The sequence below is a fragment of the Populus trichocarpa genome, chromosome 2, assembly GCF_000002775.5.
Source record: "Populus trichocarpa isolate Nisqually-1 chromosome 2, P.trichocarpa_v4.1, whole genome shotgun sequence".
In the NCBI taxonomy this organism is placed as follows: Eukaryota; Viridiplantae; Streptophyta; class Magnoliopsida; order Malpighiales; family Salicaceae; genus Populus; species Populus trichocarpa.
This window is the reverse complement of record NC_037286.2, coordinates 15,241,615-15,313,703: the sequence shown is the minus strand read 5'-3', so window position 1 is coordinate 15,313,703 and position 72,089 is coordinate 15,241,615. Positions and strand designations below refer to the sequence as shown.

Below are 72,089 nucleotides of genomic sequence, written 5' to 3'. Positions count from 1 at the left end.
ATTAAGATAGTGAAAAGAACAATAAGTCTTTTATATATACAATATTTTCTTTTCCTACAACATAATATATCAATTCAACAGTTTAAAGGTTTTCTCTTATGATCATATATTTCAAATTTTTGTATATGCTAATAGTTATAATGTAGAATAAACTCTCATTGTAACAAACTTTGACAATTAGATCATCCAACAACATCTCGAATTTAAAAAGTAAGAACCCTTTAAAAAATTGTTCAACACTTGGATGGAAACATAAAATTAATATTTTCATCCACAATGCATATAAAAAAGAAAAGTTTATTTTTGAAGACTTGAAATAAATAACTTAGAACTCAATATTTTTTCCTTTCTTTCTTCTTCGAATATAACAAATTTATAAAATAAGCTACACAAACAAAAAAGAGTTTGCAGTTAAGTTTTATTGCATATGAATGAAAAATCCTGTTTGAATGAGGCAGTGTTTGTTTTTGCAGTCCAATCGTGCTTTTGAAAAGTTTTAAATTTTTTGACCCCGGCACTTGGGTCCAGCATGGTTGCCAGACCCAGGCACGGGTCTGACATACTCAAGCGAGCGGGTCTGGTATGCATGATTTGACAAACAACAAGCAAAGAGAACGATTATGCACTTTAGTTGCCAAGAGAGAGAAGAGAAAGAAAAAACACAAATAATCAATTACCGACAATAATTCAACCATTATCTGTCTACACGTGTCACACCATGTGAAAGGGGACATGACTGTGCATCCAGTGAGACGGTAGATGACCAGATTTGGCCACCGGGACGTGTCACATACACCTCCTTAATGGCACGGACGCCACCTATTCGCTAGGAAAGAAAAGGAAAGAAAAAAAAAAGAGAAGAGAAATTAAAAGTAAAACTACCATTACAACAATATATAATAAAAAAATTTTTAATTTACAATAATTTCTCCATACTATTTCGCTTTTCGTTATAATACACAAGACATGGATCAACCTTCCATGATTCCTTAAGATGACTTGAAAGTGTTGAATTTACCCATATTCAAAACGGGGGGGAGAGAGAGAAAGCGAGAACAATACGAAAAGAATTGAAATAAAGTGTAAATAGTATAGACTAGAGGAATAAGAATTCGAAAAGGGTCCCCAAGAGAATATAGCTAACTTAAAAAAGAAGGAAAGAGAGAACATAACACGCCAAGAGCACGCACTACGTTAGTTTCTTCCCGACACTAATAATGTCATTGACCATTAATGATAATAGTTTAATTTCATGCGATACGGGATCGGAGGATGGAGTTGATGATTTCGACAACTCATTTCTCTAGTAATTCTTATTTCTCACGCTATCTATAGTTGAGGTTAGGATAAAACAAGAATTTCTTTTTAAAAAAAATTAATAATATCTATACCATATAATTTATTTTTAGGTATGGTTACAAGACTCATTGTAATGGTTAAATTTGAAGTTTCAAATATTATTAAAAATATTTTAAATGAAAAAAAAAAGAATATAGTAAAATAAAAAATAGAATTTAATAACAAAATAAAGAAGAAAAAATAACAAATCTAACAAACCCATATTTATTAAAAACAAAACTCATATTTATTCTTGTTTTCTAGTAAAATATAATTATTTTGAATAAAAATTAACCATAAAATAATGAATTTCTCGTTCATAATTTTTATTATAATAAATGTTTCATTGGATGCTGATCTTTTTATAGTGATATTTTTTAAAATTAATATGAAATATTTGTTAAAGGAGAATATTTATAAAGAAAAAAAGTAATACTTTATCCTATGTATTTAACTTCGTTTCTTTATTTTTTATAATTTCTAATTTTGAAAGAACCCATGTTTTTTTTCCTATAATTGTGATTATTTCTTTAATATTCAAGTTTGTTTTTCTATTTTGTTATTGCTTTGGTTATTTCTCAAATTTTCGTATGCAATTTTCTGATGTCCAATACACAAATATTTGACACGTGGAACCTAAGCTAATGAAATTTGTTGGGAGAGCATAAACCATACCAGAACCTATAGTAAAAGGGTAAAATCCATAAAAATTATCCATAGAAAATCAAAATTACAGATACAAAACATGCCATCATGAAAATAAAAATTTTATTGATAACTATATAATTACCGTATAACCCTTTACAGAGTTTATATAGAGAATACAATTATGAAATATGGAAATAACTCGAAACATATAATTACAATCATGTATTCAATTTTCTTGATCTCCTCTAGTGAGGATCTTTGACCATTCTCATTTAATTTCATTTTCTACATAGTGGAAAAACACTATAGAATCAAAGATAAAATACTATGAATTTGCATAATGAAATCATTCTTTTGTCCTTAAAGCATTTTCTATTCTATAATCGATTTTTTTATAATTTTATTTTTTCACATTGCATTAACATGGGCTTAAGTCTAATAATTTGTTTTGATTAGCTAACTATGAAATTCTTATACTATCAAATAAACATCTTAACATGAAGTTAATTTTCTTTTTAGAAAAATAAAAATTTATTTTATTGCTTAAAACAAATTGAAACTACAGACCAGTTTTGACAAAAAAAAAAAACAGTGTTTTACCTCTTTTTTAAATTGTTTATAAGGCATTTAATTTGAGATTTTAGCCCCTAAAGTTTTTTCTTTTTGATTTCTTATCCTTGTTTAGTGAGGTTTTGATGTTTCAACCCTACACGTTATTTGTTTTGCGCTTAAATCCCTAAATTTTGTAAGGAGAGAGAGTTGTTGGAAATGACGGAGTAGATATAAAGTGGTTACTTGGCCAAATTATAGGAACAAAAAAGCCAAATTTTCTATCATTGTGTTAATCTTGACGAGAGAAGTGTCAGTGAAGTGTTTTTGAGCTTCTATGTCACTAGAAAAGGTAGATCGAGGTTGAGAAATAATTTTTTTTATTTAATTTTGTGTTTTTTTGATCGATTTATTGGTGTTTTAAGATGAGAAATTGGTTTATTGAGTTTTTTAGGGTGTTTATTAGGTGTTTTTGATGAAAATTACTAAAAATGAGTTTTTAGATTAAACAAATATGTGAATCAATTTTCTAGGGCAAAATTTAAACTAGTAAATGACACGTCGTTTGTCAAAGCAAAACATGACTTCTGTCTCATATGTTTTTTTTTTTTTTAAAGGGTGGCATCCATTTTTTTAAAACTAAAAAACATTAAGGTGGCCTGACACATGAACCTAGTCTTGCAAGCCCCCTCATATGTGCTCTCATTTGTTATAGGCCAGACATGTTGACCTAGGCGCAAACATTTAACCTCTTTTTGTTAAGTTGTTTATTACCTTTTCCCTTTTACCTTAATTAGAATTAATTAATTAAAAAAATAAATAATTTTTTTATTGTATATTGTTCAATCAAATACTGTTCAATTTTTACTTATCTTTTCAAATAAGATTATAGTGCTTTTTTTTTTTTAATTTAACGAGAGCTCTTTTTGTACAACTCCTTTGATTTTTTTCCTTAAATTCTATTCATTTTGTTTCCCACGTAAGTATATTTTTATTATCATGTAATTAGATAACAAAATAAACTCCAAAACGTTCCTAGCTCAGCGCTCGAGTAGTCTATTATTCTTATATTTTTTAATGTATTTGTATCTACATTATCAAGACATTGTTTTGTTCATGAGAACCTTTTTATTTTTATTTTTTTATGATTCTTATAAGTTTTTATTTGAGAAAAATAAATATTAGGTAAAAAAAACTCCAGAAAAAGAAGTGCATTAATAAGATAAATGGGTTTTTATTTGAGATACATTTTTTATCCTTATTTAAAATTATCCAATTTTTTTTATATATTTATTCTAATTACTTTTGGTTTTTATAAAATAAAGCACATATAATAGAAAAGCTTCTCTTTTTTTCTTGGGGAAAATAGATTGATAAAGGAAGAAGAAATTACACCAACACATTATTTTGTTTCAATGGAATTTAAATTAAGATTTTTCTTACAAAAAAAATTATTGATATATTATTAAATAAAAAATTTTGAATAGCTCTTCGTGGAAGATGATTAGATATCTTAATATGATTCTATTTTTTAATTTCATGATTTAGTATTTAGTTAGCACTAATAACTATTTTAATATATATTTATATATATAATTCTCAATTTATTTAATAAAAATCATGCATCAACTTTTTAATTAAGAACTTCAATTTTTATTTAAGCTAAAAAAATATTAAAAACATTTATATATTCTTTTTTGTGTTTAAAATTAACTTTCTATTCAACTCGAAGTAAAACACGAGTCAACTAACTATTATTTTCTATTTTAAACTCTTTAACACTTCCTCTTAAATTCATGAAAATTTTAAATAAATATATATATGAATATGACATGTATTGTAGATATTGATATTGTCGAGTTTTGTTAAAAAAATGTCATCATTAATAAATGGATTAATAGAATAGTAATGCTAAACATCCCTAAATGGATTAAAATCTTCAACCTAAATTAGGGTTATTAAGCCCTAAATTTACAGCCTTTCATTATAGAGAAAATTTGGAAGTATTCAAAAAACTTTGTATTGAATAATCTTCAATTAAAAAAAATAATACTATACAAGGTTGTTTAAATACAAGAAAAAAATTAGTAGAATTCTAATTAAATTAAAATTTATAAGTTAAATAATAAAAAAATCCAAATACAATAAGAAAAATAAATAAAATCCTGAATAGTAACTTCTAGGCTTTATTTGAAAGCTTTCTCGACATTCGATGAGTATGAAATCTTAGCCCTACAAGAAATAAAGCATTTAGAATCTCTTAACAAAATATCAGTTTAATATAATGATTGAATTAAAAGTTATGCTGGTTTAATAAAATACACACTTGACTCTTCTAAATTCATCGAAACCTAGAAAATTTTTACAATTAAAAAATAATAATAATAATTATGACAAGAATAATAATAAAAAAAAACACCCCACATACATATAGTCCTTGAAACTATTAGAGCATTTCTACTTTTCTTTTTAATTCAACAAAATTATTAGAATATTTATATACATAGGGAAACAACAACATCACAAATGCTAAGAATAAAGAAATATTCATGACATGTCAATGTAATCATTTTTTTTTCTACATAATTTGACAAAGACACTTGATTATAAAAATTTAAAAACTCATACACTCAAATAAAAAAAAGATAATAAAACAAAAGTAGAAATACCCAATTAGAAAGAATCAAAAAGTTTTCACACTAAATTATAATAATCTCTTTTATTTATTTTGTGAGATAGTAAAGAGAAAAGGAGATCATAATCCAACCAAAAAAAAAGAGTAAATGAGTTTGTGTTTCACGACCCAAAGAAAACTTTGTTTTCTTAAAAAAAGAAAGAGAACATAAAAAAACTAGCCTTTTATAATTTTTTAAACTCACTTTAGCTTTACTAATAATTAATTAATGCAGAATCTTGCTACTTTATAGTTTAACTCATAATTAATGCTTTACTTGATCATAGAATAATATAATTAATTCTGCTTTAGGGAGCGAAAGTTTTCCTAGGATTTAAAGAAATATATATGAGATGGCAAACATAAAGGAGTTGGTGGATACTTATGAATCTGTAAGTGATGCTCATTTGCCAACCCTCCCTTTTAATTAAAGTTGATGATTAAATCTGCAACCATATTAATTAAATCTTGCTACTTTTACTTAATATATAACTATTGGGGTTTAAATGATTAAGGACAATAAATAAAAATATATCAATTACGCGGAGAATCATATAGTTTATTTATTTTTTTGGTTTATTTTAAGAATTTCATTTTACTCTGTGAAGTTCATAAATTTAAAGGACTTTATATCCTCTCGTTGATGCATCAAGAAATATCAAATTATTTATAAATTTATTATTATATTCTATTTAATGGCTAAAAAGTTCTTATACTAAATATTAAGTTTGTCATTAAATAAAAAAAAAAAACCCTAACCACCATGCCCACCTTCTTCTTTTCCTTTTTTGTTTTCTTTTTCTTTTCAATTTCTAGCAAGCACACAAGAAATAATTGAAGCCATTGAATTATATTTCAATGGGGAAATTAATAATCTCATCGAATTAAAAAATAAAAAAACCCTAACCAACTTGCTCTTTTCCTTTTCCTTTTTCCTTTTTCAATTCCTAGCAATAGCAAGCACATAATTGAAACCATTAAATTATATTTCAATGGGGAAATTAATAATCTCCACCACCTCCTTTTCTTTTTGTTTCTTCGCATCGACCGCCACTGTCTAGCCATGACAGCCCCCTCACATCCACCATCTCCCCCTCAGATGGACCTCCACCATCTCCATTCCTCTTAAAGCTGTTAATTTAGAGTGAGATCTGCCTTGGTGGTGTGATGAGTCACTAGAGATGAACAATTGTCGGTTTGAGTAAAGCTTGCTTTCCCCACAACAAACAAATTCATTCTCTCTGTTGCATTTTTTTGGAGGTGTTTTTTTGGTTCACATGGTGGCCATTGTTAATTTCATGGCTTAAGGGCAAAGGATACTCCGGGGCACATCTTTCTACCACTGCCAAGAGGCAACAATTCAAAGCTTTGCCCTCTAACTTCAAGATCTTTGCGAGTGATTGCAAATTCTTCAAAGAGAAATCACCAGCTCAACTTGTGTTAAAAGAGAGAGATTTTACGTAAGTTGCTGTGAGCGACAAGGGAAAGATCAATAAATTATTGAAGGTTTTCTCTGTAGTTAACCCAAAAATCATTAATCTTCGTGTTAAAAGAAAACGAAAAGGGGAAAATCATTGATCCTCTCCCCAGTAATGAGTCAGAGATGAGTAGAACAATCCTTTCACTGACCAGTATTTTAAACAGTAATTAACACAAGTTGATATTGTTATGTGCCTAATTAACAACTTTGATGGATAGATTAATAATGAGCTACAGATGAGTGCACGTGTCAATTTCTGAAAATTTACGATATGAAATATATGTTAATAAATATATAAGTTTATTTATTTATTTATTTATTTATACATGTTACTCTCAGGCCTGGTAATCTGCGGTGATAGAAATTCTAGGTCGAAAAGAAAATATGCAACCATATAACATGACCAGTAATGCCCTAGATGTGACATTGCATATATATTGCATGTGTCGTTTTTGATAAAAACAAAAAATTAAAAAGCCTTTGACCACTGCGCTTTCAAAAAAAGAAGAAGCAAGCAATACTACAAGAAGGGTAATAAATTTTAGTGCCTGATTAGGCTTTGCAATGGAATTTCTATCGTTGGTTTTTCTTTGTACTCTCACATCATGAGAGAAGAGAGTGGAAAGCCTTTTTCTGGTTTACAAGAACATGAACGGTTTAGAGATGAGGATCAGAGGATAAGTCATTTTCTGATTTGATTTTGAAATTTGTTGCTACAATTATTAAATCTAAGCGCACTTGCCATGGCTTTCGGCAGCCAATGCCAAGTCGTAAGTCTGCATGATTAAGGTTTTGGTATTATATATCTTTCACCACTCTTTAATCATGATCATCATTCACAAATGGCACGAACTTGTAACAACCACTGCTTTGCTCTCAGTTCGGTCCACGAAAAGAGAATTGAGTTTCCCTACTTCAGTTCTGTCCAAGTGACACTTTAAATCAAGTACGTACATGGGAGTTTAATCATGTGTACATGGATATGGTCATCTGCCAAATCCAATATCTATGGTTTTAATTACATGTTTAACCCAAAAACATGAAGCTCTATAGCGAGTTACCATACTCAATATATATTATTAAGTTTAACTATGCGTTGAGCCTGAATACTTAATAATTTTGGATTCAGACATGTATTAAGCTTAAATACATATGGATCTGACGAGGCGTCAAACCCAACATTATTGGAATCATCTATGCACTGAGCCTAAGTACATATGAGTCTGACAATATTTTAGATTCAGTTGCACGTTAAGCCCAGGTAGATATATATGGGTCTGACGAGCTGCCAAAACCAATGTTTTTAGGATTAGCTACGCACTGAACCCAAACAGATATGGGTCTGACAAGCTGCTAGAACCAACATCATTGAGATTATTCATGTGCTAAGTCTAAGTACATATGGGTCTAGTAAATTCCCAGACTTACTATCATTGGGTTCAGTCACGCGACGAGTCCAAGTACATGTAGGCTTGGCGAGCTGCCAGATCTAACACCCTTGGGTTCAGTCACGCAGAGCTCATTTACATGTGGGTCTAGCGAGGTGTCAGGCCCAATATATGTGGGTTCAGCTATACATTGAGACTAAGTACATATGGGTCTGGCGAGTTGCCAGGCCAACACCCTTGGGCTTGGCATCATTCCAAGTCTAAGTGGGTATGAAATTGACGATCGTTATAGGCCTCATATTGAGTCACAAGATCTTGTTTATTAATTCTTATAACTTTTAACATGAAATGTTAAAAATCAAGAATAATGATCTCTCTATAGTCCTAGGTGTATAAAAGTCTTTTAAGGATGTACCATATTTCCATCAACATTAATATTGTGTAAGAAATATATATCCCTCATTAATACTGGGTAAGGGATATTTATCTTTCATTAACGCTATTAGAAGGAAATGACACTTTAACTCCTCTATTCAAGCAACATGACAAGATTCAGTGGCTATATATATCCTCTGAACCACCAGATAAAGAGTTGATAATTTATATTCTCTAAATATTCGTACTTTAATTCTCAAAGCATTTATTATACAAAAATAAGAACAAACAGTCTTGTTTTTAGAATTTAAAGATCATTTTTTTATTTATTGCAATATCTTATTAATTAAATGTCATTAACTTTATCATCGAAAGATTCTTAAACCCCACAGAAAAAAAATGTTTTATTGGTGTTAGGCTTTCTACCATCAACTTCGTAAACTATAGAGAAGAGAATATTGATAAAAATGTGTGGTTGAAACTATCTAAACACTTAAAAATTTCCATTTTTGAGTATATTGGATTTTGCAGCATTAACAATACTTTTTTATATAAAAAAAAAGGGAAAAGAAAAGCATGGAAGGTTGATTGTTGACGTAAAAGAGCACTTGAAACAAAGTACGAGATGATTAGGAAGATAGCTAAGATGAGTTGTTCCAGTTTCAAAGCACATGGACAGCAATAGAAAAAAACACAAATTCTTAGATCATTCCTAATAGCTAGTGTTGAGTCTGCCCTCGAAAACATAAGGAAATGATAGAGGAATACTGAGCACGAAATCGTCACTTTGAGATGAAAAAAAAAAAGAAAACAGATTAATATTGGACTCCATCCCCATCAAAGTGAAGGCACCAAAGGTATCTTGGCTCATATATATATATAAAAAAAAAAAAAAACTAATGTGGGGCAAGATGTTGATATGGCTGTTTCATAGGGTCATGATCTCTACTGTATAATGAACACCAGACACTATGATTTATAACCTAAATAAATTCAAGAGAAGTCAACTATTGCTCACAATGTGGCCAAGAAGTGCTTCAGAATATACTGCTACCTGTATGCGACACTTTTTGGCCAAATAAAGTCCGTGAAATGTAACTGAACCTTCCTGGTGGATCCATCTACCACCGCGTAGCTGACGTGGTCCAGTTAAAGCGGAGAGTGCATGCAAGTGGAAAAGATCAAGGGTAGAGAGGATTATTGACACCCCCAAGCTAATGACTCTTCATTAATTTAACTCACCAATCCCTCTTTTGCTGTCTGCAAAAGAAACTATTATTACTATATATATCTGGAGCTTTCTTCTCTTCCAAGTGCCAACACATTGAACTCAAGAGGACTTTCAAGAAGTCTGCTGCTCATTTTTGTGGTCACCAACCCACCAAATTCTGTACTGAACTGCAAGCTTTCCCCGTTGGCACTCTTTTGTCTTCCACACTTTGCTAGCCGTCGCATCATTAACTCACTTTGTTGTGTTTGTTAAGCCTGGTAGTATAGAGCAAGCTCGCCTGTGGATTTATCTGTCTTTTTCATTTTTGCTCCATCCCTTCTAAAAGTTGATCTTACTGATTCTTTTCAAGTTATGTAACTTCTATCACCAATCAGTTTCTCAATGGCAAATCCACTCCTCCCTCTAAAATCCCAACATTGTCGCTAGAGGGTATTCTTGCTTATCGTCTGAGTAGTCTAGTCATCTGTTACAAGCTTTCAAAGAAGGAAGAAAACAAGTACGCAGTACTTTTCACCACTGAGCTTCCTGTCGGATAACATCATGGAGGAGACATTTGTGCCTTTCCGTGGAATCAAGAATGACCTTCGGGGAAGATTGATGTGTTACAAGCAAGACTGGACAGGTGGATTTAGAGCAGGCTTCAGGTAAAGTCTCATCTCTTAGTGATCACACAAAATTTTGTCGTGCATGGTTTGCAGTAATTGACATATACATTCTTTGCATTTTAGGCCTCCTTTATGAATAAATTTCAATATGATTATTGGTTTCATATATATTAATGTTATTTTCAGGATTTTGGCTCCCACCACATATATATTCTTTGCTTCCGCGATTCCGGTCATCTCATTTGGGGAACAATTGGAGAGAAATACTGGTATTAACATGAACTCAGCAAGGAACTTTTTTTTTTTCTTCTGTTGAATATTCTTTTTCTAAAAAAGTTGATGTTAGCTTGCTGAAATCATGCACATTCTTTTTTCACTTGCGCGAACTTTTTATCAAACCATTTTAATCTCAAGGTGAAAAGAAGAAAAAAAAAAGACATGATGTTCTGTGAAATTTTAGCACATCATGAAATCTACCTTGCACTTGCAGATGGAGTTCTAACAGCAGTTCAGACCCTGGCATCCACCGCAGTTTGTGGGATCATACACTCAATTATTGGAGGTCAACCTTTGCTGATATTGGGAGTTGCAGAGCCGACAGTAATTATGTACACATTCATGTTCAACTTTGCCAAAGAGAGAGCTGATTTGGGAAGGAACTTATTTCTAGCATGGACTGGATGGTGAGCTGATTAATCCCTTCTTATAGGTCTTAGATGATCTCTTTTTATGCTTGCTTCCTCTGCTTGACAAAACTTACCTGGTTATATGATCTTGCAGGGTATGTGTTTGGACTTCACTCTTGCTGTTCTTACTGGCTGTCTTAGGAGCATGCTCAATTATCAATAGGTTCACTCGTGTAGCTGGAGAGTTGTTTGGTCTGCTTATTGCAATGCTCTTCATGCAACAGGCTATCAAAGTAAGAGTAGTTAAAGACTTCAACTGCATTATGATGATGGCATGTTGTTAATTATTGTTTAATTAGCAGTTAAACTAAGTAATTGACTTGACTGTTAAGGGTCTCGTGGATGAATTCCGCATTCCAAAACGAGAAGATCCAAAATCAATGGAGTTTATACCTTCATGGAGGTTCGCAAACGGAATGTTTGCTTTGGTTCTATCATTTGGCCTCCTGCTCACTGCATTAAGAAGCCGCAAGGCAAGATCATGGCGCTATGGGAGTGGTATGTAGATCAAAATTCAGGTTTCTGATAGAATACTTAGGGCTTTTACTACTTATGATCAGTCGGGAATCTTGGTCACTTTAAAGACTACCATATTCATTTATTTTGAAAGCTTAAAATCATTTTCCTGACAGGTTGGCTTAGAAGTTTAGTAGCAGACTACGGTGTACCCCTCATGGTTGTAGTATGGACAGCTGTTTCTTATATTCCGACAGGAAATGTTCCGAAAGGAATCCCCCGGCGTCTTTTCAGCCCAAATCCCTGGTCCCCTGGTGCATATGAGAACTGGACTGTAGTCAAGGCAAGTTCTGTCTCTTCTTTCCGCCATCCGGAAAACAAAGAATTTTATCTCTACATATTAAACTAAACTAGCTATTTTAATCTTCACATGACAGGAGATGTTAGATGTTCCCATTTCCTACATAATTGGAGCTTTCATTCCTGCTACGATGATCGCGGTGCTTTACTATTTTGACCATAGCGTAGCATCTCAACTTGCTCAGCAGAAGGAGTTCAATTTGAGAAAGCCATCTTCTTATCATTATGACTTGCTTCTTTTGGGATTTCTGGTATGCAAATTCCCTTCTTACTAGAACTGTCTCATCCTACTGGATTTTCTTTTTTCAAACATTCATAATATTTTCATTAATGGTGACAGACCTTAATGTGTGGTCTTATTGGAATCCCACCATCAAATGGAGTCATTCCCCAATCTCCAATGCATACAAAAAGTCTGGCCACTCTTAAGTACCAGGTAATCTACCCTGAAATCTCTCAAAAAATCAAGGTTCTTTCAATAGTCAGTGTTGAAGAAATAAATTGTCTTGTTTTGTCGTCGTGGTAACTCCGTGCATTAAATCTTTCTAAGATTAGTATTTGCTTATTATGCAGTTGCTTCGAAATAGACTTGTCGCAACAGCACGTACAAGTCTGAGAAAGAATGCCAGCCTGGGACAATTGTATGGAAATATGCAAGAAGCTTATCACCAAATTCAGACTCCTTTGATGTACCAACAGCCCTCTCAAGTATGTTTGCAACTTATGTTGCTGCTGACCATTTTGTTTTGTCCTGAAGTAAACATGATCGTAATTTTGGAATTCCTAGATGAAATCAAATTATCTAGTTTTGCAGAAAGTAATTGAGAATTGCTAAATATCTTGTGCAGGGTCTAAAGGAATTCAAAGAATCAACCATCCAAGCAGCTACATGTACAGGCCATATAGATGCCCCAGTCGATGAGACAGTATTTGACATTGAGAAGGAAATTGATGACCTATTGCCTGTTGAGGTCAAAGAACAACGTGTAAGTAATTTGCTTCAAGCCACAATGGTTGGAGGTTGTGTTGCAGCCATGCCCTTCCTCAAAATGATCCCAACCTCAGTCCTTTGGGGCTATTTTGCCTTCATGGCTATTGAAAGTTTGCCTGGTAACCAGTTTTGGGAAAGAATATTATTGCTCTTCACCGCACCAAGCAGAAGATACAAGTAATGACTTCAAATCCTTCATCTTTCACAGTTCCCCATGTCTTGCATTCTCGCTTGTTCTCATGTCTGAATTAACTTATTTTTCTTGCAGAGTACTTGAAGATTTCCATGCCACATTCGTAGAAACAGTTCCTTTCAAGTCAATTGCCATGTTTACAATTTTCCAGACGGCTTATTTGCTTATATGTTTTGGTCTCACTTGGATACCGATTGCGGGCCTTATGTTTCCTTTGATGATCATGCTTTTGGTTCCTGTAAGACAATACTGCCTTCCCAAGTTTTTCAAAGGAGCACACCTTCAAGACTTGGATGCAGCCGAGTATGAAGAAGCACCAGCTTTGCCATTCAATCTCGCAACAGTAAGATTCCTTTCCCAACATAATTAAAAGGAAAATCCATCCTGCATTCACTTTCACTTCACATTTACAATTTCTTCACTTTGTCTATAGGAGGCAGAGCTGGGGGGAGGAGCTGCTTATGGAGGAGATGGAGAGATTTTGGATGAGGTTATCACCCGAAGCCGTGGAGAGTTCAGGCACACGAGTAGTCCTAAAATCTCAAGCTCCACTACAACACCAGCAAATAATCCTAAAAGCCTTCAAAGCCCTCGTCTCTCGTACACATATAGTCCTCGTATAAGTGAATTAAGAGGGCAGAAAAGTCCCAAATCCAGTGGAAGAGGGCTTAACAGTCCAAGGACTGGAGATCAAAAGTTATCTAAACTGGGGAAGAGTCCTTCAAGTTCAGAACAAAACTAGTGGCAAATTTTTTTGGCTTATCTACCAGTAAGGAGCTTTAGATTGGCTTGTGCTCGCACCATTTCCCTTTCAAGTGTGTTGTTGTGGTTGGAATTAGTGTAAAATATCCCTTCTTTCTGATCTTCTCCTTAGAGAAAAAAATTGTAACTTACAATGGAATAGTTGCTTTGTTGTAATAAGTGTGCTAGTATATATTTGTTCCGGCTATAGTAGTTCAATGCCACTGCCTTTATGATGAAATTTAGTTGCTCTTAATTAGAATTTCCAAGTAGTCAATTTATAATTCAGCGAAGCCTTACTTATTTTTGCTCCTGCTGCAAGGATCCCATCTTGATATCACTTCCAACCATATTACCGATGCTTCAAGCTCTTACAATTAATATATGCTCTCCTTTCCAGAGGTTTTTTTGGTTATGTAAAGCAGAGTATAATGTTTGAACCTAAAATTATTAAAACTGAAAAACAGAAATTAGAGACTGGTGTATTAAATATTTGAAAGAATTTGATCCTCTTAAAAGAAATCATGAAATGCGAGGATTTGTTCATGACTAGACCATGACTTTGGAGATTTCAAAGAACCATTTCAATCCAATAACTTAACCTCTTAGATAAGGTTTCAAGATATAATTTATATTATTCTTTAACACATCCTTTTAAATAAAAGCTTTTTGATCTTGAAACTTACATAGACTCACATTACCTTATGGTTAATTTTTATCAAATAAATAAAGATGATAAAATTCAAACTCGTGACTGCTTGGTGATTAAATTTCTCAAAACATGTTAAAAAATCTATTTGTAAGTTTGTTTGGACAGCTGGTGAGGGTGAGGCCTTTTCTTCTGTAGTTATACTTGCAGCCCAAGGGTCAACGCTACAGTGACAAAGAAATCATGTAGAGGGCTGGTCTGGAGCCCAAACTTGGTATGAAAAATGGGACTTTGTGACAGAGAAGATGTGGTCAGAATTTATCCCACCAAGAATTCCAAAGGAATAGAAGAACAGAGAGTTGCTTGGCTATAACCTACTAGGTCCTCCACTCTCAACAGGGTCTGAGTGCTTTCCACAGCATAGATTTCGGTGGGCTACTGTTCTTCACGTCTGCCACTATGAAATATAGGGGAGCTCAAGTCCCTTTCTAATGATTTCTGTATCTCTGTCGGTACGCAATTCAGAGAAACATTCCAAAAGAATAGCTTGGTTTATATATGTATGTTCAACTCTTAATTCCTTGCAAAAAGAAAGTAGTTGCTTGAGACCAGATGATTCGAGTTTCGATTGGACAAAGGAGTTGACCATCAGGAAGTTTTGATTTTACTTTATTGAGTAGGGTGGAAACCATATCATGAGAAGCAGCTACCATGCGTTCCCATATGAACAGTCCCAGTCAATCTTGCCATATGCACCACAAAAAAACAGAGGACATCATGAATATTAGTTGTAAATTTACCATCATTCTCCACAACATCCATCTCTTTCAGATGAATCACAATCACTCAAATCAATTGACTGTATAACAATTATTACTTGTGACGGCAAGTTAAGACAATCAATTTAGATAAATTAAAACAAAATGGAAACGAGATGATGAAGATTGAACTGGGAGTTGTACCGACATGGGAATCAAGAACGTTAGTGATCAGCAGTGAAAACTGGCATACTAAGAAGCATATCTAAATGTTGATGGTGATAATTTGCAATGTCCTGGTGGCTGCTAATATATTCATTTGGAGATGTGATAAAGAATCATCAAAATGATAGGTCTAAGCCTCAAAAAAGTATACAGAGACTTCCAGTACTGCAGTTCTTGTAATTAAAGTTACAAAGAGAAGAACAGTGATGGTAATAATATCGAGTACATGAAAAAACATGCTTGACTTCGAGTTGTCTAGCATGGTTGAATAATTGATGATGACCTCAATATATTAAGAGAAAAAAAGCCCATCAAAGTGAAAGATTGAGATCTAAATCTTGATCTTGCCTTTTCTGATCTGTTGTGGGTTGCTGTCCTTCGTCAATATTCTTAGAGGAAGAAGGAGGAGGAGGTGGGAGCATTTCAAAATTGCCTCTGAATTGCTCATGATGATCCTCCTCGGCAAAATCTTCCCAGGTGAAAGATGGGGTCCAAGTTGGTTTCATTTCTTTTTCCTCCGCTTTCCCTTTCCCTTTGGAACCACTCAACATTTGATTATGGACATCTCTTATATTTCTAACCAAAGTGTAAAAAGCGTTGATCTTCTCTTCTTCTTCATCAACCACCATATTTCCCTCTCTTCTTTCTCCTTCCATGCTGTACTTTCTCTTCATTAATAAGGTGCTGGTTCGTATATTTATTCTCGTGCTCTGTGTTCCTTGCTATTAATTGATAGGTAGAAGGGAGTGAATATATATTCTTCCATGAAGATGGGCACATAATTTAAGAAGTATTTCTGGACCGAAGCTGGTAGGAGAAGTTTCTGAGAAACACAAGGAGCTCATGAAATGACCAACTTAGCCTTTAAGAGTATGTGCACAACAACCTCAATATTGGAAGCACATGATCATCGGTAAACGGAGGGGCTTATGACATCATCACAGTATCCCACGATGACTTCAGGGAGCAGTTGCACCGGCGGGGGGGCTCGTGTGAACATACTGTTGACACGTAATACACGTTACTTAAGCAGTCAGCATGGATCCTGTACAAGTGATGCAGTTGAAAGGCTTATCACCATTTACCTAATTGACAAGTAACACTGACTAATAGCTTCTTCATCTTTGTATTTTAAAAATGATTTTAAAAAATTAATTAATTTTTTGTTTTAAATTAAATTTTGTTTTGGTATTTTTATATTATTTTTGTCAAAGAATAAATTTCACTTAAAGTTTAGGTTATCAGGTGAGTTCTACTTTGTTCTTGATTTTTATTAAATAAATAGATATTGTGAGATTCGAACTTATGACCGTTTGGTCATCAAAGTTCTGATATCATGTTAAAAAATCAATTCAATTCAAAAATATATAAGCTATCAGGTGAAGTCACAAGATATAATTTATATTATTTTCTAATATATAAATAAAAATATATATTATTTTAATATATTTTCGAGTAAAAAATATTTTAAAAAATAATCATCACTATCCTACCAAACACTATGAACTTCCGTAAATGTTCAATGTTATATGATGATGACAGGTGAGACAAAAATAGGCCTTCGATTGATTCGAAAAAACAAAAGAAAAAAAAAGTGGTGGAGAAAATGAGATCTCTAGGTCTCCATAGAAAGGTCTTTTTACGTTGCCTCTTGGTCTTGTTGATCTACCCAACTTAATTATGCCTTTCACTTTCTACACACTCAAATGTCATGAGCATCTTAGAACATTTAATATAGCTTTTTGAATATTGCTGAAGTCAATAAAAATCATTTTTCATATGACATATTTTTATATATAAAAAAAATCATTTAAGAATATCTATTGTATTTTAATATATTTGATATTAATATAATTATTTATTAATTATAATTAACTAATACAATTTTAATCAAGAAATTTATACATAAAAATAGAGCAATATATAGAGATGTAACTCTTTCCTTGAAATGATAAAAATAAGAGATGAAAGTCTAGATTTCTTGTCGTTTTCTTTCTGCTTTCCTTTATGTTTTTCTCTGGAAGATGCCCTGCTAAAGGCGAAAAGCAAATATTAAAATATGTAAAGCATCAAAGATGACATTAGCTACGATTCGTCTTGTCTTCCTACTTTTCACTATTTCGTTTTAATTTTCTTTTTGCACTTTTCCTTTTCCTTTTTTTTTTTTTAATCTTTGTTTGTTTTTGGGAACGTGGTTGCAATTGATTTTTAAAATATTTTTCATGCCGAAATATATTAAAATAATATTTTTTTATTTGTTTTAAAATTATTTTTGAAATCAGCGCATTAAAACGATAAAAAATATAAAAAAAATTAATTTTTAACAAAAAAAATTAAAATTTTTAAGAAACACAGTTTCCACCGTATTTTCAAACGAAGCCTTTATCCCACTGTGTGTTTCCTGGGCCAGCCGACCTGAGCACCAAGATAATGGGCTAAAACATTAAAGAGATTGGACAAGCTCTCTTTGTTATTTGTTTTTGCTAGAGAGGTCCACCGGACATGCTTAAAAAGAATATAAATCTAACTTTTTTAAAGAAAAAAAATATGTTTAAAAATTATAAAAACCCTAATATTATTATACCTAACGGCTTTTCTTCAGGTTAACGATGCCATATGATTCCTACTTTTGTTATTATCATGGCCATCGTTGCCATTATGGATCAAGACTGCCGTCCATTTATTTATATCAAGGCATGCGACGGCGAGGCAAACTCCCCTCCCTCCAGTAGCGTGGTGAGGACGTGGAGAAACTATTAAGTTCCTTATTGTTTTTATATTTTAAAAAGTTTTAAATTTTTTTTTCAAATTAATTTTTTTTTATTGTTTTTAGATTATTTTGATATACTGATGTTAAAAATAATTTTTAAAAAATAAAAAAATATATTATTTTGATGCATTTCTGAGTAAAAAACATTTTGAAAAGCAACCACAATCACACTCTTAAACACGCATAATTTAAGGAGGTTTTGGTAATTATAGTTATGGTTTTAAAATGTTTTTTTAAATATATTAAAAAAATATTTTTGACATTAACATATTATAATGATCTGAAAATGCCAAAAAATATTAATTTGAAAAAAAAAATTAAATTTTTTTTGAAATTTTTTTAAAAAGCAAAAATAAACTGTTAAAAGTGTGTTGATTGTTTAAGGCCTCGTTTGTTTGACGGAAAGTGGTTTTCTAGAAATCACTTTCCAAACTTTATTGTGTTTGTTTGTCATTAGGAAAATTGGTCAACAGAAAACATTTTCCAGTCAAAGAAAAATTTAGCATGGTTTTCAGAAAAGTGTTTTTCTTTTATTTTGGGTGGAAAACCCTTTACAGAAGTTATGAAAAATTTAGAAATATTATATTATTTGCTGATTATAACAAATTTGGTCCTCAAACTTTTGATTGTTATATATTTTGTTTTGAATCTTTTTTTCTTTTAATTTCACCCCTTAAAATTTGATTTAATTTGATTTTTATATTAACTTTCCTCATTTTTATGATTGTTATTTACTTTTCTCTTATTATTTTTTTAATTGAAATTTTTTTATCTATCAAATTTAGTCCTTATTTTTTTATTGTTACTTATTTTATTTAAAATAATTTATGAAATTATAATTATTATTATTATTTTAATTTCATTATCTTTTAATTTTTTTATAAGTTAGATTTGATTTCTATTATTTTGATTATTATATATTTTATTTGAGATAGTTTATGAAATCAGTTTTTTTTTTCAATTTCTTTCTCATTCAACTTTTTAATTTGTAAGATTTATTCCTTATTATTTTAATAAACTTGAAAAAAAATATTAATAAGTTATTTTCTAACTGACTTAACCAAATATTGAAAAATGTTTTTCAACTTATTTTTCATGATACTATTAAACATCGAAAAATAATTTACTTTCTAGAAATTTATTTTAAAAAAAAAAAACCACTTTCCAAAAAATACTACTTTCTAGCCAGTAAAGAGGCCTAAATCTTTGAATTTTGGCAATTAGAAATCCCACCGAAGGGAAGTTTCAAATGACAAATCCAATGAATTCCTTACCCGAAGAACAACAACGATTGAGTTTATTAATTACAATTACAAAGACTCTAGACCATGTGGTGGTATAGATAATGTGCACATATGTATTGTTCACTGTCTCATATTTTAATGTGGATTTATTGCTTAAAATCTTATTTTTTTTATTTTAATCCTTAAATTTTTACTTCGCACAATTACATCCTTTTTGGATATAATTAAAGAATAATTGAATCAAATTTATTGATTGAAGACAAAATTAAAAGACAAGGGATCAAAATAAAAAAAAAACGACGAATAGATAATGCTTTCAAAGTTATCATAAAAAAGTTTACTTTAGTTTTCAAACTTTACAAATTATACTTGTTCTAAAAAATATGAATAATAAACTTTACATATTCAATTTTGGTACAAAAATTTATTTATTTTTATTTATTTAGTCTCTAGTTTGAGAGAGGAAAGAGAGGATATTGAATTCCGATGATAGAGAGAGAAAATTAATATTGATACTGATTCTAGCAATCAAAATAATCAATCTTAGTGTCAAAATATTTCATTTTATGAGGAGAGTTCAACTTAAATGTTTTCCATCTTAAAATTGTTTTAAAAACCAAATCCAAACTCGAGAAAAGTTTATGTGTTTGAGTTTTTGTTTTGTTTTTTTAAGGTTATTTGTGGGTTTTTCAAGTTTTTAGGCCTTTTCTATATTGAAATGGTTTTTCATGTCAAAAAGACATAAATCTATTTTTCTAGCCGCTGAGTCTAGGGAATACTAGGCAATATATCATCTAATTTTAAAAAAAAACATATTAAGGCAAATGATCAATTGTAATTTTTTTCTAATAAAAATAGGGTTATTGTGCAAGTCCTTTCTAAGTGAGCCATGTGTTGGCTTGATCTCTTTTATTTTTATTTTTTTTTTACTTATAGAAAAAATCATGCTTTTTTAATTTTTTAAATAACTTTTTAAATTTATATTGAAATTAATGCTCCTTCTCTCTTATTTTTTATTTTTTGAATTTAGTATTTAAAAAAAATGGTTGTTTTTTAATTATTTTTATATGTATTTAATTTTTAAAGAGATTATTCTAATTTATCTATAATTTTTTTATGTTTTATATAATGGAAAAATATTTTTAAAGATGAAAACTATTTATTTTTAGATAGTATTTTTAATAAGTGCAAACTTGTGAGAAAAATTTATATGTATATTTATTTTTATTATTATTTAATTAAAAAAATAATTGTAATAAACAGAGAAATTGATTGTACTTGCAATTAATGAGCTGGATAGAAATCAAAACCAAATTAAAGCCCAAATGGGATAATGAAACACAAGTCCAACTATTACAAAGCTGACCAGGCCCAGTAAATCTAAAATGTTCCTTATTCCACTCGATTCTCCTCCTTTGACTATTCCTAGTCATCGAGACATGATTTGATTTCATATGCATGTTCCTTATTCCACTCTCAAATTGTAGAAAAAATTAGCTCCTAAATTAAAAATGAAATGGGATTCTCATGTAATGACTAAAGAGCCTTTATGTTAAATATTAAAAGTTTGCATTAATTGTTTTTTTTTAAAAAAAAAACTAGTAATTCCATATCTTCTTTCCCTTAACACTGAACCTAGCTAGCCTCCATCTTCCCTTTCATTTGATCCCTCACCGGCTACCATTTTCAGCCGTAATAAACCTGCAATCTCAACCATCTAGATGGTGGCCCTGTGGTAAGAGCTTGGGACCAAGAGGTTTGCTCCCTCTGTGGTTTCAGGTTCAAGCCCTGTGGTTGCTCATATGATGGCCACTAGAGGCTTACATGGTCGTTAACTTCAGGGCCCGTGGGATTAGTCGAGGTACGCGCAAGCTGGTCCGGACACCCACGTTAAACTAAAAAAAAAAAAAAACCCGCAATCTCACCAAAAACTTCTTCATGTGCTCTGATTCTAATACATACCTGAGAAATCAATAGAGATTATTAAGATTATTTTTGAAAAGGGGTTTTTACACTGTTGGTGTTGAATGATTTTATTTTTAAGGAAATGAAATCAAGATAAATGTAAGATAGTGGCAACAAGATTGAAATCAAGCAACAGTTGGATGAATCCTTCAAAAAATGACATGCCTAATGGATTAGACTAGAAATGATTCAAAATGATCAAATGTGCAAGCACAAGGACGAAACTAACTTATAAGACAAGGATGATGACAAAATGTAAAAGAAGTATCAATGATGAAAGAGTAAACTTTGCACTCAAACATGCATAGAGTGGTTCAATGACCCGTGAAAACCAAAAAGAAGGTCTAACAAAAAGTATTGATAGCTACCTTTAGGCATTAATGTTCTTGCTGCTTCCGCAAGGACCTAAAGAAAACATGCAATGAACAAAAGAGAATAGGAGGTCCATGTCTTCGGACAGAGCTCTTTGATCGCTAACAAAGCTGGAAAGGTAGTGACCCTGCTGGGCAAAAATGAGGTTAAAAGGTGTTAGAAAAGCGCATGTAATGAACACAAGATGTGATGGATGCAATAGTTGTGGCAAAAAGATGGTTAAATTGCTAATAAGCAGCGAGCTTCTATCATGATAGTTTTCAAGCATGCTATGCAAGTACTCAAACCATATTTCTTTATGCTTATAACCCAACTGGTGCGGGAAAAACTAGGCGGCCTGAAAAGGGATGGAATGAGAAGAAACCAAAATAAAGTTCTTCACCAGGAGCAACAAATAAAATGGCATTGGAACGACGACACAACAAAGCCATTAAACATTGGTTAGATGATCAACAAACTGATTCCTTTCTCTAAGAACATGGGTAATTTCGTATGTGACATTTGCAATCCCTAACTTGTACATTTGCATGAATGGGGGAAGGATGGCTCTCGCCAAATCATGAGCAAGAATTTCCTATAGTGATGCCGGTATATCATCCAAGTTTATTGCATCAAGCTTTGTCTCTTACATCTGAAAACTGAAATCTGCTTCTGCTGGAAGTTCTGTCAGTTTTCAATGTCAAAATCCGATCTTTCCGAAGAGCAATATGAACATGAAGGATGAATAGGTCAGTGAAGATAATAGTTTCATATGGTTTTTTCTTAGAAAAATATAGTAACCAAATAATTGCTCCAAGCTTGCCTAATCCCATTCTGAAAACATCCCACACCATTTACTTTCAGGCCATTATTTCCTGTACTAAACACATCAGTAATTGTAAAGTACTCATCTTTAGCAAACATTAATCCAGCAACTCAATCCCCTTCTACCTAAGCTAAATCGTTTAGAGTGACTAATACTGGCATTCAAACACAATACACCATTATCGACCCTGCAGCCTAAAATGGAAATCTTATGAGCTAAATAAACAAGCATATATTGCACCACTGAGCAAACGATTCATATGACCATTTAAAGGCAAAACCCTCTCTTCGATAATCCGATTAACAAACACATAAGATTAAACACTGTGAGAAAGGGCAGGACTCGAGAAGCATTCTAACTGAGGATTTCAAATCAAATAAAGCATAAATAAATAAAAAAACTATAAAAATAAATAGGATTGTGAGTTGAAATCAATCCTAATTAAAAAAAAGCTCATCACTGGTGCAGCCTTTTCCTCTGCATAGTAGATACGTTCCTTGAACATACAAAATAAACAAATATATAGGAATTGTTAATGATTTTTAGTAAAAAAAGTTAAATAATGTGAAAGTTAATTTCATATGACCTGATTAACTTGATGGTTCTAAAAATAATCTGGATGACAGGTAAAAATATAGTTGACTCATAGAAATTCAAGACAAGATTTTTTTTTAAGAAAATATAATATTGAAACAGAAACATATTGGATTGATCTGGGCTAACAAAAGTTAACCTACAAAATTCATGATCCCGATCATAAGACCATTATAAACCCATATAAAATAAATCAAAATAAATTATAAATTTTAATTCATAATCAACCTAGCTAGTGTTTAAAAAAACAAAAAAAATCAACATGTGTTAACCTACCAAACATATAATTCGATTTATGAGACTGAGATAATCTGATAGAAAATAAACAGAAAAAATAACATAAGTACTCAACATGGGTTAACTTATTAAACTCACAACCAAGGTTACGAGATTATAATAACCTCATAGAAATTAAATTAAAAAAATTATGAAGCATATTTTTTAATAAACTCATTGTTGAAGGATGAAATTGAAAAAAATTAATATAAAAATAGGACACAATAAAACAACCAGAGTTTACGCGGGTTAACTTGCAAAACACATGACTCGAGTCATAAAATAGGGATAACCTCATAAAAAGTAAGTCATAAACCATGAAACCTAATTCATAATCAACTCAATATTGAATGGTGAAACTGGAAAAAAAAAAACATCAACTAAAAAAAGACAAAACAAACTTAAGTCAACTGAGTTAACTTACCAAACTCATGACCCGAGTCGTGAGACCAAGATAACTTTATAGAAATCAAACCAAAATAAATCATTAAAACTATTTCATAACCAATCTAATGTTGAAGAATAAAATTTTAAAAAAAAGTTAATTAGTAAAAAAAAAAACTTGGGTCAACCAAGTATAGACCGAGTCAATCATGTTTAAAGCAAATTACAATAAATTATGAAGTCAAATCTCCAATAAATCAAATATTAAAATATAAAATTAGAGAAAGAAGCATAAATTTTAAATAAAAAACCAAAATAAAAAACACTATTGAAATGAATAGTGTCATGTGAGGTGTGCACAGTAAAAGCACCATCCCTTTTAGTATATTGAAAAAATATGTGAATTAAAAAATAACGAAAAGCTCGAGTCAACCATGTATAAAGTAAATTACAATAAATTATGAAGTTAAATATTCAACAAATCAAATATTTAAGTATAAAATTTGAGAGAAAAACATAAATTTGTATAAAAATACAAAAGAAAAAAACTCTTAAAAGAAATAGCGTTATGTGAGGTAAAGCACAATAAAAACATCACTCATTTTAGTATATTGTTAATAGCAATCCACTGTTATTTTAGATAGTAAATCAAACTAAGATTATCAAAAATATTTTTTTAACATGACACAAAAAATATAATGTAAACTCGGATAATAAAACTATAAGTAAAATTTTTAACTAATAATATAGATAATTTTAATTAAATAATAAATAACAATATAACATAATTAAATTAAAAATAAAATAAACAATATAAAAATTTAAACACTTAAAACAAAAATAATATTTTTTATTTAATTTTTTTTTTACATCGCGAAACTAGGTTTTTACATATCAAAATTAAGCCATAAGCAAAATATTATTCATGTATGTTAATAACTTCTTTCCATCAAGAACAAAATAACTAATTGAATTCATGAGCTCACCATACAAGAATATTAACCAACTCATACCTAACATGATTGAAAAATATAATAGAAAATAAAAATTAAAAATAAAAGTAGATGTCACATTAAAGAACCTCACCTCTTTGTATTTATTTGTTTGTAATGAATTTTCATTTTTTTTTTCTTAAAAAAAATAGATGTAGCTATAGTTAACAAGCATCAATAATGATTATACTCATATTTTTTTTTAGGGTCGGTTTGGAATTGTGATAAAGATGACGGTTTAAAATGTTTTTGACTTAGAAATACATCAAAATAAAATTTTTATTTTAAAAATATTATTTTTGACATCAACACATTAAAACAATTTAAAAACATAAAAAAAATTATTTTATACAAAAAATTTTAAAAATATTATTTTACATCGCGTTCCTAAAAACACCCTCAAAATGATAATCACCCTCAACATGATTTCTTTTCTTTTAGGAATTGTTTTAAAATTTAATGACAAACTCATAATATTTAATATATTTATATATATGGACATTTTGATCATTTTATCCTATCTAAACAATTTTATTAATTCATTATGTAAATAGTAATTTTTCAAACTATAATATACAATCACAATATCACCAAACTATATATAATGATAAATATAATTTTTCCTAGTTTAAATTGAAATTGGGAGAGATGATACAACTCCTCCCTTTTCTTCTTCTTTCAGTCAGGCACTTGTACCTAAACCCATAATTAGTTCTTACTGACTTATGAATAATTTCCACCCCCTCAAGCTTTGGAATAAAAAACTAATACATGCACCTGGTTGATGTATGTTAAATCAATTGTATCATAAGGAATTTACTGCATTATCAATTCAACAAACCATCAATTACCAACTTTCAAAGTAAAGAGATTTTTTAGTATTATAATATATTCTATTGTTTTACAATGAAAAGGTAAAAATTATTTATTTAATTAAATAATTTCTGTTTTTTACATTAGCTCCACATTTAATTATATTTTAAATCTTAATTTTATAAAAATTAAAATAATATGTTTTTTTTATAAAAATATGTTTTTCATTCATTTTACATATAAAAAATTATTTTTTTTATCATTTTTAACCAAATATATACTTTTTTTTAAATCATAACTAAAAATACTTCTTTTAAAATTTATTTTTAAAAAACTGTAATAAAAAATATCAAACACATACTAACCAAATCAAGACTAGCAATCCCAACATCATATTCATTCATCCTAAAAAAAAAAACTATACTTCATTTAATTAAAGTTTACAATGTTAAGAAACATATTTTATTTTATTTTATTAATTAAGGGTATAATAATTTTTTTATTTTAGTTTATATATAATCTCTTTGTATTTAGGTTAATATAATTTTCTTCAGAATAAAGAGATCATGCAATATCAATGAAACTCTAGCCCCTTCCTCTCTTATTTTTGGTATTTCTCTTTGTGTTAATTTGAATTGTTTAACATGATATCAGAATATGGTTTCATGAAAGGAGACTTAATCTCATACACAACTTTCATGAATATTTGGAATGATAGTATAACTTCGAAAAGATATTTGTTCAATATTTGCAATCTGGTATTTCATATTCCTTTCAGTTTCTGTAATTTGGTATTTGCATTGTGCTTTTTCTTTGTTTGTTAATTATGGCTACTAAAAGAGACGATTCACTTCAGTCTATGAGTGTGAGGCTGGATGGAAAGAATTGTTCGTATTGGAGTTATATGATGATAAATTTTTTTAAGAGTAAAAAGATGTGGAGATATGTTAGTGGAACTTATGTGATACTTAGAAGTACTAATGAGGGTTATGATGCTTTGATAGATGCCTAAGAAGCAAACAATGCAAAGATTATTACTTGGATTAACAATTCTGTTAATTATTTTATAGGTACGTAGTTGGCAAAGTATGAGATAATAAAGGAAGTTTGGGATCATCTGCAAAGGTTTTTCATGCAATCAAATTTTGCAAATCAATATCAATTAGATAATGACATACGAGCTCTTCATGAGAAAAATATCAGTTTTCAAGAGTTTTATTTTGCTATGAAGGATCTTTGGTATTAATTGACTGTTACAGAATCGGCAAAATTAAAGGCATGTGGTGCCTATATTACTAATAGAGAGCAGCAATGATTGGTATAATTTTTAACGGCACTTCACAGTGATTTTGAAGGACTTAGAGGTTCAATTTTGCATCGTTCTTCATTGCCTTCTGTGAACTCTGTTGTGAGTGAGTTATTGCTTGAAGAAATACGTCTTCAGTCTTATTCTAAAAAGAAAATTCTTTTTGCTTTTAATCTTTCTATACTAGCAATACCCTTTAAGTCATTCTCTAATAATCAAAATAAGCCTTACACAAGGGTTGCCTTTGACGAGTGCAGTTTCTGTATTCACAAAAGTCATTAGAAGGCTTAATGTCCCAAATTGAAACAATAGAATCAAGCTTTAAAATCTAGTAGTCAGTCACAATTTAATGCTCATGGACAACCTTACGGTTATAAACCATCACACTATAATACTGTATCAATAATTTCATCAAGTTCTATCATAGCCCTGATACTTTAGCTGAATAATTTTAGAAATTTCTCTCCTTACAGCCACAAGCAATGTCTGTTTTTTCTTTCGTAGGTCAGTTGCCTCATAGTTCCTCAGGTATGTCATTTTCTGAATGGGTCTTGGATTATGATGCTTCACATCATATGTCTCCAGATTTCTCATTTCTTACTTATGTGCCCTCTTCATCCTTTATTATTGTTATAACTGCTGATGACACTTCCATGTCCTTAGCAGGTGTTGGTTCTGTTGTTACATCTCATTTGTCTCTCTCTAATGTTTATCTTATTCTGAAACTTAGATTGAATCTTGCTTTTGTTTGTCAGTTATGTGATTCTAGTGATTATTTAGTCATTTTTTCCTCTTCTTTTTGTTGTGTACAAAATCTGCAATCTTAGAAGCTAATTATGACAGGCCATAAGGAGAAAAGACTATATATTTTGGATAAGTTAAAAGTGTCAGTTGTTGCTGCTGTTTAGGTAATGTTTCGTCTTTTCATTTGAGATTTTTGACATCTACAAGAGCTTTAGAAAATTTAAAAACTTGTTATATTTCTTATTGTAGTGGATGTAAACTGATAATATTTTTCGCTTTACCTTTTAATTGAAGTATTTTTGTTTCTTCTTCCCCGTTTGATTTGATTCGTTCTGATGTATGATGACTTTCTCATGTTGCAACAAAAGAAGGATCTCAATATTATGTTTTTTTTATTGATGATCATTCTCGTTATTGTTGGGTTTATTTAATGAAACATCGTTCTAAATTCTTTGAGATATATATGACCTTTTGAGCTCTTATCAAAACTCAACATTCTGTTATCATCAAATGTTTTATATGTAATTTAAATTGGGAATACACCTCTAATAAATTTTATGAGTTGCATGTCTTAGATGGAACTATTCACCAAACTTCATATTCATATACTTCTGAGCAAAATAGAGTTACTAAAAGAAAACATAGGCACATTGTCAAAACTACTCGTTCTTTCTTGTTGTCTGCTTCTATTCTTAGTGAGTTGTGGGGAGAAGTTGTTCTTACTACTGTAATTTTGATTATTATAATCCAATTTTATTATATTTTAGATTTTTCTCTTTACAAAAACTTGTATGGGTATATCCCTGATTATTCCTCATTTAGAGCTTTTGATTGTACTTATTTTGTTCTTCATCCTCATATAGAACGCAATAAGTTGTCCTCTCGATCTGTTATTTGTGTTTTTATTAGTTATGGTGAAGGAAAAAGGGGTATCGTTGTTTTGATCTAATAACTTAAAAACTTTATGTATCTTGTCATGTTGTCTTTCTCGAGATATACCTTTCTTTTCTATTCCATCAATTACTCATAGCTTGATTAGATCTAATTTTATTCGTATAGATCCTTTTTCTGAGGATTCTGATAGTTTATCATCTTAGGTTCCTAGTACCTCTGATACCCTTCTTTATGTTTGACCAATTCGTACTAATCATTCTGCAGGTACTGACATTTTATTCTTCGTCACACTTGAAGCTTCATTCTCCTTTACGGTCCCTTCAGCTCTGTCTAAGATTATGGATCTGTCTCTATGCCAATCCATACGCATTCGTAATTCCACAAAGTTACCAGATTTTGTTTGTTCTTGTTATTCTTCATCATTTACTTTCTTTTTAGCTTCTATTCATTGTCTCTCTGAGCCCTCTTCCTATAAAGAGATAATTATTGATCCTTTTTGGCATCAAGCTATGAATGAGGAATTTTATGCTTTGCATAAAACAAATACTTGGGATTTGGTTCCTCTACCTCCTAGTAAGAGTGTTGTTGGTTGTCGTTAGATGTATAAGATCAAGACCAATTCTGATGGGTCAATACAAAGTTAGGTTGGTTACAAAAGAATATTCTTAAAAGTATGGTATGGATTATGAGGAGATATTTTCTCTTGTTGCAAAAATGACTACTATTTGTTCTCTTATTATAGTAGTTTCAGTTTTTCAGTGACATATCTCTTAACATAATGTTAAAAATGCCTTCTTGAATGGAGATCTTCAAGAAGAAGTTTATATGGCGCCCTCTTCTTGTGTTTTACATGACTCTAGATATATTTATAAGCTTAAGAAAGCATTATAAGGTCTTAAACAAGTATCTCATGCTTGGTTCGAGAAAGTTTCTATTGTGATTTCTTCTCTTGAATTTGTTTCTAGTAGTCATGATTCTATTCTTTTTGTTAAGTGTACTGATGCAAGTCATATCATTATGTCTTTATATGTTGATGTCATGATTATTACTGGTGATAACATTGATGGTATTTCAGTTTTGAAGACAAAGTTAGCTAGACAGTATGAAATGAAGGATTTAGGTTATCTACGATAATTCCTGGGTATTGAGGTAGCTTACTCACTAATAGGTTACCTTCTTTCTCAATTGAAATATGTTGCGGATATTCTTGAGCAGGCTGGACTTACTAATAATAAAACTAAATACTCTCATTAAGGTTAACGCAAGGTCAGATTATACTTTATACCGTACTATTATTGGGAGCTTTATATATTATTACTCGTCCATATATTGCATATGTTGTTCATGTTGTTAGTCAGTTAGTTACTTCTCCTACTACCATTCATTAGATAGTTGTTCTTCGTATTTTGCGATATCTTTGGGGTATAGTCTTTCAGAGTCTTTTACTTTCATCCACTTCTTCCTTAGAGCTGCGTGCATGCTCTGATGTTGATTATAGCAGTGATCCTACAGATCGCAAGTCTGTTACTGATTTCTGTATCCTTTTAAGTGATTCTTTTATTTCTTGGAAAAGCAAGAAACAATCTATTGTTTCTCAATCTTCAACCGAAACAGAATATCGTGCTATGACATCTACTACCAAATAGATTGTTTTGTTATGTTGGTTACTTGCATATATGAGAGTCTCTCTTTCTCATTCTACTCTTATGTATTGTAGCAACTAGAGTTCTATTCATATTGTTCACCACTTGGTTTTTCAAGAATGAACTAGGTACATTGAATGTCATTTTAGTGGTCGTTTGGTATTGTAGCTGTGGCAGCCACAAATATTGATGTTTGGTTAAGTTAAAAACAAAGTTTTGTGTTGGTGGGACCCACCAAAAATTACGGTTGTGCCTCAAGTTTAGCAAAAGCACAATTTATGTGCTTTGCAAACAGCAGCTCCTCCACTGTTCACGTGAACAGTGGAGATGTAGAGAGTGAATTAATTCACTCTGCACTCTGCATGACATTGTTTGGATCATTCAAATTGCTCCCCAGGCTATGCAAAGCATCACCTGTTTTCAAGCAAGCAAACCAGTTAAGTTAAGGGTTGACAACTGATAACAACACACTAGTTAAGGCATATTGAGTCCGTTTGTCTAAGCGGCAGCGTTTGCATTTCTTAAAAACACACTTATATATGTGTTTGGTTACCATATGCTAAAAAATTCTAAAATATGGGTCCCACCATTTTGTTGAGGCAGGACCGTGATTTTGAAAAAGCAGTAAAATACTGCTTCTTGCAAGTTCAACCACAGGTTGAACTTTCTAGAGATAACAGAGATGGGAAATTTACTAGCTTATCCTCTTCTCTTTTGTTGCTCTTCTCGTCCATTCTTCGCATTCATTTCTCTTCACTGCGCACAGCAACCCTACAGGAAACCATTACTGCTAACAACAATTAAAGTGATGGTTGCGTCTCTTTCTACAGGAAACCATTGAATTATGGGGAAAAAACAAGGGGGCAAGGGAAGGGGGCATGAAAGAGTTAGAAATGCAGGGCATTGCTGTTGTAAAGCCATTAATTGTCTATATAGAGACTCAAGTTAGGTCAATATTTGTAGTGAAACTCTTTTTTAATGGGTTTGAACATGTATCCCATGGGATTTTATTGGTTGCAAGATTATTTTTTATGTAATTGTTCATTAATATTAATATTAATGAAGTCTTTTTAGGTAATTATACCATAATATCAAATTGAACCACAATTTTTAACCAAACACATTAAACTACTTTTTGTTCAACCTCAATTTTAACCACAGTTTTAACCAAACATATATTTTTCCAAACCAACCACAACTAAAAGCACTTTTTATAAAACTATTTTTTCAAACCACAACCACAACAGCCACCACAATACCAAACACATTATAATATACAAAGATAAGTCAATGAGGTATAGGAACAATGTGTCTTCCTCTTCCCCTTCTCCTTCTCCTTCTCCTTCATCTTCTCCTTCTCTTTCTTCTTCATCTTCTCCTTCTCATTCGTCTTCTATATTATCCACTGTTCGAAGAAGAAGAACAGAAACAGAGCACAGTGGAGAGCATCTCTCTCAGCTCACCACCAGTCTTCGTTGTTCCCACCGTCAACCACTGCTCTTCCTCTTTCTCTTCCCCTTCTCCTTCTCCTTCTGCATTATCCACTGTCCAAAGAAGAAGAACATAAACAGAGCACAACAGAGCACAGTGGAGCGCAGCTCCCTCAGCTCACCATCGGCCTCCATCGTTTCCACCGCCAGCCACTGCTCATTCTCCTTCTCCTTCTCATTCTCCTTCTCCTTCTCCTTCGTTTAGGCTGCTCTCCACTGTTCTGCAACGTGAACAGTGAAGAGTGACCGGCCTCCGACTTTTCCACCGTCCCTCAGTCCATCACCATCGCGCTGCTCTTCCCCTTCCCCTTCTCCTTCGTTTGGGCTACTCTCTACTGTTATGCAAAGTGAACAGTGGAGAGCATTTTCATTGTTCATGGCCAGACCGGGTCTGGCCCAAACCTAAATGTCCGGTGTTTGGGTCCGACCCAACAAAATAAAAAAAATCCAAAATAATTTCTCAGATATTGTGTTTTATTTGAAAAATTAGTGTTTAATATTATTCAATGACACTACATAATTATATTATAAGGAGATCACATGATGATGTTGCATTTGCAAAATTTGATCGCAATCCCAATTTTATTCCTGATGATATTTTACCTGATGTTGTTTCACGCTCAAGAAGCCATGGAAACTGTAGTCCTTGTTGGATGTATTTCGTACGTGATGGAATTGAAAATACCTTAATGGAACAATAAAAAATAATTTATATAAAATATTATTTATTTCATGATGTAATAGCAGTAGTTAAATGTACAATATTTCAATTAAAAAATATCAATATTAATATGTTTTTTTTAGTTATTTTATAACCTCAATTTGAAAAGTATTCTTAACCAAACACATTAAATTACTTTTTGTTTACCCTCAATTTCAACCACAGTTTTAACTAAACATATATTTTTCCAAACCAATCTCAACTAAAGTACTTTTATAAAACAACTTTTTTTAAATCACAACCATAACAACTACCACAATACCAAACACATATACTCATCATCATCTCAAGCATGACACCATTACTTTGCTTTTTGTTTTTTCTTTTCTTTTCGTAGATTGTAGATTTCTTTACTAAATCACATTCTATTTTTCATTTTTATTTTCTAGTTGGTGTTAGAGAATTATATAAATCATATCCCGAGACTTCACCTAACAACTTAAGTTATTGGGTTGAGATAATTATTTGATGTGATATCAGAGCCTTGATGGTCAAGCGATCACGAGTTCAAATCTCATCATTCTCATTTATTTGATAAAAATTAAGCACAAAGTAATGTAGACTTATGCAAGTTTCAGGCTCAAAAAGCTTTCACTTGAGGAGGTGTGCTAGAGAATTATATAAATCAGATATTGAACCTCACCTAACAGCTTAAATCATTAGGTTGAGATAGTTCTTTAACAGGTGTCAAACTCTCAATACTTGTAGCTGCCCATCATAATTTGAAGAAAAATATTTAATTTTATATTTTAAAAATATAATAATATTTTTATTTTAGTCTATAATCTCTTCTCTTGAATTTAAATTAATACAATTTTCTTGAATATAAAATAAAAATAAGAAGCAATATAAACCCTAACCTTTTCCTTGTTTATATTTTTATTTGTTTAATTTAAATTGCCTACCATATAAAATATAAAAAAACAAAGAAGATGGAGATCTCAAACGAATGATATTTTGTGCACACCAGATATCAAAATTTTCCACTAATACTGAGAAAAAGTCGATTAACGAAAAGAAAATAATAAATAAATAAATAAACAAACGTAAATACACGGCAAGGGTCCATACTCGATTCCTGTCCACAAAAGACTCGCGCTTTCTGATTTCTGAAGCATCTAACCATCAGTTCACCAAACTTGTCCAACTTCAATGCTTTATGGGGCGGAGACGTGCTTTCTTGGACACGAAGTTTAATTTATCATTTATATTATGATCAAACCCCTTCAACAAGTTTTCGCCATGGAAATGCGCAAACATGTTGTCATTTAATGTTTTAATGTCATATTATACATCGATTCTCAAAGCTAATTGAGGGGAATCATACCCCCTTTCAATCCATGATACAATTCTAAAACCAAAAATCCAGAAGAAAACAAAGTAAGAACTAGCTAGATGATACATGAACAGAAGAAAAAAAAGACAACGTTAGAAACCATGCATTGATTAACTGATTTAATTGAACAACGACGTACGTACAACATTATAGAGTGAGTCTGAGATCTAAACCATCTTCTTCTTTAGGTTTCTTGTCATCTAAGATCTTCTTGTCATTACAAGGACTAGGGAAGATGAGAGGAGGCCTTCTAAACTTAATATCCTCTGTGAAATCTTCCCATTCAAAAGATGGCACCCAACTTGACTGCGGTTCTTTATCATTTAACCTTCTTACCTTCTTCTTCTTTTGCTTCTCCTCCAACTCATCTTTCCTTCTATTACGTGCTTCCTGAAAACTTCTAATCAACGCGAAAAACTGCTCCATCTTCTGGTCTTCTTGCTCAATATCTAGTTCGCCCGTGTTGGAAGCACTCACCTCGCCTTTCTCATTTTCCATGTTAGATTACACAGTGTACCAGCGGTTGAAAAACAAAGCTAGGAAGAAAACGGGCTCCAAAAGAATTAACCTTTTCAATCGAGATACTAGAAACAAAGGAAAATGCAAATTTTCTTGGTGGTGGTGGTGGTTGATGATGATGGTTTCTTGTCTTGAAAATTCTTCGAAGTTAGGCAATTCTAGAAACGTCGGCGTTAAATGATTTTAGTCTTAGAGGCCAACAAAAGGCACCCACTTTCCCAGCTGATGGGTTTGCTGAGGTGATATGCATGACATCATTCATTATGGTGTGGCTTGCGTTTCTTGCTGGCTTGCCCACTGAGTACTATCATTGATTTTGACCACTCAAAACGCGTCCCCTTTCAGACAGTTTCTACGGAATGATGATACCGCGTAAGAGAAAGAAAGTTGTCCATTTGATTTGATTTTTTCTTTTTAAACATTTAATTTGAATTGATATTAATGACCTCACATTATGAATTGATATTTTGAAGTGTTATTTTAAAAAAAAATTAAAATAGTTTTTTTTTCAGTGCAAATCCTTATATTTTTTTTATTATTTTAATTTTGATTTAAAAGTATAAAAATTTTAAAAAAACAAATTGAGCTAAAAAGAAAAAAGAAAAACTCACATAAAAATAATAATAATAAATCATCTATTCAACAACTTTTTAGCTATTATAATCAATGTTTTTAGGTTAACGAGTATTAGTTATGGTTTTTTTTCTAAATATCCTTAAAAAAAATCATGAGTTTAGTTTAGTTTTTTTTATTCAGTTAATTTTAATTTTTTAATGTTTTTGGAGTTATTAAAGGAATTATAAAAGGTTTTATAATGTTTCTTTTTATTTTTTTTAGATGAAAATAAATTAAAAAAAAAACTAGCCAAACTCTTTTGTAATTTTCCAATCACTGATAATTAAAATTCAGGTCTCATCATCCATGTATCTCCTGTTTCTTTTTAAAAAAAAAAAAAAACAATAGAAGTTTTGCTTAAAAGAAGATGGACATAAATGATCAATAATTGTTTGTGTATGCAAGTGGTTAAAGTGTTGGACTCTAAGTTAGTATTTAGTATGCAAGTTTCGATGAACTAAACATAATAATTTTTTTATGAACTTGTTTGGTATACTTTTAAACAATATAAAAATAATTATGTCTTACCCAATATTATTTTAGTAGAGAAATTTTTATCTCGCTAAAAAGGATAAGAAAAGTTTGTCAAATTCTCTGCTCAAGGGTTAACCCGAGTTGATCCTGGTCAACATAAAAATAAAATTAATTATTATTATAGTTTTAAAAAAACACGATTTGAAAGTGGACCTAGGAAAAAGCTTAAATCAAGAGTCGAGTTGACCAATGACCTGAATCAATGTAAGGATAAAAGTAATTATTATCATAATTTTAAAACTCAACTCAGGAGTCGATCCAGGGCCAGGCCTAGGTTACAAGTCGGGTTGACCTTTGACCCGTATCAATGTAAGGATAAAATTGATTATTATCATAGTTCTAAAACTCAACTTAGCGGTCGACTCGAGACTAATCCCATGTCAAGGGTCAGGTTGACCACTGACCCTAGTCAATATAAGAATACAAATGATTATTAACATAGTTTTAAAACCTAACTAGGAAGTCGACCCGGAGCAAGGCCTAAGTCACGAGTATGGATGATCAACCTGGGTTAACCTGAAAAAATATAAAAATAAAAATGATTGTTATTATAGTTTTAAAAACCTGATTTCGGAGTTAACGTGGGGCAAGCCTTGGTTACGAGTCGAGATGGTCAACCCAAGTTTCTCTAGGTTAAGGTAAAGATAAAAGTGATTATTATCATATTTCTATAAACAAACTTGATGGCTGACCCAAGACAAGGCTTGGGTCACATGTCAAGAGGGTCAATCAGGATTGATCTAGATAAAAGTGGTTATTGACATAGTTTTAAAACCTGATTTAAGAGTTGACTCGAGATAAGACCTAGGTTACAGGTCTAGAAGATCAACTTGAGTTGACCCAAATTAAAAAAAAAATCAAAGCAACCTTATTTTTAAAAAAAAAAACAATGAATTTGTTAACATGTTCAGTCCAATCCAATCAAATATTATTTGAAATACCAAACATTACCTAAAATTATTTATTTTTCTTTTTGTAGAGTTTAAGGATGTGTTCACATTTTGTTTTTTAATTTTTTCCACATGTTCCATTTGTTAACTGTTTTTCTTAGTATTACCATACAATATGGTAATAAAAGTGGCACAATTTTTAATTACACCCATTCTTTTTTTAGGAAACATTTGTGGTTTTTTTTTTCTTCAAGGTTCATTAGTTCTTTTTTTTTTTCCACATGGCCCATTTTTAAAATTTTCTTTAAAGTTTTTAAGAATGTTTAGGTATTATCATATAACTTGATAATAAAAGAGAATTTATAATTACTAAAAGATATTCAGGTGTACATGCCTAGACTATATAGTTGCCTGGACTATATAGTTTTTAAAGGGTGACACACTAGCAAATTTTAAAAAATAAGTCAATAAATAAAATTTAATATTAAAAAATAAAATTAAAAAAAAAGAGGTCACTCTAGGCATGTTTAATTAGTTTTTAATTACGGTTCATAATTTTTTTTGGTTTGTTTTTTTTTAAGGTTAATCCAAGGTTGTCAATTCCGTTCCGTTCCGGCCGGAACTTCTCGTACCAATTCAAAAAACAAAACAAAACGGAATAATTTTCACCTCATTTAAAATTTCGGTCTGTTCCGGATTTTCCGGTCAAATTTCAACCGGAACATTCCGATCTAATTCTATGTGTTTCGTTTCGGGTCAAAGTCACTGAGTCAAAGACTCAAAATTAAACCTGATTCAATTTCATTAACTACACAATACACCCACGTATAAAAGCTCTTTTTCTCTGAAGTCTAAACTAAAAACCAAATCCCTAATTTCTCTTCCTCGCAGTCTCAAGTTCCTAACCAAAACAATTACAATCGGCATCTTGTCTTTCACAACCTCCCCCTCCAATCTTCCCTCTTCTCTCTTGTTGTCTTGCTCTTGCATACTGCACTGCTGCAACCTGACTTCCCAACTAAAGCTACTTAATTGACAAAAAAGGAAAGGAGCCCTCCTAAAACCTGGCAAAGTAATTATCAATGAATTTTGGAGAATTCTCAACCTCCCCGTGAAGATTATATCACACAGAAGACTTATATCGGACTTCCCGACCATCCCAAGAGAGATCTACCACTCAAATAGACTCCAAGACATCTAATCTCACTTTATGGCCATCTGCTCCCTTTTTGAATAATTGTCTCTTCTCTCTAAGGTGCAATCTTTTCTCTCTCTTTAAGTTCAAATTGGAAATGGAAAACGTATAAACTCGGTTCTATTACATTGCTAGAACGTTAATACCAAATACTTTTCTCATAAATTTTGTATCTAATTTGGTCTTTTCTCTCTCTTTGTATTGTATTTATTGCTTCACCGGGCTTGGCTAGCTAGTTTGAATTTTGAAGCTTTATATGAATTTTACTTTAATGTTTGATCTGTGCATAAGCCTATACAAATCAAGTCAAGGCTTTTTAAGTAAATGAAATTGATAAAACAGAGTTAATGATCTATTTTATTTATACTGCATACGTTTAAATTATACTACATACATCAAGATTAAACAGAGTTAAGCCTAGATATGAATATTACATTTAAAGGAATAAATTATACTGCATACGTCAAGATTAGAAAATTCAAGAAACAAAGAACAAAATAACTGAATTAATTTCTAGGTTGCTAGGTCTGGTAGTTAATAATATATATGAACAGTACAACTTCAAAACGGCACGCCGAAACGCTCTGAAATCGAAACATTTCGTTCTAATTGAAAAAATGAAACGCCTGCCAAAACGGAATTGACAACCTTGGGTTAATCACAATCTCCAAAAAAATATCTTGAAAATTAGTTGGTGCTTGATTTTGTGCATCTATTTTTGTTGTTGTATAATTATATAAAAAATAATTTTAAAAAATAAAATTATGAGACTCAATTAACTACATGACTCGGGTTACAAGTTTGATAGGTTAAACCATGAAACCCAGGTTGATCCGGTATATTATTGTCTCAATATTTTTAAAAAATATCATCTTAGAATAACTTTTTAAATCAAATCATATTTTTATCAATAATTTAGGTTTAATAACATTATAAAAGAGTTTTATGCAGTGTAGCATAGGGATACAACCTAGTTAAAAAAAAACTAAATCTTCTAAAAAAGTTATTATTCATCATGACTCATATTACTATTTATTATAACAGCATTTATTATAACAATGTGATTATAAAATTTCCCTTAGATAAAAAAAAAACTTTGAACTAGACATTGATGGTAAGATTGTATTTTTACTATGAAACAATTATCTTTTATAAATTGTACGAGATTAAATGGAGATTTATTTTTTTATATAGTAAAATTACTAATTTAATTTTAAAATATATAATCTAATGGGGGACATTTTTATATTTTCAAGTGTTTTAGAATATTGTAATGCTCCTAAAGACAAATGTTAGCAACTCACGGATATTTTCTTACTGTTCAAACAAAATTAATCTGAATTGTGGCGTAATGCGGGCCCTAGCTAGTATATTCTAATTTTTACGACTTTTGAAACCAGCATCTCAGTTTAGTTTGTCTTCTAAGTTCTAACAATTCATAGCAGTTACTTTATTCTAATGACTAAAATCACGTTAGATCACCTGAAAGGACACCTATAATAAGATATTTTTTATTTCAAAATTTTGAGAGCCGCTCCCTATTTTTAGCATACGTGGCTCACTTCAATCATAATTAATAATATTTTTTAGTATTATTAAATTTATTTTTTCAAAACCCTTTTAATATTACCAAAATATCATAATTAAAGCTACACGAGATCTTATTTATTCATTCTTTCCTTTCCTTTTCTCTTTTCTCCTTTTGTCCTTGGAATTTATACCTCCTTATTTTGACCACTTGATTAAAATGCCTCATTTTTCAATTGTGATATTTTTACCAAACTATATTATTTTTCAAAAAAATTTGTATGTGCTAGTTTGTCCTTTTTTTATTGAGTTGATTTTTTTTTAAAATCATAATTATTAACAGAACCCTAAAACGCGTGGGTTTTCTGCTATACATGAATTCAATATGGACTTACTGTGCATGCATGCACTATGGACCAAGAAACAATTAATTGTGGACTTGCACAGTTGCTTCGCTATATATTGCAAAAACACTGTAGGAACTGTTCCTGTGTTTTTAGTCAACAATTGTGGCTGGGGGCGTGGCCTTCTTTGCCACGAGCCGCTGGATTTGGCTTTGGTAGCCGGACCCTACGCTGTTGGGTCTGGTTGACAATCCAGACCCAAAACACTTTCAAAATGTGTCAATTCCCAGCAAGACCCAACATACACTGTATCGCCTGTGGGGGGCGTTGTCTTTACTTTTTGTAAGTCAGACAGGGTTGCTGGGTCATTGCAGCAGCCAGAACCTAATGGCGTTGGGTCCTACCAACACCATTAGAGTTGGGTCTTGCCCCAGCAGGACCCAAGACTGTAATTGGGTCATTGCAGCAGGACCCAATAGCTTTGGGTCCTGCTAAACCATTAGAGTTGGGTCCTGCACCAGCAGGACCCAAGATTGTAATGGTTTTTTTTCTTTTTCATACGGGAATGACTGTCTGGCTAGACCCAGCAGCCATACCCAATTAAATGTCTTGGCCATTGAATTCTCAAAATAAATTGATTGCACTGTGGACACGTACAGAGAGTTGGGTCCTGCCCTAGCAGGACCGAAGACTGTAATTTTTTTTCCTTTTCATACGGGTATGATTATGTGGCGGCCACCTGGGTTTCATGGGAACACCCCAGTGCACACATGGTGCTTGGGCTAACGCCAATTCTTCTTCTTCATTTTCAGAGCTTATCATTATTTTTATCTTGATTTTCAATGTTAGGAGAAGTAGATTAGTCTCCATAAAAAAGATAAACTGTATAGAACTTCCTTCAACTATTGAGAGTCAGTTGTATTTATAAAAACATATTTATTAAATAGAAAAACGAGTTTGAGTAATAATAATAAAAAGACTAAATTATGCAAATAATTATTCTATATTAACGAAAGTTGTTGAACAAAACTGTAAAGTGAAAATCCAATATTAGTGTTAGTTACATATTGTAGTGCTACTATTTTTAATTTTTAATCTTTTTTGAAAAAATATTAAATTTGTTATTGAAATTCAAGATATTCTTATTTGTATTATCAATATTGTTATTTTTATGATAATTAATGTTATTGAAATTAAAAATATTATTATTTGTATTAAAAATATTATTATTATTATTATTATTATTCTCTTGGATCTCGTGGCAGGACCTAAGGCTAACGGGTCCTGCTTCAAGACCCAATACCCTTGAGCGGCGTCATGATCCAATGCTCTTGGGTCCGCGGCAGGACCCAAGGCTATTAGGTCCTGTATCAGGACCTAAGAGAATTGAGTTTGATGTCAGTGCCCAATTCTCTTGGGTCTGACGGCAGGACCCAATGCTAATGGGTCTTGCGTCAGGACCCAAGAGAATTGGGTTCGGCGGCAAAACCTAAGGCTGATGGGCTCCTGCCTTAGTGTTGGGCACACCCCTGCGCACACTTGGCACTTGGGGTGCTTGCTAGTAGGCTGGGAACACCCCAGTGCACACAAGGCGCTTGGGCTGCATTAAGACTCAACTATCCTTGGGTCCCGCATGTTGCAGATCCTAAAATAGCCTTGGGTCATTGGCTGTGCAGGACCCAAAATAGACTTAGGTCATGCCTGTGCAGGATCCAAATAGCCTTGGATCCTGCCGTGTCAGCACCCAACTTTTTTATGAAAATAAAAGGTGAGCCCGCGGCGTAACGCGGGCCACCTAACTATTACATGTCTATCCATTGAAAATTATGATCTAGAGTTGGTTTTCTATTCTAACTCCTGAAGCTAGAATCCAAGCCACCAACCCAATTTACGAACCAAGTGTGCTTCCTCAAGTAGAGACCACCATAAGCCCAAATTTAACTCATCTCGAGTTTAATTCATCATTTACCCAATGAGAATGTAAATATTGTGATTTTTTTGTTGTTGTTGTTGTAAAATTAGCAAAGTAAACCCAAAAAGTTGATAAATTAATATAGATTCAAAAAGATTTAATGAAATGGCACAGTTTGATTATGTTGCGCTTCAGAAGCGTGACATGGTCAAACTCTAATCTTCTATCTAAACCGGTTGACTAGTTGGATCCAATTTTATTAATCGGTCGACCGGTTCACACAAAAAACCATAATTTTATGAAGTTTTTCTTCCAAATATATTTTATGAGTCAAAATATACCTCTTTGTCAAACTTATTGAATAAATAATAAACTTCAATTAAAATCTCAAAAAGTTATTGTTCACGCAGTAGTGAGTGATTCTGAGCAGTCAGGTGTGAGTTTGCCATAACTAAATAAGGATATACCCCAAACAGATTATGTGGATAGCCTATCAGATGCATTTATGAATTAGCGGGATAGGTCTACACCCAAAAGAAGGTCTGATCGCACCAGACTAGAATAATAGTTTAAAAGTATCATAACTTATGATCCGACCGTTGGATCGCATTTAAATTTTTACAGAAGTTTTCAGATGCTATAATTTTGTCGACACAGACTGTCGGATCTTTAAATATCAAAATCTCACTGAGGTCCCCCAGTTTTGAGATTTTCCTTGTTATTTTCGGAATTGATCGACCAATTTCACTAACCATTACGAATCGGTCGACTCATTAAGCTAGAAATGACAGTTTGACCAGGTTGGGTTTCAGAAACATCACATGGTTAAACTGTGATATATCACAAATATTTTTTGAACCTATATCAATTCATCTTTTTTTAAAAAAAATTGCGTTCCAGTTTCCCAATTTATCCAAATATTGTTGTTTACACGCACAGCTCTATTGAGATTATCCTTTCGTTTTTTGGTTTTTCCCCTCATAATTGGACCGAAACTTGATGTAGCACTATGTTCTGCTTAAGCTAGACGAAGGTGGTGTTGGACAATATGACTCAACCATATATTTACAAAATTTTGAATTATTTTTAGTTTTATTTTTTATATATATTTTTAGATTGTTTTAATTTGTTGATATTAAAAATAAATATTAAAAAATAAAAAAAATTATTTTAATATATTTTCAAATAAAAAACACTTTTTAAAAAAACCTTTTACCACATTCTTAAACAAATACAAAAAAAGAAATTATATTATAATAGACAAATCTCATGGTCATTATGTGAGTTGATTTTTTTTTTTTAAAGAAACCCAGAGATAGAGAATTATATAAAAAAAATATCAACCTAAAGTAACTTTGAACTAATTAGATTCTGATTGCAATAAATTTTTAAAATTGATTTAAGATATTTTTTAATTGTTTTTCTTAAAAAAACATTAAAATGTTTAGTAACTTTGAACTAATTAGATTCTGATTGCAATAATTTTTTAAAATTGATTTAAATTATTTTTTAATTTTTGTCAGAATTACTTTTTGACTTAAATAAAAATGATGTTACAAAACCGAGTCAAAAAAATCTTTTTTATTTATCAAAAGTTAAGATTAAAATTTTAATTTGTTGATTTTAAATTACATTACCTACTTTATAAAAATTGAGCTATTTTTATTCAAACATACTTCTAACTTATTTTATTTGAATTATGATTAAAATAATTCTTTTTATAATTTATATTAAATGAACTCTTACAGCTTGTTTAGAAACTAGTTCTCTATTATAACTAAATTTAATTATAATATTTAATTTGAATTTTTTTTATAAATAAATTAAATTCATATGTTTGAAAGATATGGAATTTAATTTAATTTATTTTCTATATTACCCTCATCACATTCATCTTATTTATTTGAATATCTTTTTTTAAAAAGATAGGTAGATTAGTATTTTTTTAAAAAATTAATTTTAATATTTTTTTTTGAAATTGTAAATTAAAGGGGTTAATCTCTATTTTACTTTTATATAATTTTTAGAGATTGGATTTTTTTTAGAATTCAATTATTGAAACTTAAAATAGTTTCAAACATAAGATTTTATTAAAAGTTTGTATTAAATTAAATTCAATTCAATTCAATGATTCCAAATATGGTGGTAAGTATTTTATTTAAAAAAATATATCTACATTTTCATAATTTATATGAGAATAAAAAAAGGTAGAATAAATAGAATCCCGTGACTACTGAAATCACGCTCTTTAAAGGGAGGTCAACTAAGGATTTCTAATGTTGGTGAGAGTTTTCAAATGTGAATCGAATTTTTTTTTTTCCAGGATGCTGTCTTGTACCTTGACTTGGTGGTACCCACAAAATTGGTGTATTAGGAGAGAAGGATTTCTTATATGAAAAAAAACCTCATCGGCCTCTTTGTAATGGACCGCTGCGTCAGAAGCAATCAACCATAGAGAAAATATGTTCATAGCATGTTTCCTTTTACCCTCAAGGCAGCCATTTTTGACCTGCAAATGTTCAGGCACTACATGGGGAAACCAGTTGAACAACCATAGTGTTCAAGCGAGCAAATTATACATATAGTAGAACACTCCATGAACACAAAGACTTCGTACAAATATAGAACAAACTTAATATTTTTGTTTTCAGTGCTCATGAATATTCTTGGAACTTGATTCTTTTTGTGAAGTTCCCATTAATCTGTAAACTGAAAAGAAGACATGATAAAGACAACAGGGAATCAATCAGACATGTAAAGCCACAATTTTACTCTTAACACCACTTTATTACAGACCTCGCATTTGATCTCCTCAGTTTCTTTATTCCATTATTGAACAGTCACTACAGGCGTATTTCATTCTAGAATTAAAAAGTTAAATTACAGTAAGAAAGTGCTGCGGTGCACAAAGTAACGAGCTTGATGGTGTTCCTTCTCAGCAATTCTCTGATATATATATATATATATAGCCAACCACTTTAGTAACAAGGAGTTGGATTTCTCAGGGCCTTCCAAACTGTTACTAAAATCAGCACTAAAGTGAAAGGTTCAGGTCTAAGCTTGCTTTATTCTCATCATTCTTCACAGCTTCCTTTCTTTGAGAAGAATCCACCAAGCTGGTCGACACAGCTGCAGCTGGGATCAGGTCTTTTAACTTCTCAGTCTCTGCCATGAAGTCTTCACGTTGAAATAAGGGCTTCCAGACAGTAACCTGCTTCATCTCTTCCTCTAGTTTTCTCTTCTTGTTCTTGCCATCTATCTCCGGTTTCAATGCGGGATCTGAGACATTCATTAGTCGATCACGAGCCTCGCGAATGCCTTTGATGAGCGCAAAGAATCTCTCTATTTTTTCTTCTTCATTCTCTTCATCAAGATCGTCACTGAAAAGTTTTCTCTTCTTGCTTGCACCATCCATGATGATGTTGGTTGTTGGATGCAGGGGCAAGCCAGGAAGCAGGCAGTCACAAGCAGAGGAAATGCACTTTGTAGGTTGCTTCTTCGATGCTTCTGGGAGACCCATACTTGTAGTCTTGTACACAAGGTCAGGGTCAAGCATGTACAGTGATTTTTCACTTTCCATCGATTGGTTTTTGATCCAATTTTCGTTGGACCTAAGCATCCCTCTTTTTCTATGTCAGTGCCATATGGATGATGCTATTGCTGTCGCTATTAAAAAACAGAAAAGAAACAATGTCGTTTTGCTAGATATAATCTTTTACTGTTCAACTCTATAGCGAGAGTTGTTTGTATATTATAGTGTTATTTAACCTGTGGATGTTGTTTGTATTTCTGCATCTGTTTCTTTCTTTCTTTTCTCCCTTTCTTTCGTTCATGAGGTTTCTTCTTTCAGTTTTTTAGTTAAAATAGTTGACGATATTCTGCCTTGAGAGTAGACACAAGTAATAAAAATAGATGATTAAAGGTACTTAAATGTATTTTTTTCAATCTGAGAGAATTATTTTGTTGTATATTAAAATCAATTCAACTTATTTAATGAATAAAATGTGACCAAGTAACCGATAAAGAAAACTACTCATTACAAATGACATTTTGTTGTCTCGTCAAAACATACAAATGTTGACTAATATGACTAACATTGAACTTAATATAATGAAATAGTTGAATAATTGAAAAATAAGACATTGAATGCTGATATCACGCATTGAACCGTGAGTCATATATTATTATTTTTTCAAAATAATAGATATATAGGTTTTTTAAACGGGTTTTCTTACTTAAACAAAATTCTAAGCGTAAATAAAAAAACATTTATGCAAGCATTTAATTAAATAAATTGAGAACCTTTTATATAAATAAATGAAGAAAAATCATTAACCATAACTAACAACAAAACTGGAAAAATCATGAGATAAATATAAATCAAGATATTTGATCTCATAACATGGAACATTTATTGGATGTGTTTACTGAATTTGTTTATTAAAATTAATAATTTATTCAATTAAACAATAATAGAAATAGACACATACATGAGATTTATTAAATAAAAGAAAAGAAAAAAAAATGCAAGGCTACACATATTAGAAATATTATCTAAAAATAATTTTTTTATTTTTAAAAATAAGTTTTATCTATATAAAAAATTATCGATAAATCAGAACAATATCTTAAAAAATTAAATAAGAAAACCTATTAAATGAAGGTATTAAAAAAAAACCTCTATTAAAAGAAGGCTAAATAAGAAAAATAAAAAATCATAGATGAAGGATATTAATCAAAACATAAATTAAAAAAAAGACCTCTTAAATAAAGACATCAATTAAATAAAAACCAAAATTGGAATGAGTTGGTTTTTCAAGAAATAAATAAAACAAATGAATTAGGTTATAGCTCTGATTGAGTTTAATCAGTTGATTTTATTTTAATTAGATGATAAAAAAGATAACAATAGCAAATGAACATTTTTTTTAAATTATGATAACTTGAAAAAAAAACTTTGAAAGTGAAAAAAATGAATTAAAAAAGGATAAAAAAATCAACTCGAGTCAACCTAAGGTAGCGTGATAGACATGTAACTTAGGTAATAAGAGGCAAGTTAACCCATGTTAATCCATAAAAACCATGGTCCAGGTCATATGATTAGAATAACTCGATAGAAAAGAAAATAAAGAAAACCACAAAGCCAATCTTTTTTTTCAAAATAATAAGGCTAAATCGAAAAGAAAATCTTTTTTTAAAAATAATAGGGTTAAATCGAAAAGAAAAATAACTTTAACAAAAAAAAAAGAATAAAGACCAAATTGGAAAAAATAATACACCATAAACTCGGATTGAATGATGAAATTGAAAACCAACAAAACTTTTACAAAATATTAGGAAAACAAATTAGAAATCAAAAGAATACGTATCGAATTGGAAAAAAAATAATATATGAAAAATTGCAATTGGATGAAAAAATTAAAAACAAATAAAATTTTAATAAAAGGGCCAAGAACATAAACTAGAAATCAAATGAATAAGGACTGAAACTAAAATACAAAAAACAAAGAAGGTCGTCCTATAATTTCTTAGGGAGGAAAGAGAAAAGATGGAAAAACAAGAAACCCTGCCGACAACAAAGCGTGTCACCTCCGCTGACACGCGCGACAATAGGAGAAAGAGGACGCAGTAATGCTTTTAACATGATCTAGAGGCATCGCGTGGTACTGGTGCCTCACATGCACTAACAACTTTTTATATTTAATATTAGTTAATCATCCTAAAAAACCCAAATTACCCTCAATGATTTGAAATTACCAAAAAATTTATGTGAAAGGATAAAAAAACCTTTAGACTAATGGCTGATATTTTCTTGATTACAAGGATAAAGATGTCTTTTAATGTATTAAAAAAAATGAAAAGACAATAATACCATTGGTCATCAATTTTTTTTAAAAAAAATTTGGGGTAATTTATTCATTTTACTATTTTGAAAAGATGCATATACCTCTGTACAATCCTTTAATTACCAATGAGCCATGATAAAATACTAAATTACCTCTAAATCCAAGATATCTCATTTTTTTAAGGGAAAAAAGTAATTTCATTATAGCATTGAATAGTTTTTTTGTGTTTGAGTGTATAGTATTTTTGCTACGCTTTTTAGAGTTTTTGTAACAAGAAAATTAGTTGCGCCATATTATGGGTAGATTTCAAGTTATGTTTTAATGTAAGACAAGAATATGTTCAAATTATGAATATATTTTTTTGCATCATGAGAAACTTTAATTGAATATAAAAAATTTGTTGCATGTGTTTAATAAAATAAAGTAAAAATTATATGAAATAATCGATCATAAAAAGATTTATTAACACTAACTAAAGACTAAAGCAGGAAACTGAAAGATATTTGGTTTCGTGACACAATATATTCTTCAACTAATTCTTTTATTTAATTATATAGAAATAAAAATAGATTTTTCATTACAAATGCAATAGTTTAAATTTTGTAAAGATAAACCTAATTGTTAGTAAAAATTATCTCTCTCTCTCTCTCCTTTTTTTTTATTATCAATGTATCTTTCTTAACAAAAAAAAAAAGATCTTTCTATAACTATCTTGTTTATTGTGTAAAACTATAAACAATTAAAATCAAGATTTAAAAAAATTCTAATGATATGAAATAAGTTAAAAATATATCTTTATAATCAAAATCTGTATTCTTTGTTTTTTGACAAAATATTTTTTATCACAAATTTTATTTTTAAAATAAAAGGTTATCATAATATTAAAAGGTAAGTTTTAATAAAACACAAAAATATAATAAAATGATGAGTTGATAAATTTTAACGTGAATGTATTAGAAAATATAACAATAATAATGTTTAGAATAAAAAATAAAAAATATAATAAAAGTATTAAAATAGATATTTCATCTATATTTAGAAAATCATTCATATTAGATTCATAGACGCTAATATCATTTAAAAATGATGGCATAATTGGATAATATTTAAAAATTATTTAAAAGATCATTTTTAAAAACAATTCAATAAAAAATGTGAAAAGAGAAAAAAACAACGGGATTAAAAAATAAAGGGTCAAGCACACATGACTGGATATGCATGCACTCTATTAAGGAGAAATGATCTTCCCAATCTCTTATTTATTTTCTCCAACATTGAAGCGAAAACCATATCTATTAAGTTTCATTTAACAAAAATGAATTTACAGACACTAAAATTATAATTATTGGTAGTCAAAATATGACCACTTAAAAGCACTCTCTCCTCAAACTTTTTTGATAATCTTCTCTCGCCTCCCCCGAGACCAACAGACTAGAACACAAATGAAGTTAGGGACAAAAACAAACATTTTAAGTGTAGAAGGGGCTAAATTAGAAAAATATTTAATTGAGGGACAATAATCTAGATTTACATGCATTTTGCATTTTGAATAGTAAAAAATGAGAAAAGGCTGCCAATTAATGGAAATATGGAATTTGGTTCGTATTTGATTTAATTTTATCTTTTGCAATAATTTATTACTTTCCCATGAAAAATCAACATGTCATTAAATATGATTAAATCTCGAACAATTTCATATACCTCAGGCAAGCACAAACATGTAATATAAAAGAATAAAAAATCTAGGACAATAAAAAAAAAAAAACTTTTGAGCACAAAAATGAAAGGAGCTGTAGCTTTAAGATTAAAAAGCAAAAAAAAAAAAAAATTACAAATCAAGAAGGAAATATACCAATGCCACAATACTTATGAATATAGTAATGTGAGAGGATGAATAATGATTCTATAATAAAACAATAATTTTTTTTTTTTGTTAACTAGTTTGTTGTCTGTGTGATACCGCGGGAACGTTTTTGTAATGTTATTAAACTCGGCCTAACCCGATGGGTCAATCTAATGACTTTCCTACTTAGCCCATGCTTATGCCAGGTTTCAAACTAAATTAAAGGAGAATTGATCTAATATAATTTAGTCTATCTAACGGTCAACTAGCAATTCAATCACCTAATAAAACACGATTTCACTTAAAAAAAACTCAAAACAACTTTGTTTTAACTTTTATTTTAAAAACAATTATTGAAATGATGATATAACCTAAATAAACTCATTTTCAATTTGAAAACACTCTTATATTTATCCAAAACCCCAAAATAAAATAAAATCAAACCAAACAAAAATTTTCAAGCCATATTCTATTTTTTTCAAGAACATGAATGATACAAAACACTTTAATGGAACCTTTTTTTGTTAAAAAGAGCCAATTGACACAAAGATCAACCTTTTTTTTTTTATAGTAGAAATGTTAACAGCCTATCGCTTTCTCTCTCATCTTCTATTTTCGGTGACTCTCACCCCTTTTAAATTCTAGGGTTTAAAATATTATACAAATAAAATTTAGTACTTAAATGTGAATTTTTAAAAAACTAAAGACTAAAAATAAAAAAAAATAAAAACTATATGGACCAAAATATAGTTTTCCACGAATATGAACAACAAAAAAGAAAAAAAAAGGTTGTATTTTATTTCCCACGTTAGATTTGTTCTCTCTTGTTTGAATTTTGTTAAATTGATAAAATTAAATTATATTTTGCAAAATTTCAAGGAATTTTTTTGACATTGAAAAAACAACATACTATGCACGCTGTAGCAAATTATGAGGTTTTAAATAATATAAATATTAAAAGATAAAATTAAAAAAAATAATTTAGTGGTCAAAACGAATAATTTTTGCAAGTATTAGAAAAGAAAAAGGGGAGGGGAGCTAGAATCACTCATTGTAGCTTTCCACGATGTATCCAAGTCTGACACCACATTGAAAGAAACTATATTTTATTTATTTTAGTTTATTTTGTAATTAATGTTTTATTATTGTGCAAGACTATAATGGAGGGTTGAAACTTCATGAACAATCTAGTAAAATTATCTTACCGAATTCTTAGAAAGAAATTATTCGAGATTGAAACATCCATTGCAAGGAAATTATGTTAATTTGAAGAGGCTTTTTCTCTCATGCCACTCTCTCTCTCTCTCTCTCTCTCTCTCTCTAAAGGGAATTCAAAATACCAGTGGAATTTTCTTAATATTTCTGTTCCTGCAGAGCACTACGTAAGCAACAAGCAAAAAAAAGTATCGAACACGCTTCAGAGTTACACAAACTGGTATGTGCGCGCAGACAGGAAGATGCCAGATCGAGCACGTTCGGAGATTATTCCAATCCTACAAAGAAAGTCCCCTGTCCGTTTATGTCTGCCTGGAGAACTTGTTAGTAGCTTTATTCCTCTTCTGATCAACCACCAGTTTGGCCAAAAATTCTCATCTAACTAGGGATCCTGCAGCTCACACCCCATCATTCAAATATTCAAGCACATCAAGTCACAGCACAAGAAGTCAGTACAGATGCATGTGTTCACTGCAATTTCGCCACTTGAGCAGATGCTCGAAGGCAGAATGTTTTCAAGCAACACTTGAGGAACTTGCATCAAGCTTATGCCTCAAGGATGGCAGGATGCTCTGGAGTTCATCCAGCAATCATGCATATCATCACACAAGATGATCATGCCCATCATAGTTGAGAGAGTATGGCTAATGATGATTCTTTTAAGAAAGGTGAGAAGATAAATGTCAGGGCATAAGAATGTCAATTGCATAGAGGATGCAGAGTGATGGAAACTCAACCAAATTTATTTTTACTGTTCTAAAAATAAATAAAGAAAAATTTAGAAAGTAATTTCTAGAAAATCATTTTTCATAACGCCGTTGGGGGCATGATGATTCAACAACAAATAAAGGAAGTCATGGCAGCACTTCAAATTAATGGTTCATAAGTTGCGTGCTGCGCCAAAATTAAGGTAATGGAAAACTGCATAAACCCGGGTATTCTTTGTGAAATTAAGAAGATATGCAATACTCATGAAAATGGGTTAGTTATAAGTTAAAAGTCAAAATCCTCCATCATAAAAACATCCTTCAACCAGAAGCTTTTTAGTAGGAAACTATCCCCCACCATGAGAACGCCTAACAAAACATTATTTGAGCATAACCTTCTTTATAGGAAACTGTCTTTCACCATGAACATGTCTTTTACGATCTCTAACCATGATGATTCTACAACATGCATCAAAAGCCACTAAAAATCGTCAGGTTTTGAAACTAACCAATACAGCTGGGAAGCGAATAGTAATGAAGTATGTTATAAGTTAAACCCTAACAAACCACAAAGTTTGTTACGAGTGAAAATCCTCAAAGTCCAAAAACACAATAACTAAATCTTTCTACAACATGCTTCCTGTCTGTTCATTTTGAATGATCTAATGTATCCGTTTGGCGATAGGCGGTGAAGGTGAAGGGGTTTGCATTAGGAGGGCTGTGTCAATGAAATCTTGAAAACTATCAGAGAAATACATATCAGAACTTGAGAGGGACTAAAGGATCCATAATTCAACAGCAGATTCAGTGGTGCAGCCTGTCCAGCTAATTAATAAAGATTGGTTTAGGGACTCCAGCAAAATCATTCCTTGAAGTGATTGAACAGAAAACTGCTAGCTTCCTGAGTGTGGGCTCCTGGACAGTTGTTTCCCTGGCTTAAAAAAAAAACACGACACTTGACTCTGTTTCTCTCCTTCCTGGAACAACTATTATTGGGACTCGAGAGTCCAAACATGAAACATGTTTTATTTGAGAGTGTGTAAGCGTTCTAGGACTGCAAACATGTGGTGTACGAGAAAATTCAAAGACCAGAAACGAGAACGACGGGCACCGAATCTATCTACGTCATTGCATATGCAAAGCTGACGTCTGCTTCTTCACACCATTCCATGCGCCTTTTTTTTTTCCTTTACCGACTTCATAAATTCTTAATTATTCTTGAAAAAAGATTCTGCAGGTGTAGAAAAGGCAAACACTAGAATAAAGGAGTGTTTATCGATGCATATCAAAACAGCATCCAGTAAAATTGACAGATGTTTGACTCGTCTTTTATTTTGAATTATTTTTTTAAATAAAATAATTATATATATAATTATTTTGAACATGTTTTTGTTATTAAAAAAGTTTTAAGTAAAAATAAAAAAATTTATACATACAATCATTGGAAACTATATAGGTTAATAAATGAAATGGACTAAAGTTTAGCTTACATGTTTTACATGTCTGATTCTATACTACCTGGGGTCATTTTTATATCCAAATTAGGATAAAAAATAATTATTCATATTTTTTTTATTTTTTAGCTATTTTCAAATTACTTTTTTAATTAGGTTTTAGAGTTTTAATTTGATTTGGTTTTAATTAGCTAAGTTAGTTTAACATCTATTTAAATTGTTTATAAATTTAATTCACAAGTCACATATTAATAAGTTATTTTAATTTAACAATTTAAAGTTGTTAAAAATATAATTTATATTATTTATTAAGAGAGAGACTTGGTCCAACATTTATGTTTTAAAAAGTTTCAGTGGTCAAGTCGCCTAGTTTTGCGGATGATAATTGGTCTGGACCGGTGAATGATGGGCACATGCAATCAAGTTCAAACTCCCGTGTAGAACAAGTACACCACGGTCCACCCCTAATTGTTTGATCAAGTAGATGCAAATTCATTAAAATTCTCAGTTTTAACTTTACCATTTAGCAAGATTAGATTCTCCAAAAAAAAAAAAAAAAGAGAGAGGCTAGATTGGTAATTACCTTCGAGCATACCAAGGGGACCCTTGATGATAAGACTGGGGAAAGACTTCGTTACATGTACCAAATTAACATTAACAACAAAAAACCTAAAAGATTAGATTGGTAGTGCTGTTGACCATACCATATGTTTTGGCAGTATACAAATTAATAGATTAATTTGAATTGATTTAATATATTATTGTTCAAATATTTATATAAAAAATAATATTTTTTAGTGTTTATTCAAGCTTATTTTTTAACTTATTAAGTTGATTGGATCATATCAAATTAATTTTGGTTTGATTTTTTTGAATTAAAAAAAACATTAATAACATTTAAGAATTTCTTTTTATATTAAAAAAGTAATTGAACTAACAACATAGCACGGGGTAAACTTTCTCCTTAGTCATTTTTATTTTACAATAAAGAATGACTAGCACAGCTCATGGAGGCCGACATAGGGTGATGGTGGGCTACTACATTAAAGTGAGTCCAAGACACGAAGATTAAAGGAGTGACCCAGAGAACTTTTCAAGGGAAATCGTCTGATAACAACAATAAAAACAGTATATAATGTCACTCATAAAGACTTCGAATCACCGGGGGCGGGGGGCGGGGAACAAGAAGAAGAAGACCGAGGGAGTGAGAGGCCAGGAGCCCACAATGAGGTGATTGGTGTGGAGTTAATTTGCTGGAGCATTGTTCACAATGGGGCGATGCGATTGAAGGGGTCAATTGATTGCTTTCCTTTCGGCTGTATAGTCGTTTTTTATCACTCAAAAATAAATAAACAAACCATCGAATACTTCTTTTCTCCATGACCGGAGGTATAATAAACCACCTCCATCCAAGCATCCATTGGTGAAATACTTCTTTTCTCCATGACCGGAGGTATAATAAACACCTCCATCCAAGCATCCATTGGTGAACATGTAATTAATCAAAATAACAAGGCCAAGGAGGTAGAAAATAAAAAACAAGGAGAATGAAAGGGTAAGAGAATTTTGTAGCTTAAATAGGAAAAATATCTCTTTCAGGGGAGAGAGGGCTAGTTGTTCTACATGTGTAATGACCCATATACAAAACTAACATATGAAATATATTTATCACAATACTACTGAGGTCACACTTCAAATTAGGACTCCAGACACTTTGGTTGGTAGCAAAGTCCTCCTCAGTAAGGAGATATTTATCTTATCAGGTTAAAGCCTAGTCGTTTTAAAGCTTAGAAAAGTTTGTTCAAGGTTTAAGAAAAGTCCTTCTCAATAAGAAAATTCTTATCTTACCAGGTTAAAACCTAACTATTCTAAAACTCAAGAAATAAAAAATATTTTATTTGAAATTTTGGTCAAATCCTAATGGATAATCACAAACTTGTTGTGATACCTATTAATTGATTTTTTTGTATTTTTCAAAATATAATGAAAATACAATTTTTATTTTTTGTATTAAATATGCATGAAAATTTTAGAGTTTGGCCATATGCACATAAAATAAAACATTTTTTTGTTTTGGAATCAGGAAATGTTTTAGAAATTTTTGGAATTTTTTTGAAATTTTGGCAAAAAACGAGTATTTTTAATTTCGGGTCAGTGTCTTATAAAATAAGTTTACAACACCGATATTGAGTGAAATAATTAGAAAAATATACAAGCGACCCATAAATATTTAAAAATTACCCTTGAAAGTTTTTAGAATTTTTGAAAATTTATCCAAGGTTTATTTGGCAAAAAAACATATTTTCTCTTTAAATGAAGTTGTCAAAATAGACTTGAGGGCATGTTTGCCAAACACACCCTTAAGCCAAAAAAACCTTTATCAAAATACTTGCCAAACAAACAAGACCTAACTTAATTGACCCTATGCCAAACCGATCGGGCTGACCCGAAATCAATGGTTTGACCATGAACCAAACCTAAAACTTTAGTTTAACCCAAAACAAACCAAAACAAAGTAAATATCCAAAAACATATTCAAATAAAAAAAGACACGAAAGACATAAAATTTCTTGACAAAAACATATCAACACACACACACACAAAATGAAGAGCACGATGAATGTTCTTTGTGAACCCAGAAAATGCAACTCTCATCATCGACCAGATATAGCAAAACCAAGGGCACAAAGAGATTATAGATCATGCAATGGTTAATAATCTAGCACTTATTCACTTTGATTATCATTAAGACATCATGACTTGACCAACGATGGTTTTAGTTTAAAACCAAAACTTTAAGGTTAAAATCATGAACAACATGTTATTAAGGCAAAAAAAAAAAAAACCTAGATTACTGGCTAACGAGGTCATGCGAAGTGGTTAGTGCTAAGAAATGGATCAAAATTAGTCCAAATCATATAGTTAAGGCAATGTTCTTCCCAATAACATTACCTAAAAAAAATACAGAAACCTAAAAAACTCAATATGACAAATATGCAACCAGACCGGAAAAAAAATGCACTAAGAGCCTAGAGAATGTACTAACCTTAGCAACTAAAGCTTAAGCATATTGAAAACAACTTATTTTAACTATTAAAATAATAAGAATTACGGAATCAAAGGCAGAACAACAAACATAGCATATATCCTATAGAAGGCCAAAAACATATTCCAACACTATTTCATAGGGGTTTTTTTTTCACATTGTTAACCATAAACAAACATTCATTTGGCTTAAACAAACTCAACTAACCACTAATAATGGTCTCAGAACATCAAAAACAGACAACAACCAAACCTTCAACATGTATTGCTATAAAGACTTCATTCACTACCTTGAACAATCAAAACAAGCTAAAAATGTATATCAACATAATATTTATCACCTCAGAGACAAAACTAAACATCCAAACTAAATCTTGAACAACACTTATGTTGTTACTCAATTTTGGACCCCACGTGCTGGAGACGGTGTATACCTCTTTTGAACCAAGTGTAGGAGTTTAGCTTATATTTGCAGGTAGATTGACAAAAGCAGAGAAGAAAGAAATATTTTTCGAACCCTGTTTGGGCTGTTTTCTGCCCTCTTTATCCTTTCCCTTTGCTGCCAAAATCATCAGGTTTCTTAGACTGACTAGGAGTCTTCATAATGCTAAAATCGTTCCTTCTTTATCTTGTTCTTAAGGTTGGATAAATCCCTTAGAATTTGCACTAAAAAAATTGATTCTTCTTCTGTTGCAATTTTTTGTTCCAACTTAGGCTCTGATTCTGACTTGGTTTCATATGATATCTGATCATTCTAGCTATATTCTGTCACTCATGACATGTTGAAGAATTGACCTACATGTTTATTGGGTCCTGGGGCTCACTGTTCTTATGGCAAACTCTCAGTCAGATTTGGACGCTCGGCATTGTCAGATCAGGAAACCCTTTTTGACCAACTAGATAGCGGCCAGATTTTGTTCTTCAAAATGAATTTATCTCACTTTTAACCCTTCATGAAAGCTGTAGACTTGTATGCGTAGATGAATTTAGGTTTTTCAATCTCCTGATTTTGATATCAGAAGCTCAAGATATTCCCATGAGAATATCTAATGAGAAAGTAGAGATTTCTATCGTGAAAAGGATTCTGACCCGAGTTTTGCACTAAAGAATCTGCTTCTATCATAAATGTGTTGTTCACAGTCCTTAGGTTAGACCCTCAGTCCGATTTGGGATGCTTGACATTGGCAGTTTCCGAATCAGATCAGGAATCCTCTTTTTTTTTTTATCAAATGTAAGAATATTACATATCAAAAATACGCTAGAGACCAGCAATACAAGAAAAAGGGAACAAAGTCCCTTGAACAAAACGTAAGCAAGACAAGCTTGCTGAACAGAAATCAGAGGGAACAGGCTCCCTTAAACAACCATAAGCAAGACAAGCTTGCTGAAATAGAACAATCAAAGGGATCAGGAATCCTCTTGACCAACCAGGTTACGGCTACATTCTGCTCTTCAAAAAGAATTTATCTCATTTTGGATCCCTCATGAAAGTTGTAGTTCTACAAGTGTAGATGAATTTGGGTTTTTAAATCGTCTGGTTTTGATAACAGAAGCTCAAGATATTTCCTTTTGAAATCTAGCGTGAAAGTAGAGAATCCTGTCGCAAGAAGGTTTCCAGCCGAGTTTGGTTGCAATTTTGTTCTTCAAAAAGAATTTATCTCACTTTAAACCCTTCATGAAAGTTGTAGACCTGTATATGTAGATGAATTTGGGTTTTTGAATCTCCTTATTTTGATATCAGAAGCTCAAGATACTCCCATGTGAATATCTAATAAGAAAGTAGAGAATTCGGTCGCGAGAAGGATCCTGACCCACATTTTGCACTAAAGACCCTATTTATGTCACAAATTTTGTTGATTATTCTTAGGTCATACTTTCAATCATATCGGGATGCTCGGCGTTTGTCAGTTTCTGAATCAGATCAGGAGATCCTTTTTGACCAACCAGCTTGCAGCCAGTTTCTGTTCTTTAAAATGATTTTATCTCACTTCGAATCCTTCATCAAATTTGTAGTCCTGAATGCGTAGATAAATTTGGGCTTTTGAATCGCTTGATTTAGATATCAGAAGCTCAAGATATTCCTATTTGAATATCTAGTGTGAAAGCAGGGAATCCTGTCGTGAGAAGGATTTTTGCCCGAGTTTGCAGGGACACAATTGCAAGATGCTTAAAGTTTGAAAACCAATTGCAAACCAATTTGAAGCCCCTTTTTTGGACCAAGGACTAAATGGAAAAGGTGCAAAAATAAAGGAGTTGATTGAAGATAAAATTAGAATAAATTTTGCCGGATGAAGAAATTAAAGAACGGGGATTAGATCAGAAAAGGAAAATAAGATAGTTGATCACGTTTTGCTCTCATTTTTACGATGTCGTACTACCTTTTGTTTTGACACAAACCACACAGCCCCTTGATGAAAATATAATTAACATAACACTGTCCATTTGCATTGTGAGAATAATGCCTCCCCATCTGCAATTCTTTCCTTTTTCTCAGCACAGCTATCTTGGTTGATTTCTTCCTTTTATCTGTAATTTCCTGTTTGGTTTCCATGTTTCTCTCGCTTGATTGGAGAGCTACAGACCATGTTTTTTTTGCCTCAGTTCAAAGGAAATAGTTGGTGCCTCTTGGTCCCAGCTATGGAAGGAAAAAAAAGGAGTCACACCATCCTCTAATGACTGGAAAGAAATCACTTATGATCATAGAATCAGAATCAAAATATTTTAGTTTCCTATTTTTGCTTTATTTGATCACCTGGGGTTACATCCTAGAATTAATGTAATATTTGTTTCCTAATAAGAGCTGTGATTAGGCTATACAAGCCTCCTCTGCTGGGAGGAAAACGGGGGAAAAAGAGAAAAAGGAGCAAGAAAGAGAGAGAGCAGAAAAACAAAAAAAATGGAAGAGACAGTGCGAGGAGAGGATAGTGCAGATAACAGGGGAACATAGGGGTTATTTCTTTGATCCTTTTGTCACTATGAAAGAAAAGAAAAGGGAAAACAGAAAGGAAGGAGGTGGAGAGTAGAAAGCAGAGAAAACAAATGGAAAATATTAGGTTTTCTTAAGATTATCAAAAGCCAAAACAAGCAGGGACTGCCTTTCGGTCTCTGCTCCATTCCCTGCAACAAGATCTGCAGAAAAGAAGACAAAACCGAAGCTAAAACCAGTAAAGAGAAAGGGACGAAGACACAAAGTTAAACACAAGAGACAGACGCAAACAGAGAACAAAGGGAAAAGGGATGGAACAGACGAACACAGACAGACCAGCCAGCGCGCCTTCAACATCGCTGCAGCTCCTTCGTTTTTCTCCAGGTCTATTATTCAGTTTCTCCATGCATTTCTTAGTTGCATGTGTTATTGTTCAAGTGAAATTTAATTCACTTAAACAGTGATCAGCCAAGGCATGCGTGAGGAAACTCACGCATGCCTTTGTGCCCAGCCGGGTCACTGGTTTGGGCCAGTGACCCGGCTAGGCCTGCTGGGTTCAGCCCAGCCACACGGGTCGAGCTGGACCCAGCCCCCTAAAAAAACGAGTAATATCGTTGTTTTTTTTGTATTTTTTTTGTGATTTTTTTTTGTATTTTTATATTGTAAAAATACAAATCTCGTATTTAGAATACCTGGTTTTCAACGCAATGTGACATATATATATATATGTTTGCATGCATACGGCCAATACCCTAACATGTTTTGAACGTTTTGTTATAAAAAAAATATTGTAAGTTTCAAAAATGTATTTTCGCATGGATTTCTTAAACACAACAAAAAAATTATTTTCGTGCATTTCTGGATTTTACAACATGTTTATAAAACTCCAAAGGGTATTGGCCAATATTTCAAAAAATACAAAAAATCTTATTTTAGGGGGAATTCATCTATTATTCACGTTAATGTTTGGATAAGGAAATCCTAAATGAATGAATATCCAAAATATTATTGGTAATAACTTGTTATTATTCATTGTTAATGTTTGGATAAAGAAACCCTAAGTGGTAAATATCCAAAATAAGTTTTTAGGAATAATAAGTCATCACACATCCTTCAAAGAAGCCTTGATTATAATTGAGGATATTTTAATTTTTGACTCCACGGTTTACGAGCTGTGATAATATGAAACACTAAGGTAAAAATAGGCTTTTAAAACGCCTTGAATTTCCTTAGATTTCTAAATTTTTGTCCCTCCTCCTTGCGATTTACGAGTCGCAAACTCTTGAAATACTAAGGGAAAAATGAGCTTTTAAAGCACATGGAATCTCCTTGGATTTCCATCTTAATAAATTTAGTTTGAATCAAACATAGATTTCAAGAGATCTGTATTGGTTCTCCTTGGCATTTTGTAGACATATCTAAATGTATGATCCATATTGGTCAAGGGTTCTTGCTTTTAGACTTTGAACACAGATCCATCCATCATAACAAACCTATCCTAGGAAAACTAATTAAGAGAACACCAACACCATAACAATTATAAGGCAAACCAAACATCAAGCAGTTTACCTTAAGTAGGGTGTACTAGGGGTGTTAATACCTTCCCTTTTACACAACCAGTCACTTGCTTTAAACACACATATGCATACTAAAACATGACATGGTTAAACATAAAAAGCAAACATCCATTGCATTTAAACTAACAAAAAGCTTTAAGAAAAGGCATAAAGGACACTCAATGCAGAAGATAACAATGAAAACAAAATGGAAAGGGAGGGGATGTGCTCATTAAACTACATCCCCTTATCAAAGTTGAAAACTTACCTCATCTAAAGATGTTGCCTCCTTGGTTTCTTTCCTTGAGTGATGGTGAGTGTGGTCATGTAGTTGTGTGTCTGAGAGTAAGTAGAGAGCTTGGTAACAATGGTGAGGATTTATGGTTCAAAAGGTAACCTCTCTTTTGGTTCTTTTTATTCTCCCCTCCTTTTTTCCCCTTTTTTATGGTCTTTTGCCTCCATTTTTAAAAGGCCATAGGGATCCTTGTTTTGGGTTGTTGGACCATTCTCTCCCATTGATGTAGAAGAATCAATCATATCCATCTATTAAGGCTACGGTTCAGGCTTTGTAGTGTTGTAGAGTCGACGAAAAGGGTATATTAGCCAGCCTAGTTGGTTGGGGCATGGGTTTTGGCTTTTTTGTAGCATCACTTTCAAGGCTATAAAAAAACTTATATTTTGTCTAGGTAGGAGTACAACATTCAAGGTGTGAGGGGGTACATTTATTATCTTGTTCAAAGAAGAGATGAGGGTCATTTTGAACTTGAAAGATGGCAACAAAACCAGCTTTCTCGATGCTTTTAGGGAGGAAAAAGATCTATATAGCCAGACAACAAGTCGTCTAAATTTGTTTTTATTTTTTAATATTTGGACTTATCAAAACGGTGTTGTTTTGGTCAAAATGCATCGTTTTATTTAAATGAAATGAAGTCGTTTTGATAACCTTTGGTCATTTAAGGTTCTAAAATTGAGATTTGATCAAAAGTCAAATTAGTCCCTGATTTCTTGACTTCTTTTAATTGCACTTGTAATTACCTTATAACTTTTAATTTTACGCAATTTCACCTTAGTCAAACTAAAACACTGAACCCGAAGTTCAACATCTTTTCTATTTTAGTTATTGGTTTCTAATTTATACAAATTGATCCTCAATTGACCATTTAACTTTCAATTTTCTTCAATTTGACCCCTGATTTCAATCCCTAGTGTTTTGCATGTTTTACAAGTTGGTTATTGGTTTCTAATTTCTTTAATTTGACCTTTAATTGACCATAAACTTTGATTATTTTGCAATTTCATCCTTGATTTCACCTAATTAAGTTTGGAAAAATTAAATTTTATCCTCTAAAATTCTAATCTTCTCAATTAAGCTCAAATTAAGTTTCCAAACTTAATTTTTTAAAGGCAAACGACATGTATTTTTTTGAAGAAAAAAAATCAAACGACACATTGCTTGTTGTGGCAAATGACACATCATTTACTGCCTATAATTTAGCTATTATTATGGTGGCTGGAAAATCAAGAGAATGTTTTTTCATGTAAAAATTATCTTTAAGTCCATTTTCACCTTAAAACACTTAATAGCACCCTTACACCCAAAACCAATTTATCAAGCAAAAAAAAAACTCAAAAACAATCCAAAAATACAAAATCAAATCGAGAAAAATTCTTTCTTGAGACCGATCTATGTTTTCAAACAAGATGAAAGTCAAAAAACACTATTATCGAACTTCTGTAATCAAATAAAACCCTTTAATACTAAACTTAGTCAATTTAGTTGTCAAAATCATGACAATGTACCGAGAACCTTTTTTTTCTTTCATCATTTTCCAATGAATTTCTCTTTCCTCTCTCAACCCTGTTAGTATTAGTATGCTCTTACACATTAATTGTTAGACCTTATTGGATACTTTTGTGACGTTAATTTGTGATTTCTGATGAGAGTGTTTGGAAACTCTTTTCTTTCTTTCTTGCAACAAATAAACTCTTTTATTGCCGATTTTAATGCGACTTCTGTTTATATCGATGATTCTTTAATGTACTTGTTCTGCGGTTTGCCTGTTTACATGCATTCTGTGATCATTTGAATCACAACCAATAAATCCCCATCAGTTAAGGTAAAAGAGATATGCTGAATGCATTCATTGCACTAAACATGTTATATATACAAATATGGATGTTTGGATAATGAAAAAAAAAGTTTGAAATTGCCGGACTCTTCAGAAGGGATTTTTTTTATATATAATAAAGCCATTAGCTCTTCAGATGGGATTGGATGGAGAAAAGATTCGAAAAGGCTCTAGCTAGCAGTTGAGTCAACAGTAATGCATGTCATTATTCAAGATTGATCCGGGAATGCCCTCCATCAAGCAAGAAACTGGAGGAATGGTTAGGGTTTGTGAATCTCCATATGCATTCCAACAATATGGATCCAGTACTGAATATCCTTCAGCAGGAAGAAGCTCAACATCTGAGAGTGTTATGTTGGTACATGGGAGTGAGTCACTGCACGCAAAATGCATTGGCGGGCTTCGAATATTGTAAGTTCCCTTTATGTTTTCATAGAGAATTTCTGATACTGAAACGGCAGATGTTTGGTTGGCGCACCTCTTGGTGAGGCAGTAGAATTGGTCAATTATAATCGGATTCCTGACGTTGTCCATGTGAATATTACTGAAAGTTATTCCTGATACTGCTCCCGATCCACCTTGCCATGTCTTGATTCTAACTCCATTATCCGAGACTCTAATCACCGAGTCCCTGACTGTGATATTGGAAACACAGGCTCGTGAATTGTGATTTCCTAGACTCCCGATGCTGGTTTTAATACGATCAAAGGGGAAATTTGCAAAAAGATTAGCCTGCAAGTCCATGAAAATGTGACAGACCAAATTCCAAGATTAGAGCCTTATATATAACATTCTGTACATACCTGATTCCATGACTCGGTCCACATGTGATGTTCTCTATGTCCACATTAAAACAACCTGACCCTATTGATACACAATCATCGCCTATGAACAGGTGAATATTGAACAATTTGATGTTAGTGAGCTTTTGAGGGAAGCTGTTAATGGAAATGAGAAAGATTTATATGTTCTGACTAACCGTTAGAGATCACTGAATTATATATCCCAACACCATTGGTGTTCTCTATATGAATTCCATCAGTGTTGGGACTTAAGGCAGGAGCGGTAATGTGAATTGATTCTACATGAACATTCTTGCAGTTGTCAAATCTGAGGTTGAACTGTGGGCTATTCTTGATTTTAAGTCCATGGATAGTTAGGTTTGAGCTCATGAAGAACCTTATGGCCTGCATTTCAAATGTTAGGTTTTACTGAAAGAATTCAATAATATTTTGAATTGGGCGTGAAAATAAAAGGTTCAAGTGTAGATGACTTACAGTTGGACTATCACAAGGTCCAGGCATTGTTGTTCCATTTATTCCCTGTGCCATAAACGTAAAGAATCACTAACACAAAGCCGACCCAAGTTTTTCAGGCTGTAAAGAGTTTTTCAAGAAATGGCTTGTGAGTGATGCTAGTTTTTTATCATATATTTACAAAATTAATGAGCTCCATTTATTCCTGACATGAATCACTAACACAAAGCCGACCCAAGTTTTTCAGGTTGAAAGAATTGTTTCAGCAGTACCTTGTGGGGTTTACAAGGAAGATCCCACCATTTCTCTCCTCTGCCATATATCACACCACCTCCTTGAAGTGACATTTCATTTATTCTGTAGAATACAAGCCATTGACGTCTGCTGTTCTTCTGTGGCCAAGAATCAGGTCCATCAGGTGGCATAAGAGTCCCATCAACCTTCTCAATGAACAGAATATAACCAAGCAATTACCAGAAATAGTAAGTCTTTTCAAACCTTAAAAGGCACAAAGAACAACCTGACATGACTGGCAAATAATATTACCTGAAACACTAGACCATCTTTGCAAGGACCAGAGAAAATTGTAGATTGGATCATGAAATCAAAACCATAAGGAACAAGGATGACAGCAGGATCAACTTGGTTGCAGGCCGCATCCCATGCCATCTTGAACGCGTCCGTATCATCTATTATACCATCACCTATAGCCCCAAAATTTCGTACATCAAAAACTCCACTAGAGTTATAGCCACTCCCATCTGAAGGATCAGCGGGCTCAGGTGGAGGAGTGGGAGGTTCGGAAATTGTGGATGATCTGTGATTTTTATTGTGTTTGTGGTGTTTTGTATGGTTATGCCACCTAGCTTGGGTGCAAAGGAAGAAGCAAATGAAAGAAATGCCAAATTCTAGTAAAGAGAGACGAGAATGCTCCATGTTAAGTTCAACTTGGTAGAAGTCTTAAATGGTGGAAACAAAAGAGAACTCTTCTAGAGTCTTTCCACTTGCCGGACCTCAAAAAACAAAAACTGTTTGAATTGCTTTTGCACTACGAATTATCAGAAACTAGATCAAAAGACTACCTGACAATTAATATTTGAAGTTGAAACAAGCGAGATGCTTGTTCAAGTGACCACTGCGAGCACTAGAGCAACTTGACAAAGACCAAGTTTGGCTTTGGAAAGTATACAGAGCCAGAAAGGCCTGTTTCCATATTTATAATAAGAGTGGATAGTGGAGGTGGCTTTGAAAAACACTTGCACCTTACCACTTCTTTTAATGGCTTTGGTGGCGGGAACCGACCGAGTTCCTTATAGGCTTTGGCTTTTCTTTTTTTCTTTGAGAATGTGGAGTCTGCAGATGACTGTTCGGGAAAAAGGTAAAAGTAATAGCAAGAGTCGATAAGCCCCCGTGTTCCTCCCATAACTCTCACTTTCATCGGTCCCCAGCTTGGTTATTTCAGCGATATCACGTTTTATAATAGGTGTAAGTTTGACACCATACCTGTATGAGAGGATCGAAATTGATTTTGTGACTGGCACTGAAATTAGTGAAATCTCTCCCTAGATTTCAGCATTGTTTAAATTAAGCAGTGTAACAAATGAAGCTCTATCTGAAAACACATCTGGTTTGGAGCCTATGTGCAGTTCAACACAGCTGATCATAGACACATGCACTTATGGATGCAGATAATTTCCATGTGGTTTCCCATGATGATGGCAAAACCCTGGCTTGTGGGAAAACAGATTAAACTGAATCATTTCCATGGCTCTTGAGCTGTATATGCATATGGTATTTTGAATATGATTATTAGTGATCAAGGAAATGTTTAGCCCAACACTTATGTTCTACTACTTATGTATTGAAACATGGAAAATGCTTGTTAGTTGTCAAAGGTCTTTTTACAGCATATTGCAGCATCTCCACAGAAAGAAACTTTTATCTCAGTGGGAAAAATAGCCTGTCATGTAAGCAATGAAATTGAAGGGTGAAAGGACAAATATTGGTAACCATCAGGTTTTGATTGAAATAGCTTAATCAACTCACTGTCACTTCAACCCCTTGTTTTGCAGTTACTACTCTCATGTATGATTCGAAAGATACAGAAAGGCAAACATCCACTTTCTGGAAGTGGTCTGCTTTAGGAACTGGAGGGTGAATGTCTGTCTAAAATTAAGTTATCTTTCCTTGTAGTGGAAACTTCACTTGGAGCTCTGGTAAGTCTTGTTGAAGCTTATCTTATAACCGACCAAATCAATGCAAACATGTCTGATCATGGTTTCTCTCATCGCCCCTTTCGGTGATATATATCCAATGATGCCCACTTGAGGGGTTTAGTGCTTGTTATCTGTAGCCATGAACAGTTTTTAGAAGCATTTCTGTTAGTAATATGATTTTAGCATCCAATGACGTAACATTTTCTGCAAGTTAATCAAAGCAGAACAGCACACTAATTCAAAGTCATAATGATTGACACGTCCATTTCCAGTGATCTAAAGATCAAATGCTTAACGCGAAGATTGGTATGGATCAACTTGTTCAGCATTTCACTAAGGTTCCTATCATCTTGATACTACATGCAGCATGGATTCTGTCTTCTGTAGTATATTTTTCATTTTACAAACTCTTAAAGTGGTGTGACGAAGCATGCTTAAATCAAAACAACCATTTGTTAAAATAAATCCATTATATCTTATTCGGTGTTGCCACCATACCTTCCGAATTCGGAATCTGTACTTGGCAGAGTTTTCAATAAACAGAATGTCTTGTGCAACAGAATCCAGAACGTTTCAATTTACAAGTCATTGAACCACCTTCTTGTCCTCTTTGAAAATCGTAATGCCTGGATTCCTGATTCATATGAAGAAGACCAAAGTCTGCACCATTGCTATGGATACCATCAAAGACATAACTCAGTCATCTGATGCCAAGAATAGATCGAATTTAATCCTAGAAAGATTACTAAAGCTTGCTGAAGGCACAAGTAGGAAAGGAATGACTCTCAGACTCGAGATTGTAGATTATTTATTGAAAAAAAAATCCATCTCCACTGCTATGCTGTGGGCTTATTAATCATTTCTCAGATCACTAAGCCTGACATTGAGAGGAGGCAAAATCCATATTGATGTCCCAGTATTCTTTATGATCAGAATATGCCATGGCGGTTCCATCATTACTTCCAGTCCACGCATGTCTAAAAGCGCTGTAGTTAGGAACAAAAGTAAGCCATTGACGCTGCTCGCTTTTGAAATTTGGGACCCAACAAATCCGCCGCCTAACATGCCGACTAATGAAGTCTAATATTTTCAACCCCATATACAGAGCATTCATTTGATTCACTTTCTCGAATAAAACGCCATCCAATCTTAACCCTTTCTATTACATTTCATTGAATAAATCCTGTACGGCCAAGCCCCGTTGGTCTATTTGACATCCATTAATCGTGCGAGGATAGATCAAGCTGAGAATGATGGGTCGCTTAATCTGTTTTGCAGCTAAAATACAAAAAAAAAAAAAAAAAAAAAACAGAGGAAACAGAAATCTTCTTCCAATGTAATCCTCGGGATCGAATTGTAGCCAAGAAAATTACATAAGTTGCAACTTGTCTTTCACTTAAAGATTAAGGGTCAGTAATGCCAGGAGGTCTTAATAACATGCTACGCAGAGCCTTCTTTACCTGCTCTCTACACAAAGATAGAAGATGAACATAAACTTCAAAATAATTATGAAAATGGAATAAATGAACTGGGGATGCATAACAAATAACACAGCTTGCATATGATTCCACATTAAACAGACCACTAGCTACTTCTCTACAGTGGAGCACCATTTTCTGCAAGGAGCATACCGCCAGAAAGGACAGCATCACAACCCAAGGAAGGCACACTGCTTTCTTGCATGCTCTGGGATCAGCTTGACAAGCATCTCAACTGGCACTCCTTTCAGCTCTGACACGTAGAGTAGAGAGAAATCAATAACAATCATAAACAGGAACTTCGAAGGAATTAATGAATGAATATTGAGAACAGATCATACCATGAGGCTTAAAGTTGAACAGTGGTGGAAGGATGCGTCCATTAGGTAAACGGGCGTTAGGATCACGCAGCTCATCAAAGAAGGGATGGATCAAAGCCTCCAGCTGCATAACAAAATAAATTATAAGAATAAATAAACAAACCAAAAGCATTGTCACTAAAAAAAGGCAGCCACAAAACAAAAGCTTACAGCTAAAACCTAAAGAACTCGTTCATTCAATCGATGCTACACCGCACATACAATAGAAAGCTCAACTACAAGTCAAGAAGGTGAATGCCTAATTGGGGTTCCCTATTTCCCTAATATTCTGCGGAAAAACAGCACATCTGAAGCGGGGATTCCTGAGAACTGTTTCATGTCTTAAATGGTACAGCTGAGTCAATGAAAAAAAGATGCATTATGTGCCTGGAATGACTTCAAGAAAAAAAATACAAAGAGTCACAGGCATGAACCTGGAGGTATCTTTGTACAAGGTCACAACACATTTACAATCAGAAAAATACAACAGAGTAAGTATTGAGGGAAGAAAAAGCCATTCAAAGAATAATTTTTCATTTGATCTAGCTGGAATTTTATACTCACAGCTGTGCTTCGGAGGTTTGGAGAGTACTGTAATAGTCTTGAGACAAGGTCCACAGCTTCAGGAGGCATGCGCTTGTGGAATATCTAGCAATCACAGGAGGCAAATAAGTGAAAAATTCATGTCATTTGTACGAGCTTATTTTGTAGAGACAAGGCAGAATCAATATTTTCAGGTACCTTGTGCCATGGGTGAGCTTTAATTTGAGGAAATTTGAACTCTGTGTAATTAGGATTCATGCACTTAATTTCCTCCCTTGTTGGGGTACCCAAAACCTGCATGAGAATCACATAAATTGTAAGGGAAAAAGAACTTACAGCACAGGCAGTTAAAGAAAGCTAGAAATTTCAAATCTCAGCAACATAACAAGCAATGCTCCCTCTAAGTTCATTATAATTAAAACTTCACCTCTTGACCAATTGTGCTGGATGGGAGACGAACTGAAAATGGATTTTTCTTATACAGACCAATCTAGCACTTTTTAAGTATCAGAAACAATTATTACCTTTATAATTTCAACCAGCTGGTCTACTCCGCTCTCACCCGGAAAGAGAGGCTGTCACCAATAAAAATATTTGTTACTTGTATAATTTACTAACCCCAAAAAAAAACAGCTAAACAAACTTGTAAAAAACAAAGCCTCCTACCTGTCCAAGCAGTAATTCAGCCAGAACACATCCCGCAGACCAGATGTCAATGGCAGTGGTGTACTCAGTGGCACCAAAAATAAGTTCAGGTGCTCGATAGTACCTAGAACATATGTAAGATATGTTTGGTTCGCCTTTAACCTGTCAAAAGTAATCAGAATTAGAATAATACATCTTATATACATATCATAACTCAAAGAATGATAATAATTCCAGCATAGAAAAATCCATACCAAAACTTTTGCACTTCCAAAGTCACATAGTTTCACTTGGTGCGTATGTGGGTTCACCTATTACAAATAATAAAAGGAGATTCACAATAGAGAAAGTAATAATACAAACATCGAAATAGGATCGGCATATTACAAGAATACTACAATGCCATCTTAAAAGCACATTTTGTAGTTTGCTGCACAAATGGTCCACGTTGCAGGTGCTACTCCAAGTAAAAGAAAAACCAAGCACCCTTGCCAACGTACCAATAAATTTTGAGGCTTGATGTCTCTATGGCACACTCCAATACTATTGTGAATGTAAGCAAGAGCTCTACAAATCTGTTCATGAGTACGAAAAAAAGGATCAAATAAGAGCCATATGCTAATAAACTCCACTCGTTAAACCACTTGTCATATAACCTATATCTAGTGTACAACAAACACGCTTCTAATAGGAAAGAAAGCACATATACAACTCATACCTGATAAAAGTAAAGTTTGACATATATCAAAGGCATCCTTTGACTCATCTTATAGTAGTGTTTGATTACACGATGGATGGTCTCAGGGACATACTCAAGTACCAGGTTAAGATAGAGTTCATCTTTTTCAGTTGTTGAGAAGAAACAGTGTTTCAAAGACACTACATTAGGGTGGTCTAGCAGACGCATGGTTTGCAGCTCCCGGTTCTTGTACCTTTTATCTTGCAGAACCTTTTTAATAGCAACAGTTTCACCAGTCTCTAAACATTTCGCCTGAATACCCATGCCACAGAGAAAAAGAAAGAAAAGAAAATTTAGTGCCTCGTCCAAACAGTATGAGAATCATACAGCTAAAAAAATAAAATCAATATTATATCTAGATAACAACTTACCTGGAATACTAGTCCAAAAGATCCATGCCCAACAACACGCTCAGCCATATAGCTTATTGTCTGCATTCATCAGGGATTAAATTATATCATCACAAAATGAAAACAACACCAGAATTTATTTGACCAAGAGGCTAGAATTTAAAGATAATAACCTGCTTTGGCTGGCCATTTTTGCCACCAATAGTCGTGACGATTATATGACCTGTCTCGGTTCCATTACCATCAACCACAGCTGCTTCCATTTCCTGTCCAACATTAGACATTTTCCTTCCAAGTAAATAATATTGAAACCAAGCAATCAACACACGTGATGGGTAATGAAAATGATGATAATAGCAAGTTGGAGGAAATGGATAATAGCAAGTTGGAGTAGATGGCAGCTAGCATACCTTGTCATCACTAATTTTCATGTCATTCATCTCTTCAGGCAACTTATCAACACCAGTTGTGTTTCCAAGTGTATCTCGCAATCCAGAGGCAGGGACAACACTTACAGAAGCCATTTGCTCAAAAAAGAAAGTACTCAAGAAGATCCTCTTACAAATTCACCTTGCTAGCACTATAAAAATTCAGTAACTCGCCTGTGTAAAAGACTAATCAAGTTTAGTTGTTTCATGTAAAAGAAACAGGGTACATCATCAATGCATAAGCGGAATGAGTTACCCTTTGATATTAAATACAGTTTGCAAGCTGATAAAAGATAGTTTTCACACAACAACAATCTTCACAAGGAAGAACAACAAAAACAAAATGCATAAGGAGCCATCCATGCAAAGTGCCAGCATTACAGCATGTCGAAGTGCATTCTACTTAAATTCATGCAATGCGTCGTTATTAAGACCTTAGTAAGATCTCAAAGAGTTAATTAAAAAACTTTCATGTTGAGAAAGTACTACTATGAAAAACTTTTTGTAGTAACAAAATAATTTTGCAAGCAAATCATCTGCTTCTTACAGACCCTAAATAGATAGATTTGAAGATCAATTAGACTTGGGATAATAGATACTGTCGAAGGTTAAGAAATTAATCAACTTAAAATAGAAATTAATAGCCAAACTCCATTGGACACAAAGTTGCAAGCCAAGCTCCTATCAGCACTCAAGTAAACAGCCAAACACTAAAATTCATGCGGTATTCTGACACTGAAAAGGACAAGGAAAGGTGAAAGATGTTTAATTTCTTTCACCATACACACAAATCATTAATCTCAAACACGTTTGGCGTGGCTAAACCACATCGTTAGTTTAGGCAGTTTTTTCTCACCTCTCTCTGCTAACCCCTGCCAACAAAAGGCATAAGAGATAGCTAAATAAGTTTAACTGAGATGGGTTTTTGTCAGAGCAGCCAAAACGGAAGTTTGCTCGAGATGGGATTTATTAAGTTTTAATTTCTTTCCTCTTAAACAAAAATGCAAGTAAGTTTTTTTAATAAAAAATGTAAGTTTGTTTTTGAAAAGCCACCCACTAAAACACATTTTGAGTAGAGAGAGGCCAAGCAAAATTAAATGAGAGGATAATGAAGATCCACAAGACTCACAAATTCTGTGTAATTACCACAAGAGGAAAAGGATAAAACAGCATAAACTACTAAGTAGTAAAAGAAATAAAAGTAAAGATCCTTCCTGATGCACACACAGATCAAAGCATAACAATGTAAATAGCCTGATCCAGAAACTAAAAACAAAAGGACTCAACTTCAAAAAAAGAATCAGCTTGTAAGAATCCATCAAAAATAAAAATGAGCAAAGAGAAAAAAGAGGAACTTACCTAGACTTTGCAGATCAGGTCAAGAAATTGAGGGGATGAAGGGAGGGTATTGCAGGGAGAGGCGAATTCATGACCGGATTTCAACAAGCAAAATGCTTTAAAGAATCGATTATAGTTCTAGAGAGAGAGAAGAAGGGGGGAAGACAGAGAAAGGGTCAGGACAAGGTAGTTTGATGTAGCTTTCTTTGGTTTGGATTTTGGAAAGTTTTTACCAAGTACTACTCTATTTTGTTCAGCACAGATAGAGAAAGAAGCCATAAATATGTGTGTTGTTCTTGTATTTTTCACTTTCCTTCTTTTTGACCGTTCAACACTGGCCTGGACCCCACTCTTCCACTTTCCCTGTCTCCTCTCTGTTTTTTTTTTAAATTATTATTATTATTATTATTAAAAGGAGAGAAAAGCTGTAGAAACCAAGGCTTACAAAACCTTGGAGTAACATCTCCAAACGCATGATTAGCAGGTCAATCTGCAATTCTATTAGCTCCGTGATAAGACCAGCCATGGGCGTTGAAAAAGAAGACAGCTGCCTATAATCACCCTGTAAAGATGTCGAAGAAGTTAAAAGATGAGCACCGACAGCAGAATCAGGCTCCACCAAAGCCTTCCTGTATCCTTCATTCCAGCCTATCTCCAATCCTAACAAAATACCCCAGAGCTCAGCTCACAACACTGAACGAACACCAATGTGATGAGGCTTCCCGCAGTGGCAGTAACCAAGCTCTTATTAAAGGCCCATCAGTGTTCAACTTAACCCAGCTTT

The 72,089-nt window shown here is 32.3% G+C and overlaps 5 protein-coding genes across 7 annotated transcripts; 1 reads left to right on the top strand and 4 right to left on the bottom strand.

Moving 5' to 3' along the window:
- The first annotated feature begins 9,641 nt into the window (after nucleotides 1–9,641).
- Nucleotides 9,642–13,956, top strand: LOC7481425 (boron transporter 1). Its single transcript, XM_024595696.2, has 12 exons — nucleotides 9,642–10,327; nucleotides 10,475–10,557; nucleotides 10,779–10,971; nucleotides 11,069–11,207; nucleotides 11,307–11,472; nucleotides 11,607–11,773; nucleotides 11,868–12,041; nucleotides 12,131–12,226; nucleotides 12,364–12,498; nucleotides 12,639–12,958; nucleotides 13,050–13,317; nucleotides 13,408–13,956. Exons 1-12 carry the CDS (start codon nucleotides 10,224–10,226, stop codon nucleotides 13,714–13,716), a joined length of 2,154 nt encoding a protein of 717 aa, XP_024451464.1. The 5' UTR covers nucleotides 9,642–10,223; the 3' UTR covers nucleotides 13,717–13,956.
- A 1,702-nt stretch (nucleotides 13,957–15,658) lies between these two features.
- Nucleotides 15,659–16,003, bottom strand: LOC7481426 (protein NIM1-INTERACTING 3). The gene has a single exon (XM_002302754.3). It carries the CDS (start codon nucleotides 16,001–16,003, stop codon nucleotides 15,659–15,661), a length of 345 nt encoding a protein of 114 aa, XP_002302790.3.
- A 17,773-nt stretch (nucleotides 16,004–33,776) lies between these two features.
- On the bottom strand, nucleotides 33,777–34,360 carry LOC7460484 (protein NIM1-INTERACTING 1). Its single transcript, XM_002302755.4, has one exon. It carries the CDS (start codon nucleotides 34,192–34,194, stop codon nucleotides 33,844–33,846), a length of 351 nt encoding a protein of 116 aa, XP_002302791.1. The 5' UTR covers nucleotides 34,195–34,360; the 3' UTR covers nucleotides 33,777–33,843.
- A 27,576-nt stretch (nucleotides 34,361–61,936) lies between these two features.
- On the bottom strand, nucleotides 61,937–65,018 carry LOC7460486 (polygalacturonase At1g48100). Its single transcript, XM_024595769.2, has 6 exons — nucleotides 63,756–65,018; nucleotides 63,482–63,649; nucleotides 63,231–63,275; nucleotides 62,933–63,140; nucleotides 62,757–62,838; nucleotides 61,937–62,641 (listed from the first exon to the last, which is right to left on the bottom strand). Exons 1-6 carry the CDS (start codon nucleotides 64,143–64,145, stop codon nucleotides 62,140–62,142), a joined length of 1,395 nt encoding a protein of 464 aa, XP_024451537.2. The 5' UTR covers nucleotides 64,146–65,018; the 3' UTR covers nucleotides 61,937–62,139.
- A 1,723-nt stretch (nucleotides 65,019–66,741) lies between these two features.
- Nucleotides 66,742–71,572, bottom strand: LOC7460487 (shaggy-related protein kinase alpha). 3 transcript variants are annotated; one of them, XR_002980508.2, is made up of 14 exons: nucleotides 71,327–71,571; nucleotides 69,950–70,141; nucleotides 69,713–69,805; nucleotides 69,561–69,620; nucleotides 69,169–69,441; nucleotides 68,951–69,025; nucleotides 68,705–68,761; nucleotides 68,472–68,612; nucleotides 68,330–68,380; nucleotides 68,004–68,099; nucleotides 67,827–67,910; nucleotides 67,245–67,347; nucleotides 67,008–67,156; nucleotides 66,742–66,892 (listed from the first exon to the last, which is right to left on the bottom strand). XR_002980508.2 is itself a non-coding variant. In XM_024595770.2 (14 exons), the coding sequence occupies exons 2-13, from the start codon at nucleotides 70,061–70,063 to the stop codon at nucleotides 67,074–67,076; spliced, it is 1,230 nt and encodes a 409-aa protein (XP_024451538.1). In that variant the 5' UTR covers nucleotides 70,064–70,141; nucleotides 71,327–71,572; the 3' UTR covers nucleotides 66,742–66,892; nucleotides 67,057–67,073. The 3 variants fall into 3 exon arrangements, 2 of the variants coding, with proteins under 2 accessions (XP_024451538.1, XP_002302794.1); XM_024595770.2 differs by having other exon boundaries at nucleotides 67,057–67,156; nucleotides 71,327–71,572; XM_002302758.4 differs by having other exon boundaries at nucleotides 66,742–67,156.
- Nucleotides 71,573–72,089: the final 517 nt, after the last annotated feature.

Bases quoted from the DNA above. Each gene is read 5' to 3' on its own strand.
- LOC7481425 (XM_024595696.2), top strand. From the start codon at position 10,224: ATGGAGGAGACATTTGTGCCTTTCCGTGGAATCAAGAATGACCTTCGG. The intron at 10,558-10,778 runs GTATTAACATGA...TTGCACTTGCAG, and splicing joins ACAATTGGAGAGAAATACTG to ATGGAGTTCTAACAGCAGTT. The intron at 12,042-12,130 runs GTATGCAAATTC...TAATGGTGACAG, and splicing joins TGCTTCTTTTGGGATTTCTG to ACCTTAATGTGTGGTCTTAT.
- LOC7460486 (XM_024595769.2), bottom strand. From the start codon at position 64,145: ATGGAGCATTCTCGTCTCTCTTTACTAGAATTTGGCATTTCTTTCATT. The intron at 63,141-63,230 runs GTAAGTCATCTA...TTTGAAATGCAG, and splicing joins GACCTTGTGATAGTCCAACT to GCCATAAGGTTCTTCATGAG. The intron at 62,839-62,932 runs GTTAGTCAGAAC...ACCTGTTCATAG, and splicing joins TAATTCAGTGATCTCTAACG to GCGATGATTGTGTATCAATA.
- LOC7460487 (XM_024595770.2), bottom strand. From the start codon at position 70,063: ATGGCTTCTGTAAGTGTTGTCCCTGCCTCTGGATTGCGAGATACACTT. The intron at 69,026-69,168 runs GTATGAGTTGTA...ACTCATGAACAG, and splicing joins TCAAACTTTACTTTTATCAG to ATTTGTAGAGCTCTTGCTTA. The intron at 67,348-67,826 runs GTGAGTATAAAA...TTTGTTATGCAG, and splicing joins CAAACCTCCGAAGCACAGCT to CTGGAGGCTTTGATCCATCC.
- LOC7460484 (XM_002302755.4), bottom strand. From the start codon at position 34,194: ATGGAAAATGAGAAAGGCGAGGTGAGTGCTTCCAACACGGGCGAACTA.
- LOC7481426 (XM_002302754.3), bottom strand. From the start codon at position 16,003: ATGGAAGGAGAAAGAAGAGAGGGAAATATGGTGGTTGATGAAGAAGAA.